This window comes from Camellia sinensis, chromosome 5 (genome assembly GCF_055761805.1).
Source record: "Camellia sinensis isolate YWXY chromosome 5, ASM5576180v1, whole genome shotgun sequence".
Classification (NCBI taxonomy): Eukaryota; Viridiplantae; Streptophyta; class Magnoliopsida; order Ericales; family Theaceae; genus Camellia; species Camellia sinensis.
Genome location: NC_138965.1, coordinates 206,852,638 through 206,924,726, shown reverse-complemented (window position 1 = coordinate 206,924,726; position 72,089 = coordinate 206,852,638). Strand labels below are relative to the sequence as shown.

Genomic DNA, 72,089 nt, shown 5'->3' with positions numbered 1-72,089 from the left:
ATGAATCACTTTCTGTAGTTTTAAAAATTACATTACAGCCCTTGAGGGTTTTAATTTTATAACAAATTGTCTCTTTTATTAATAAATTATCAAGTCAATTAACTATTTTTAATGACATTATAAATATGTTTTAATTAATAATTTAAGTAAATTTATTATTGTATATGAGAGCAAATATAAATTTTGTTTTTTTAATTAATTCTGTTAAATAAAAAATTCTAATAATGAAACATTTATAATTTTTTAAATCACAACGAATACGATCCTGATTACATGAAAAATTATGCAGTCATGTGACAAAGTCAAATAGATTCAACTATTCAAGTTCATTGTTTGCACAAATGAATGGTTTCGACTAGGGTTTGGGGTAACCATTGATTTACAAACACAAACACACAGATTTTAGAGTTGAGGGGTTGATCGTAACAATTTTTTGAATACACAGGACACAAAAGTAATAAATAAGAGGAAAAAAAACAAAAAAACAAAGGATAAATAGAAGAAGAGCTACTATTTACTTGCGGCTTCTTTTTTTACTCATTGATATACATAATGAACTTGTCAGTCAAAGAGTCAAGAGTCAAAACCCCACATGCCTATGCGCACACACACAACAGACAAAAAAAAAAACCCTCCAATACCAGGTCTCGAAACTCGTACCTCTTTTTCTACCCTAAACCAACCTCCGAAGCCCCCTTCAAACTTCCACCTTCACCTCCGCCGCCGCAGCCGCAGCCGCGTATTTGGTTGCGAATCCTTCTCAGCTCCGCCACCACCTCCCTCGCATCAGGCCGATCATCCTTATCGGCCGCCACACACCTAAACGCCAGCTCGGCCACCGCCCCAACCCCATCAAGCACCTCTCCACCACCACCCTCCGCCACCAAAACCTTGTCCACCACCTCCTCCAACAACCCCATCTGAATCTTCCCCACCACCAAATCCACCAAACCCACCTCCCTCCTCTCCCTCCTCCAATCCACCGCCTTCATCCCCGTCACCAATTCCAACAACACCACCCCAAAACTATACACATCGCTCTTCTCAGTCAACCTAAACGACCTATGATATTCCGGATCCAAATAACCCGGTGTCCCCTGCGGACCCGTATTCGTTTCCGGGTACACCAACAACCTCGAAAGCCCGAAATCACCCACTTTGATTCTCATATCTTTCTCCACAAAAATGTTCGAAGAAGTTATATCTCTGTGAACAATCGGAGGCACAACTGAGAAATGAAGATACTCAATCGCCATAGCTATTTGTAAAGCTAAATCGACCCGGATTTGCCATGTTAACGACCCGTTTCGGAACAAGCTTTTGTTGCCGTGAATGTGTTCGGCGAGTGTTCCGTTTGGGACGTAGTCGTAGACTAAGAGCAGACCTCTCGGGTCGCTACAGTACCCGTGGAGCTTGACTAGGTTTGGGTGATTGATCGAAGAGAGAATGAGGATTTCGTTGCAGAACGATTTGGCCGAGAAAGCTCTGGCTCCGGCGGAGGCAGTGGCGGTAGGGTGGTGGTTGTGGAGGTGTTTCACGGCGACGATTCGGTTGTCGTATAGCTGACCCAGATAGACTGACCCGAACCCGCCGTCCCCAATTTTGCGTTTCGGGTCGAACCGGTTGGTGGAGGACTCAAGCTCTTCGTAGGTGAATACCGGAGGGAGGAGGCTGGCGGCGCGGTGGCGGCGGAGGTAGAGGATTGTTGGGTCTTCTTCCTCCGCCGCCGGAGATGACTTTTTTCTTGATCGGACAATTACAGAAGCAATTGATAAAACAGCTAACAAACACATGAACACAAAAATCGAACACAACATTGCCGTTCGACTTGGGCCGTGTTGACGAATCAATGGGTGAGAGATTTGATTGTGAGATCGAAAACATACGAATTGCTTTTTGGGGTCGGAGGAATTGAAGCCGCAGACTCCATTGTTGGCCTGGCAAGCTCTGCAATTTGAGAAATAAGCGTCTATGTCTTCGTCCCACTCGATTCCAATCCCGAAAGACAAGAACTTGTCGAGAAATCCGAGAATGTCGCTTTGGCAGCCTTGCTCCGAGACTTGATGATGCCTAGATCCACAACCGTGTAAGAGCTGAACTGGGGTTTTGATGAGCTGGCAATCCCAAGGACAGTGACTGCAATTTGGGAGATTTGGATGGAGACATGGTTTGAGAACAGAAAGGCGAGAACAGGACGAGTCCGAGACTCGAAATGGGGAGCCGGAGAGATTGATGGGTCGATCCGGGACGGAGAGGAAGTGAGCAGAGGTGCAATTAGATGGGGTTGTGGTGGTGGGTTGAGGAGAGAGGATGAGAGTGGAGTTGGAGTCGAAGCGGAGGAGAGAGAAAGAGAGGTTGTTAATGGTGATGAGAGAGTGTGGGGAAGAGCATTGGATTTGGAAGGAGGGGTGGCCACAGCCTGGTGAGGAAGAGAAGGGGAAAGAGGGAGTGGAAGTGAAGGGTGGACATGAGTTTTGAGCTGTGGATTGGAGGTTTGAGCAGGTGAGAGCCTCCGTGGGGGCGGCGGAGATGAGGAGGAGGAGGAGGAAGAGGGGGATGGTGGGGGCGGCGGCGGAGGAATGTGGTGGTGGTGGTGGTGGAGGGGGAGGCATGGATGAGGTAATGGAGTGTACTGTGTGATGTAATGGAAGTGGGTAGATATGGGAGATCTGAATCTTGATCTAGTTTGAGCTTCAGTAACACCCCTTAGTTGCAGGCAGAGAGAGAGAGTGAGTGGGGTCACGTGATGTGGGGATAAGTGGAGAGGACCAAAAAAAAAAAAAAAAAAAGTTTGGTCACTGAGCAAGGTTGTCGAAATTCTAGCCCCTTGCCCTCTCCACCATAGAAAATTCAGCCGGCTACATTAATCGAATTTGGTGTTTTCCTGAATTTATTTATACCGATTGTTGGGATGATAAGGTGACAATTGTAGCACACGTTGATAACGCTTGTGATAGACTAGTGTAAAATTAATCGTTCTTTAGATTATCCGATTTACACAAATTCAGATAATTTAAGTGACGGTAAATTTGGTGAATGAATTATTTTACATAATAAATTATTGAAAATTATTTAAAAGTTTGGGATAAGTTAATGTTGTGTTGTTACAAAATATGTGGGTATTATGTGATGAATAGTCTAGAATATTATTTTAAAATCATCAAATAACCTCTCAAAATTATTAGGTAATTTTGAAAGAAAAATGTTTAGGAGCACTAATTAGTGCTCCCACTAATTAGGTGGCAGTGGATCCCGGCATTAATGATGTGATGTTTTGGTCTTGGAGTTGTATTTTTTTTTTTTTTTACTTTTTTAATGCATTAGTGCTATTAGTGATGATATTTTTAATGGAATGAATCATTGTTGATTTTGAAATTATTCAACTTATTTCTGATCCTCAAGAAGGACACACTGACAAGTTTGGTGTGTACGGGTTTACTATGGACTTATTTTGATCATTCGGCTAATTTATATTGAGATCGTGTGAAAAAAATGTGTAAAAATCATATTGGAATATGGTGAAATGTGTAAAGGTATTTTGAGATACAAAAAAGTATTTTAAAATTTTCTATATAAATCATCTAGCAAAAAAAAAAAACATATTATCTGATAATAGTAATTATATGGTTTCATCACATTTTTCTTTTTTAAAATAAATATAAAAAAGATAATAAATGAGATTTTTAAAATAATTTTTTTGATTTTAAAAATAATTTTAATTTTTTTAAAAAAAATAAATATGATAAAATTATATCATCACATTTATTATATTAATCTGAATATTTTTTTGAATGAATGAATTATTCATTTTGATGTGTTACATGATATTTTTAGTTGATATTTTTCATTAACGAAGAATCATAAAATAAATTAAATAATTCATTTCATATTTTTTTTCATTACCTTACAAAATTGATCAACATTATTATATTCCTAATTTTTTTTGAAGAAGTGATTGAGAATCCCCTCAAGTCTCCACTCCCGTCACTCCCACACACGTAGAGATTGGTGATTGAAGGAGAAGTACAATCAAAAAAAAATAAAAATAAAAAGAAGGCCAATCACAGGTTAGAGGGGGTTGTGGGGGTGATCCCGTGGCGGTCCGGATCTTTTTTTTTTTTTTTTTTTGACTACTTCATTGATTGAGAACAATCCCAAGAACAACTCGACGTCATACTAACCATTAAATTGGTTGATTGTTTGCTTTTCAACAATTCAAATCATTTTGGTATCCATTAGATATCAAATGCTTGGCTTTGGCAAGTGCTCCATTGGAGACTTGAAAGTCCTTTTCTACAGGGCCATCATAACCCCTTCTCATTTAAAAAAAAAAAATTTCTTTTGCCATCAATTAAGCACAAAAGTGTGATTTCCATTTTTTCTGCCATCATCTTCAAAAAGATTGGTCTTGCCATTCACTAATGGTGAATTTTTGGGTTCAACAATGGTTTGGAAAGTGATGAGTGATTAATCCACTGGGGACCCAAAAGTCTCCTGTAATGGGACCTCCATTTTTATTTGTGAGTGATGGATGGTATACCTATACATTCTTTTTACTTAAATTTTGTTATCATTAAACACAAAGATACTGAATAAAATTTTTCTTTATGTATTTAAAAAAATTAAGCACATGTTTAGTTTTATTAACAATTAGCAGTATGACACGAATAATTATTCAATAGTTCTAACAAATATGTCTTATAATAATAAAAGATACATGATCATTATGTCTTTTATTTTTCAAATAAGATGGTAATATGTCTTTCAATAGTTCACTAGACAAACAACTATGTAGTATGCCGACAATCGGTATAAGTATTAGTAAGAGTGGTTATGTGTTAGTAACAACTTAAGCATGACCATTAGACCTCTACTCATTGAGAGTTGGACAGAAGAAATCGGCTCTACAACATAAAGTACCACACATGAAGGATTAATAAGTGTACTTAAGATTCACTTGAACTATCCTAACATCCCAACCCTATCGGAAAAACATAGTGATAAAGAATTAATTTGTCAAGATTATTGGACAGAAAGACCAGCCTTAAGATTGGAATTCATCAACTTTTGATTACAAAATCGTGTGAGAGTTAAACTTACAACACCAAATTACCATCAAAGTTTTAAATAGTGTAACAATATTGAAAATATGGAACGATAAGTATTAAGAATCAAAGTATATTTGTTTTTGGGAAGAAAATAAAAAGTTAATTTTTAGTTTTTTATCTATTTTGGATCATATCACTTCTCATATTTTTTACTTACAAAAAGACAAAATCAATTAAAAAAGTCAAAAAATTAATTTTTTACCAATTTCTCAAAACACTCTAAAAATTATCAAACGAAAAAAAAAGTTAATATATATACATCTAAAAAGTGTTTTGAAAAGATAATTAAAAATTACTTTTTAATTTTTTTTGAGAGAAATAAGTGAGTTAAAAGTTAAAAAGTGATTTTTAATCCACTTCTTAAAATAGGCTTAAGTAGATGAAAATAAAAATCTTAAAATATTTGTAGACAATTACAAGGGAAAATGATGTAAAATAGACTCTCCATAGGCACTTCCGTCAAAGTGGTAGTTTTGTTTGAGCCCCACGCCCACCACCACCAACAACACCAGTTTGGTTTCCGCATGAAGGCTATCATGAGCTTATGAGGTGAGTCGTTTAATAAATATATATATAATTATAAAGTTATTACAACATTAACATTTTATAATTTCCCACACATTTTAGAGGTTGATTTGGAAAAAAAAAATTACTTATCTCTTTTCAAAATTTTTCATTTTTGAGGATAAAGTTATTATTAAAAAAATAAATATGTTTTGACAAATGTTAAAAAAATATTTTTTTGTTATTGAAAAAGTTTAGGTGAGAGTTTGGACATTTTTATTCATTTTTATGATTTTTTTTTTTCTTTTGTTGAATTTCTTCAATTGTTTTTACTTTTTAAATAATTTTAAACTAGATAAACAAGAAAAATATATAATAATAAAAACATTAAAAAAAATTCAAAAAAAAAGTTACTTCTTGATCATGGGGTCCTTCTATTTTTATTTTATTTTATTTTATTTTTTGCTTCCCTTCATTTGTTTATTAAATAAGTCAAAACCAAACAATCAAAATATTTTAGTTTAAATAGTCAAAATGTAATTCTTTTTGTGAAACCAAACTTTTATGGAATCAAACGTGGCCTAGTGGTAAACAATTAATATGATATAAGAACAAGTAATAGAATTGATCTTCGAATTTATTGCTTATTTGAAAATTATTAAAGTGCATGTAAATGAGTAATTTGTTAGAAGAAAAAAATTAAAATTATCACTTTATAACAACATACAATTTTTAGATGTGGAGATCTACAATTTATCATATGTTTATGATGATGCTGCCCGTTGCAGATGGATCGGGTCGGACTGATCCACGTTTTCCAAATCAATGTCTGAATGACCAAGCCCACAGAGGAACCTGCACAAGAGTTTAACGGGAAACGAGGAGTCCCCCAGCGAACCCTCCGATGAGCAAGTTAGAAAGAGAGATGAAATGTAGAGATATATTAGAGATAGAAAGCTTAACATTCTTCTTGTCTTCGACATCTGCTTATATCCTCTGGTAATCATTTCGTTGTCCCTACCGACCTGTCGCCATGGCTGAAAGTCTATGCTCTAACTTGCCTTGTTCATGATGAGGTCGTTCTGTCTCGACGGGGAGGGCTTATCGCAATAAATGCTGTAAGGACCTTCATTAATGACTGATGTGCAGTGCAATAACTTTACCGGATCTTTGTCTGCTTATGTGGCTTGTCATTCGCTTGCCACGTGTGTAGGTGTCTGTGACGCCCAATTTTTTTTTTAATCAAGGGAAATTAAATAAACAAAATGACTTAATAAACTAAAAAGTTGACATCTTAATAGGGTAATCCAACTCTCGTACATAACCAAACGTCCAAATAACAATAGATAAAAACTTAAAATTATCCAAATACAACATCAAATGAAATTATAAAGTCCTTAATAGCTATTATATAAAATAATATAATTTATTCGGCTCTACTCGGGGTTTCAGGTCAGCCAAGGCTCTACGTTAGCGTCGACTCCATTTCAGCTTCAATTATTTTCTCGCCAAGACTTGGCATAAAACGCCAGGGCAACAAAAATATATGCCATGAGTTTTGCAACATAGTAAGAAAACATAACCAACCTACCATTCTTTTTAAGAGAAAAATAATGAGATTATAAACATGAGGTAACAATATAATTGTAAGCATAAATTACAACCATTAAAATAATTTTAATAAATTAGGTGACACTCGAAATCTCACCAAAGAGATTTAACTTACCAACCACTAAGCATGACAACGGTTAATTTGAAACCCTCCCTTGGTCAAATATTCAAGTGTTACCAACCGTAACTACTAGGGATGCCCACGTCCGGAGTGATATACCCAAGTAGTGACATCCGTGGTCTGCCCCAAGGAAACGGTCTGCCAGGGGTACATAACCTCCCTGTGTGCCACCAGCACATCCACCCTTATTCCAAAACCAAATACCGAAAAAGGGTTCAAATAAGTCCCGTGCCATCTTAGAGTTTCGCAACACAATTTACGTGAGAATTCTCAAAACTAGGGCTCACCCTGAACAACCGGTATTAACTGTCAATCCCTTGATTTCATACACTCTTTAAAATCAGGACTCACCCTGAACAACCGGTATTAACCGTCAACCCTTAATTTCGTACACTCTTTAAAACCAAGACTCACTTTGAACAACTGGTATTAACCGTCAATTGTTAACTTTGTATATGTCGTTAATCATTTCAGTTAATTTTGATATTACTCACAAATAATTCCAAATTTTAATCACAATTGATGTTATACCAACTCATTAAAATTCTCAACATAAAATATTACACATGTCACACAATAATAAATAAATGTACAGCATTTAAATAAACAATTTATTTAAACCATGGTATGAAATAATAATTTAGATACAGAGAAAATAAGCCAAAGTCACACACGTGCATGGATCTTTAATTTACAAGATTAGACTACCACAATATTAAATAAACCACAATACACTCATACATGGATTACTAATTTACTATATTTGATGAATTGGACCAACACAATAACTGATTTTTATCCGAATAAATAATTGAAGTCATGATCTTAAACCTGTCTAGAAATTTTCAGGTTATACCTTAGGTAATAAAAATTATAAATAAATTATTTATACAGTTCTAAAATTCGTGAAAATGTACAGAATATTCAATAAATATGTTTGGGTCATTTTTCAGAAATAAATTCCCAAAAATAAGTTATAAATAATTCTGTAAAATTCCCAGAAATTTTATGACACAGATTTATCACATTTTCTTAAATTAATTCCATACTTAAATTTATAAATCAAATCCACAGTCTAAAAATTTAGTATGAAATTAGACTTCTCAAATTTCATATTTTAGTTAGAAATTATCAGATTTTGCTTAATATAGAATTTTTAATAAGCTTTTAAACATATACTAAAATCTGTCTTATAGTAGCAGATTTAATTATAAATTTGTATAAATTCGTACCGAGCTCAATAATTGTTAAGAAAATTCCTGGATGAACTAGACATCATTCTCAACAACTTTGTAGAAGAAATCATTTCAAAATTTTGAGCATAAAATTGTCTAAAAATTCGTACAAATTTCTGGCAGATTGAAGAGTTATATAATCAAACCAAATAAAATCTTTAATCATCTCTTTAATGGCACAAACTATACATGCAAGTCTAAATCCAAGATTATATCATGATTTTAAGGCTACTAATAAAGAAATGACCTTCAAATATTTAACATACCAATCACAAATTTACATACAACTATAAACAAAATTTTATTTAAAGTTTTAGCTATGTTAACATATGAACACAAATCTAAAAATTTAACAATTAAAAAGAATGAGACGGTTATGAGAGTTTTCTTACTATGTTAGGTTGTTAACGATTTATCGTCCGAATTTGATTTATGATTCTGATCGTAAGATATGATCGTCCTGGCTCCATGATCGTCTTGCTGAAATTTCACATCAATCGGACGCGATCTCACCGTTCATCTGCCATTAGATTCTCTTAGAACTTTTAGTTGTTGATCATCATCTTAGACTCAGAATTTGCAAGATCTAACCCCAAAAATGGATTCTATACGTCGAAAAACCTAAGGGTGGTCATCCCCAAAGTCATAGGACCACTCGATTAACCTAAAGGTACTAAGGTGCACTGTAGCAGCATGGGCCGAGAAACATTGGATAAAATTTAAGCTCATCTTCTCCAACAGCCGTAGCATGCACGAACAGAAGACCCAGAATTTTAGTTTCAATGTCACCAGTTCAAATGCTTGTATCTTCTTCATCGTAATTCCGTTTTATCTTATTTTTCTGTCATTGGATTCAACTCACGACCTAGTTTTTGGTTCACTACTCACACTCCTCATTCCGTCTCTTTTTGCATGCCGTTGGATCTCCAAAATTTGACGAAAAATAAGATTATTTTCCTACCATCTCGGACATTTTTTTCGAACCATCTTTCGGACCCCATAACTTTCTTAATTCTTAACGGTTTTACCTCATTCTTTCGCCAATCTTTTCAACTTACTTCGTACTTCATCTTACATGGCCTATTTGTCTCACTTCTTTCCAGAATGGATGGTTTTGGCATGCCGAAAGTAAGCCAAAAATCAACTTTTGAACTTCAAAATAAATTTCTCTAACTTTGTTTCTTTCTCCTCCATCTTCTTTCTTCTTCTCTTTCTTCACCTAAAACACTTTGTGGATGGTGGTTGTAGATAATAATAGAAATAGGTGATGGTGGTGGTGGCGGTCCGACGGTGCGCCAATGGTGGTGAAGTTTGCGGGTTGGCGATAGTCTGGGTTAAAGCCGTGGCTATGGAGGTCGGGAGGAGGAGTAAGAATAGAGATAAGGAAGAAGAAATAGTTTTGAGAATGAGAGGTGTAGAGAAAAGGAGATGAAACGGATAGAGAGAAAGCTATGAAATTGGAAAAGAAACAAAATGAGGAAGAGTAAAAGATTATTAATGAAAAAAAAAGAAAGAAATTGAACACAGCATGTTCACCACGTTTCTTTTGTTATAGGAAATGATTGCACGTGGAAGGTGGGATGTGAGAAAACATGGGGAGCAAACCCATGGTTTCTGATTGGATTTTAGTGCAGAATGTATTAGGTTTCAGTGTAATTTAATTACAAAAAAATATAGAGAAAAATATAGTAAAAATATCATACGGCTCAGAAATTAATATTGAGTAATGATATAAAGTCAAAAATATTTTATTTTATTTTATTTTGAATAAATTTTCAGTATAAAAATATACAGACTGTTAAATTCAAAAAAATTGTGAATAATTACTTAAGAAAATTAAAATATATTATTTATTTATTTATTTATTTTTATTTTTAAAAATACGGGGTTTCACAGTGTCATTGGTTCTTGATGCCATGTTAAGCTCCAACAACGCTGAGGTTTAGTATTTGAATTATGTATTGGGCCTTAAGTGGTGGGCTATAACCTTTATGGGCTTGCCCATGTTGAGCTCCAACGAAGGGAATAATGAAGAGAACGATGGTTGCTAGAGACCGGCGAGGCGAAGGGGCCGACCATGAGGGGGGCTGACCATGAGGATTGTCGACCGCGATGGGTGATTGAATGGAGGGCCGATCGCGAAGGGTGACTGAGTGGAGGGACCGACCATGAGGAGGGCCAACCGCGAAGGGTGACCGAGTGGAGGGACCGACCATGAGGGGGGTCGACCGCAGAGGGTGACTGAGTGAAGGGACCGACCATGAGGAGGGTCAACCGCGAAGGGTGATCGAGTAGAGGGACTGACCATGAAGAGGGCCGACCGCGAAGGGTGACCTAGTGGAAGGACCGACCATGAGTGGAGGGGCAAGTGGCGGTGTGCGAGGCTCGAGGAGTGGCAGGGCGCATGGTGATTTGAAGTAGAAAAGACAGGGTAGGGGAATGGGGCAGTGGATCTTGGGCGTACACATGGCGGAATCCCATGATGGGGAAGGTTAGGCGTTGAGCAAGAAATAAAACGATAGGTCAATATAAGGTATTGAAAAGATAGTTTTGACGGATTTTCAAAAATTTTCAAACTGGCGAAATTTAATTGTGACGTTTGGAATATAGGCAAACCTTGGGCTTTTGGTATTATCCGTTTTACGTATCTCTTTGCAAACAACCAAAATATTCCAAGAGTAAACTCCTTTGCGTCGAGTGATACACCTTTACAACATTTTGTGAACTATCTCGCACCAGCATCTGAAGCTATACGTAGGCATACTAGACAGATTGCTCGAGAGGAAGTGCCCAATGTGAGACTAGATGCCTTGGGGGACGACGACACAGTGGACTTGGCGGAGCAATACAGGACAGAGAAGCGAGTAGGGAGTGAAGGGGGACCGGTAGGATGACCCCGCGCGTCCACGCTGATAGCGGCTACGAAGCCAATCAGTTAGGTTAAGCCAGATCACTGGCACATGAAGGTCGACAAGTCGAATTTTATTATGGAGGAGTTGGAGAGTCTGCACGAGAAATATCAAATTCCCGCGGAAATAGAGTTAAAATTGCCGACATCAAAAGAGAGGGCATCCGATGCTCGACCGGGGGAAATCGCCCTGTACGAGGAGGCGTTAAAGGGGGGTTTGAGGTTGCCACTCCCTCGGATAGTAGTGGACATGTTGGATCAGCTGGGGGTGGCTCCGGGCCAACTGATGCCCAATGCGTGGAAGATCTTACTGGCCTGTGCGAGCGCGTGGCCGCAGGCGAATGAGGGGGCTGAAATGACGGTGGATAAGTTTTTTGCATGCTACAAGGCTTCGGGTTAGCAAGAAACTTGGGTCACTTTACAAGCGGCGGCAGGGAAGGGTCTGGTAGTGGGGTTGCCATCGTTATTAAGGGGTGGAGGCCGCGGTGGTTCTATGTGTTCACCAACGGGGGAGTAGGGGTGCGCACCGTGTGAAGAGTGCCAACCAAGTCGGTGGAGCCAAGGCTGGGGGCAACGGCAGAGAAGAGGGTAAAGAAGGTGAAGGCATGGAGGGAGAAGGAGAGCGCCAAGTGGGACGGCCTCGTTCAGCCCTCAGCCTTATTCGCAGCAAGGATGGACCCTCAGCCGACCGGTGGAGATTTTACGCCGACAGAATTAGAGGCGAGGAGGAGGGTGCAGAAGGCCTCCGGATAAGGCGAGCTTTGCCAAGGCTAATAAATACAAAGAGACACAGGTAGACCGTCCGCCGAAGGCGATCCCGAGAGAAATAATCCGACCCCGTCCTAAACTGCTGGGGGAAAAGGACTTGGGTGATTTTGAGCTGAGAGCGCCCCCAATTGATCTGTTGAAGAAAAAGGCCAACAAGGAGATGAAAGTTATGGTGAAGAAAAAGAAAAGAGTAAGGGAGAGGGAGGTGAGGCCAGCCCTGAAGAGAACGAAGGCGGTGATGGTAGATGAGACCCCCGAAGTGGAACTGGAGGAGGCGGCGAAAGGGGTGAAGAATGGGGCGACTACCCCTGAAAAGTAAGTGGAAGGCGGGGCGACTGGCTCTGAGGAGGGGTCTGAGCAGCAGCCCAAGGGGGGTCTTGTGCCTCAAGGAGAGAAAGAGAGGGTAAAGTTAAAGACTGCCATCTACCACGCTCTAACAGTGTCTGGGCGACTGGAATGAGAAGGAAGCCCAGCCAAGACCGCTGCTGATCGGCTCTTGGGCGTGGTGGAGGACGCGACAGTGCGCTCGATGGAGATTTTTACAGAGGCAGAACTGCTAAGGGGGTTCTGCTCGGCCCAGATGGAGTCGACGACCTTAGCAGGAGCCTTGCTGAAGAAAGCGGCTTACGCAAAAGGCGAAGTTGAGCCATTGAAGGCCAAGCTGGGGGAGGTGAAGGCCCAACTTGAAAGTTTAAGAAGGGAGACAGTGGGGTGGAGGAAGACCGCGTGAAGTGCGTGTGCCAGAAGGCTGGAAGAGGCCCAGAAGGCCAAGAAGATGGAGGTGTTGGCGATGGTGCAGGGCAATGTTGCCGACCGTGTCCATGCTGAGCTGCTCGAGGCCAAGTTGGAGCTAGAGACGGAACGCCGGAAGGTGGTGTCGCTCGATTTCCATCTGGTTGGCGAGCAGAAGAAGCTGGAGGAGACGTAGAAAGCCTGTACCGTCACCAACGAATGGTGGGACGAGGCCATGACTCGTAATGAGGATCTGCGTGCCCAGTCGATCAAAGAAAAAGAAGAAGCAGACCTGAAGATCGCTGGGTTAGAGAGGGAGCTGGCAGATGAGCGTGCCAAGTCAGCTGCGGAGAAGGCGGGGCTGGAGAAGGCCTTAGAGGAAGAAAGGGCTAAGCTGGCATCTGAGAGGGCGGCGTACCCTGACCTATGTGTTGCAGCGGTAGAGCAGTTCAAGGGGTCCACTGACTTCCAGATGGCTATTGATGCTACGGTCGCCAACAACTTGGCAAGAGAGGGGTCTAGGGGGGCTGGCCCGTCAAGAGCGGCCACTGGGAGCAGGAGTGAAGAAGAAGTGATCCAGAGCTTCCAGCGGTCGAACTTCTACAAACATGAGATGGCTGAGTTCTGGGACAACGGCTGGAAGATGTTTAAACGCAAAGCAGAAGAGCTGTTCCCAGACTTGGACTTCAACATTGTTAGAATAGATGAAGACTATGCAGCCCAGACCCCCTTAGACGAAGGTGTTAACGAAGAAGACCTTGTTTCGAGCGAGGAAGATTGATGAATGTAAAATTTTTGCACTTTGTTTGTAAATGAAATTTTTCTTGTTGTTTTGTTTGTTGTTTTTTGTTGGGCGTGAAACGTCTGTAGTAAACTTATGTATAAGTTTGTGAATAAATAAAATTATGAGTTGGGTTTTTTTTTTTTTTTTTTATGCTATTGTCGTTATTGTTTGTGGATCTGCAAAGGATAAGAATGGTGTCTCACATAGGGCTTGTGTATAAATGATAGTGAAGTTTAAAATGTAAGAAAAACACAACGCAAAGTGAAGTTTAAAATGTGAGAATGTTAAAAATGTGAAGTTTCGAATCACGACCCAGCAAGGAGCTAGTCTGACTTGGAAAACGTTGAACTGCAAAGGTCCTAAAATGTGAAGTTTTAAATCATGTTGTAAGAGTGTTGATAAATGATAGGTGGGGTTGGGAAATGTAAGTTAAGAAATGTAAAGAGTGTGAAGAGGCGTAAAAACATGGACCTGGAATTTGACTAAGTATGGCAATTATGCCACAATCATGAAGTTACAAGAGTGGCCTTGGCCGAGATTTTCATTCGTGCTCAGTTTGGGTTGAGCCATGATTAACTCGGTATGGCTGGGTCTTCAAGTAACTCAGTCTGGCTGAGCTCTTCATACTCAGTCTGGCTGAGGCTTTAAGTAACTCAGTCTGGTTGAGTGCTGCAATCAGGACGTTATTGAAATACCACATAGATAATTGAGATATAAAATTGTTGTCATTTAAAGTGTAGCCCATTTGATCAAAAACTTACATCATGTGAGAGAAGAACAAGAACATTCAAGTGTGTAGATTGTCAAAAAGAAAATATAGCAATTGATCAATACAAAAGATACAGCTTTTATTGAAAATAATGCCTCAAGTGCTCGGCGTTCCATGGATGGGGGAGGTCTCGACCATCCATGTTCTGAAGTCGGTAAGTACCTAGACGAGGTCTGGCTTTAACAATGTAAGGTCCCTCATACTTGGCTGCCAGCTTGCCCTCAGCCGGATTTTTGGTGGCAAGAGTTGCTTCGCGTAAAACAAGGTCCCCCACAGCAAACTCCCTCGGTCGGACTTTGCGGTTGTAGTGTGTTCTCATTTTCTATTGGTATGAGGCCCGCCTGACAGCAGTGGTCTCTTGGAGCTCTTCAATTAGGTTTAGGTCTGCCTGACGCAACTCTTCAGTTAGTTCTGGATTTGGGTGTAGAATCCTCGGGGTAGGCAGATCGATTTCTACTGGGATGACCGCCTCAGCACCGTATGTTAAGCGAAAAGGGGTCTCTCCAGTGGGGGTTCGAGAGGTAGTGCGGTAGGCCCAGAGTACGTTTGGTAATTCCTCAGCCCAAAGTCCCTTAGCAGCTTCCAGCTTAGTTTTGATGATCTTCAAAAGAGAACGGTTGGTAACCTCAACTTGGCTGTTGGCTTGGGGATGACCTGGGGAAGAGAAACATGGCTGGATTTGAAGTTTTGCACAGAATTTCCTGAACTTGGCATTGTCAAATTGATTGCCGTTGTCAGAGACGATGGCTTGAGGGATGCCAAATCGGTACACGATCGACTGCCAGATGAATCAGATCGTGTTCCGCTCGGTAATTGTGGCAAGGGGTTCTGCCTCCACCCATTTAGTGAAGTAATCAATGGCAACGATTACGAATTTGGTTTGGCCTCGGCTAGTAGGCAATGGGCCAACTAAGTCAATCCCCCATTTGGCGATTGGGTAAGGACTGTAAAGTGTGATCAACTCTGTAGGAGGAGCATGGGGGATGTTGGCAAAACGTTGACACTTATCACATTTAAGCACGAAGTTAGCTGCATCTTGATTGAGAGTAGGCCAGAAATAACCATTGCGAAGTATTTTGTGGGCTAGTGACCTGGTACCCGAATGATTACCACATATACCCTCATGGACTTCCCTCATCACGTAGGTCGCTTAAGCTAGATTGAGGCATCGCAGATATGGGCATGAAAAGCCACGTTTGTACAAGAGGCCGCTGACAAGAATGTAGTTGGACGATCGGGCCCTGACTTTGGTAGCCTGCTGTTTGTCGTCTGGCAGTTCCCTCGTTGTCAGAAATAGAAAGATGCCGGCCGCCCATGGAATAGGTTCATTTTGGAGGAAGTAGACTTGCTGCTGGTTTGGGGAAATAGTAGGGTGGGCCAGGTACCCGAGGCGGACACCGTGACTGAGGTATGACTGGTCTGCAGAAGCTAATTGAGCCATCTCATCTGCCTTGGAGTTTTTCGTCCGAGGGATGTGCTCGATGTGGAAAGTATTGAAGAGGCGAGCAAGGGGGAGTGCAATATCCCTGTAAGCCCGCATTGTGTTTTCCTTGGCATCGAATTCCCTGTAATTTGTCCGACAATGAGCTGGGAATCCCTGAACACTTGGATATGGCTAACACCGATGTCTCTGGCTAGGCGGAGACCTGCTATCACTGCCTCATATTCGGCCTCATTCTTGCTTGCGTCGAACAAGAAACGGAAAGCACACTTGAAATAACCACCCTCGGGGCCGGTGAGGATGAAACTAGCCCCACTTCTTTCTTTGCGAGATGATCCGTCGACGTTGAGGGTCTAAGAATGGGGGTCTTCCACCCCAGTCTGGGGTCGCGGGGCGGTGGAGCAGTGGTCGGAGTGGGATTAGTGAATTCTAGGATAAAATCAGAAACAACCTGCCCTTTGATCGCCGTTCGAGGTCTGTAGGAGATGTCAAACTGGCTGAGCTCGACCGACCATTACAAGAGTTTGCCGGACAGCTTCGGTTGTTACATTATCTTCTTTACGGGTTAGTAAGTGAGGACCACTATGGAATGGGCTTAGAAGTAAGAACAGAGTCATCTTGAGGCTATGACCAAGGCTAAGGCCATTTTTTCAAGCAATTGGTAGTTCTATTCTGTTCCCCTGAGAGCCCGGCTAATGTAATAAATCGGGCGCTGTACTGAACCGTCCTCCCGGATGAGGGTTGCACTGACTGCGGTGCTGGAGACGGCTAAATAAAGAAAAAGGGGCTCACATGTGAGCGCCTAAGAGAGTAAGGGAGGGTTGGCAATGCACTGCTTCAATTGTTGGAAAGCCTCTTCAAACTCGATTGTTCACTCAAAAGTTTGCCGAAGGACTTTTAAGAAGGGGAGTCACTTGTTCGTTGAGCGAGGAATGAAACGGTTGAGGGCGGCGACTCTGCCAGTAAGCCTCTGAACCTCCTTAACCGTTCTGGCTGACTGTGTTTCTATTAAGGCCTTGATTTTTTTAGGGTTAGCTTCGATGCCCCGCTGGCTGACCATGAAACCCAAGAACTTCCCAGATCTTACGTCGAAAGTGCATTTCTCCGAATTGAGCTTCATTTGGTACTTTCGTAGGGTAGCGAAGGTCTCTTCCAGGTCGCCTAGATGATCAGTGAAAAGTTTGCTTTTGACTAGCATGTAATCGACATATACTTCCATGTTCTGGCCTATCTGATGATGAAAGACGGCGTTGACCAACCGTTGGTAAGTGGCTCCGACATTTTTCATCCCAAATGGCATGACACGATAATGGTAGGTTCCTCGGTCGGTGATGAAGGAGGTGTGTTCCTAGTCTGACAGGTGTATCAGAATTTGGTTGTACCTAGAGAAGGCATCCATGAAACTGAGCATTTAATGACCTGCCGTGGTGTCAACAAGCAGATTTATACGAGGAAGAGGGTAGTTGTCTTTAGGGCAAGCTCGGTTGAGGTCGGAGTAGTCGACATAGAGTCACCACTTGCCGTTGTTTTTACAAACCAGAACCACATTCGACAGCCATCTGGGGTAGTCTACGTTTGTGATAAACTGTGTCTCAAGGAGCTTATCTACTTCAGAAGCAATAAGGTTATTGCGTTCCGGGTGAAAGATGCGCTGCTTCTGACGGATGGATCGGAAATGAGGCTCAATACTGAGACGGTGGGTGATGAAGGAGGGGTCAATACCTGGCATGTCAGAGTGGGTCTAGGCAAATATGTCGTTGTGCTCAGTTAGGAGGGTCGTAAGGTCGGCCTTAGCCTGGGAGGATGGTTGGCTGCCGATCTTGACAGTTTTTGTCAGGTTGGTGGGATCGATGGAGACCTCGACAAGTTCTTCCACTGGTTCCCCTCTGACCAGTTCATCCTCGTCCCTGACGTCGAGCCTTTCAATGATCATAGCCTCCTTGAGCTTGACCTCTTTAAGTGATGCGACGTAACATTCCCTGGCCACGGTCTGCTCTCCCCTTACTGTGCCGACCCCCCCGAATTTGTGTTTAACGGAAGTGGAGCGGTACCTCCCCCATATTTGATTTCATCTATGAAAGCATACAAACTGATTAGAAAATGGTGTAAAGGGTATTTTTGTTCTGTATTAACTGTATCTACTGATGTTAACGCTAATGTGAACAGTATTCATATAGTCAGAGAATTTCCAGATGATCTGCCAGGGGATTTGATTGATAGGGAGATTGAGTTCACCGTTGATGTGATTCCGGGTACACAACCAGTATCTAAAGTTCCTTACCAAATGGCTCCTACTGAACTGAAAGAATTGAAAGTGCAACTGCAAGAACTGTTAGATAAGAAGTTCATTAGGCCTAGTACTTTGCCATGGGCCGCACCTGTCTTGTTTGTGAAAAAGAAAGACGGCTTACTGAGACTTTGTATTGGCTACCGTGAACTGAACAAGGTAACTGTAAAAAATAAATATCCGTTGCCGCGTATTGATGACTTATTTGATCAGTTATAGGGTGCTCAAGTGTTCTCTAAGATTGATTTCAGATCCAGATATCATCAGCTGAAAGTTAAACCAGAGGACATTGACAAAACTGTTTTTCGAATGAGGTATGGACATTACGAATTCCTAGTTATGCCTTTCGGAGTTACCAATGCACCTGCTGCATTTATGGACCTTATGAACAGAATTTTTAAACCATTCCTCGATGACTTTATTGTTGTATTTATAGACGACATTCTGATTTATTCTAAAAGTAGAGAAGAACATGAACATTATCTGAGACTTGCCTTACAGGCCCTAAGAGAACAGAAACTGTATGCAAAATTGAGTAAATATGAATTTCGGCTTGATCATGTTATGTTTTTGGGACATGTTATTAGTGGAGATAGCATTTCAGTTGACCCATAGAAAGTTGAAGCCGTGGTAAATTGGCCTAGACCAACAAATGCTACAGAAGTCCGAAGCTTTTTGGGGTTAGCCGGGTATTACAGAAGATTTGTCAAAGACTTCTCCAAAATTGCCTTACCACTGACACAGTTGACTCAGAAGGGGATATCATTTGACTGGACTGACCAAAGAGAATCAGCATTCCAAGAGTTGAAAACTCGACTTGTGACTACACCAGTTCTCACCCTACCTTCAGGTACGGATGGTTTTACCATTTTAGTGATGCTTCTCATAAGGCTTTGAGATGTGTTTTAATGCAGAATGAGAGAGTTATTGCCTATACTTCCCGACAACTGAGACCGCATGAAAAGAACTACCCGACCCATGATTTAGAACTTGCTGCAGTAGTGTTTGCACTAAAAATCTGGCATCACTACTTTATGGGGCGACATGTGAGGTGTATACAGACCACAAGAGTTTGAAATACTTCTTCACACAGAAAGAACTGAATATGAGGCAGTGGACGTGGTTAGAACTGATAAAAGATTATGATCTACAGATTTTGTATCATCCGGGAAAAGCTAACACCGTTGCCGATGCATTGAGTCGGAAATCGATTGGAAACTTAGCCTGTTTACTTACCGAACAGAAAGAGTTACTTTGTGACCTTGAGAAATCTGAAATTGAGATTGTTTTGCGAGAACAAGGTAGAACAATAGCAATTATTTCTGCTCAACCGGCACTGATTGAAGAAATTAAAGAGAAACAGCAACAGGATGACTTCTTGAAGAAGATCATCGATGAACGGGAATCCAAATCGAGGTCGGATTTCCAATTTGAAAACAATGTGTTAAAATTCTAGGGAAGATTATGTGTACCGAATGATTCTGAACTGAAAAAGAAGAGTTCTGCAAGAAGGCCACAATTTGAAACTGTCTATCCATCTAGGGAATACAAAAATGTACCAAGACTTGAAATTGAATTTCTGGTGGCCGGGAATGAAGAAAGAAATTGCTGATTTTGTATCAAAATGTCTTCATTGCCAACAAGTTAAAGCCGAATATCAACAACCCGCCGGTTTACTGTAACCCTTACCAATACCGGAGTGGAAATGGGAACATATTACCATGGATTTTATTGTTGGATTGCCTTGCTCCAGTAAAGGTCTGGATTCAATTTGGGTTATTGTTGATAGATTGACTAAATCTGCCCACTTCTTACCTGTCAAAACAATTTATAATGCGGACAAATTGGCTGTAATCTATATTGATGAAATTGTTAGACTGCATGGAGTGCCTGTGTCCATTGTTTCTGATAGGGACTCGAAGTTTACATCGAGATTTTGGCAAAGTTTACAGACAGTATTGGGTACTGAACTGAGATTGAGTAATGCATATCATCCTCAGACAGATGGCCAGTCAGAAAGGACCATCCAGACTCTGGAGGATTTGTTGAGAATGTGTGTCCTTGACTTTCAGGGAAATTGGGAATGCCATTTACCGTTGGCTGAATTCGCCTACAATAATAGTTTTCACTCAAGCATTGGTATGGCGCCTTTCGAGGCATTGTATGGCAGAAAATGTCGATCTCCGATTTGTTGGGCAGAAGTTGGAGATGGGCCTTTACTTGGGCCCGAGATTGTGTATGAAATTACAGAAAAAGTAAAACTGATCCAACAGAGACTGAAAATCGCATAGAGCCGACAAAAAAGTTATACGGATGTCCGAAGGCGGGACAGAGAATATGAAGTAGGTGATCACGTTTTTGTAAAAGTGACACCGATGAAGGGCCAGACTCGTTTTGGGGTTAAAGGCAAGTTAGCGCCGAGATATGTCGGACCATACGAGATTATTGAGAAAATCAATCCGGTGGCGTATCAAGTAGCACTTCCTCCTGAAATGGAGCATATGCATTACGTGTTCCATATTTCAATGTTGAGGGAATACCTTCGGGATCCCTTCCATGTGATTGCGCCTACCCGTGTAGTGCTAAGTGACGACTACACTTATGAAGAACGGCCTATTCAGATTGTAAACAGACGGATCAAGAAGTCGAGAAACAAAAAGATTCCATTGGTGAAAGTTGACTGGCAAAACCAGGGTGGCGTCTATGCCACTTGGGAAAGGGAAGATGATATGCTAAAGAGATATCCTGAACTGTTTCCACTGAATCCTGTTTTCTTCCAGAATAAAGGTAATTCGAGTTTAGAGGGCCAAACTCTTTATAAGGAGGGGAGACTGTGACAACCCTCACCACTGTTTACTGATTAACCACTGATTACTGTTAAACTGAGACTAATTATGATAATCGACTGAATTGACTGAAATCTGGAACTGATTGATTGTCTGTATCTGTTTAAGTGCATCTCTATCTGTTCATGTTTTATGTTTTAAACTGCAAATTGAAGGCCTTATCGGCGGCCGAATCTGAAATTGATCAGTGATATGTGTTAATCATAATTTATGTGATTTTATGGCATATTTATCTGAAATGTGATTTGGTATGATTAAATAGATTAAAATAAGTTAAATTACACAAGTTGCATTATTTACTCTTTTGCCACTTAGTGAATTAATCTAGGACCCTTTTATTGATTCATTTATGTTAGCATTAGACTTTCCTTCAGCCTTTTCTTTTCCTAGAGCAACCGACTAGAGTGAGAGAGTGAGAGGAAAAGCTTGATTCATTGGAGAATTAGAAGTTTTGAAGGTTCATTTGCATAATTGAGCCTCTACACTTGTAATCCAAGACCTGAGGTAGGATAATTACCTTCTTATTTATGAATTCTAGTCTTATGTTGCATGGTTCATGAAAGTTAGAGATTGAAATCAAGTATTAGCTTAAATTGTTGAATTGAAGCTTGTATCATGTATGCATGTACATATTGTGAAGTTTTAAGGTTGTTTCCATAAAAAATCTTACATGCATGTTTACATTTTGGTTCTAGTCCATGAATTCATCTGGATTTTGAAGGAATTGACTCTTTGGAGCAAGTATTTGAAGCCTTGGAGTTGTTTAAATCCATGCATGTTACATTTAAAGTATGTTCTTGAAATTTGATTTGAATTGTGTTTAATTGAACTACCTTTGGGCTTTGATTTCTCAAATTGATCTTTGAAACATGTTATATTATGAGTTTTGAAGTGTTTTCCAGAAAATTAGCCCAAAATGATCGAATTTAGTACATTGAAACTTATTTTTGAGCTTGAGGTTCAAATTTGAAAATTCCAGATTTTGGACTCACGCTCTAGCGGAGTGACTGGCGCTCGAGCGTGAAATTCGTGCACCTAGCACTTTACACTGTTTTACAGTCCGCTCGAGAATGGTATTGGACGCTCGAGCGAGGACTTATGTCACACGCTCGAGCGGGTATCAAGCGCCCAATCGAGCGTGATTTTCACACATCCAGTACTTTTGGCATGTTTTACAGTCCGCTCGAGCGGGGTAACTCGCGCTCGAGCGGGGAAAATCATGCTCGAGCGAGACCTCTGTTTTCTGAAAATTTTGAAAATGTTTTTAAAGTGCATCTTTGCATCCTCATTCCATTCTAGGCATTCTTAGGCCTAGTTTAAGGCATCTTAATGAGGATATTGATGTAGAACCACACCGAGTCAAGATGGGGATTAAGTCATTATTTTCCCAACTGTGTAGCTTAGTGTGTGTTCACTCTGTAACTGTGTAGGGTTGGCCACCAAGGACGCATACTAGCTTATTTGTAGCCTAGAACTCTGTGAGTAACAATGTTGTAAAGATATGTTCGAAAATGAATATTTTCTGAATGATCGACTGAACTGCTTTCTAAACTGTTTACTGTTAACTGAATGAATGTTTGTCATTTATTCTGAACTGTATTGTGGCATCCTTAGTAACTACTGTTACTGTTACTGCTACTGTTACAGAGATCTCTGTCAGTTCCTATCTTAGAACTTTTGTTTACTGTCACGATGGCCATCATTGACTGTTCAGTCTTTTAAAACCTACTGTTTACTGTACTATTCTGCTAATGGATGTACCACATATAACTGTTATGACTGAATGACTGATATATTGATTCAATGAACTGTTTTCGTTACTATAAGGACATTAATTCTTAACCTCTTTACGCATTATGTTATTCACTAAGCTTTAGTTCACTGCTCATATATATATGTAGGTGTTCAGGGACCAGAACGGAGCTAGAAGCGTGGGTTAGACTCCCTTTTGTCAAAGCCAACCACTATGTCTCACTGCGAGGTTCCGAGCCTGTCAAGCTAGGGTTTTTGGGGTCTTTTAGTTTTCTCCTTTTTGTTTCTGATCTGTATAGACTGAATGTTGTACTGTACTGTTTTAAATAGGGATTAAGTCCTTGTCCTGAATGATTGTATATACTGTACATACTGTTTTGGTACTAATTGTATATATATATATATGAAAGTCTTTTTGCATATAGACTGTCACAGCTCATTGGACATCGTTTAGTTTCTGTATTGGCTTCCGTCAGCCCCTGTACTCTGTACTACTGTTAAGCAGGCCTTCGGTAATCTCGGATTACTGGTCGGTTACGGTACTAAACTCATAGGGGCGGGTTTGGGTCATGACAGATAGTCCCGTTGGATCTTGTTGAGGACTTGTTCCATGGGGGAATTGAGGGGTGTGTATCTTTCGAACCGGCCGGGCGGTCGGGTTAGTGCCGACCGGTCAGTTCGGGGGGGGGGCGGTCGGTATATTGAGGTGTTTGGTTATTATACTAGGTGTTTCTGGTTTCTGAGTCCTTTCTCTTCTCTCTAGGGGTCGGGTTTTTGGTTGTAGGATCTTGTCGAGCGGCTAGGGAATCTTCGACGTTCATGCATTTTTGGGCTTTGAAAAGTAGGGTTGCCATGGAGGTCGGGGGGTTTTTGGAGAGGGAGAAAAGGAAATCAGATGATTGTAGGCCGGCCATGAACGCCGTAAGGATGACCTTGTCATCATTTTCCGCTACCTACAGGGCTTCGATATTGAAGCGGGTGACAAAGCTACGTAGCGACTTCCCCTCAGTTTGACGGATGCTGAGGACCTGGGTCATCGGACGCCGCTGGCGCTGAGCTTCAATGAAATGGTTGAGAAAGGAGTCACTGAGGTGCTGAAAAGTGGAAATAGAGTCTGCCGGCAGTTGACCAAACCAGAGTCGAGCCGACCCCTTGAGTGTTACGGGGAAAGCTCGACACATGATTTCATCAAGGAATGCATGGAGGATCATGAGGGTTTTGTAGGTTTCCAAGTGATCGACTGGGTCCGATGTACCGTCAAAAGAGTCGATTGGGGGCATTTTAAACTTGGGGGGTAGAGGTTTGTCCCTGATAGAGGCAACGAATGGGGAGTTGGCTGTGGTAGATAGTTTATGCTGTATGTTCTGCATGGCTCCTAGGAGCTGAAGCTTCATGGCTCGGAGTTTTGCATCCCAAAGAGGAATGTTGTCACCACCGAAAAGCAGAGGGGGCTGGATGCTACTGGCCTCTCCTTTAGGGGTTGGTTTCGGGACCGATGGATGCGGGGCCCGGAGTGGCGTATTTATATCCGAGGGAAGGGGTTGCAAACCTTTCAAGTTGGGTGGATGGGTCTGCTAGATAGTATGGCTCGGGGCTCATTCTTGGTTGGGTGGGATATCTGGAGGTGGTGAAGGGCGCATAGGAAGGTTTCTTTGGAGTAGAGCATTAATCAGGGCTTGGTTCTGCTCGGCCAGGCGGTTAATGCTATTGGTGAGCTCGGTGAAGTACTGGGGTGGGTTGTTTGGATTGGGAGGGTCGGCTTGGTGGTCGACAACATTGTGGTGAGAAGCCATGGATCTAGTTCTGACCATCCACCTTCACAAGTGGTAGGAAAGGGTTATTAGGAAAGGGTCTCCGGCGACAATGAGCACAACTAGCGCGCGGAGCAAAAAGCTTTCCACAGACAGCGCCAACTGATGATGCTACCCGTTGCAGATGGATCAGGTCGGACTTATCCACGTTTGCCAAACCAATGTCCGAATGACCAAGTCCATAGAGGAACCTGCACAAGAGTTCAATGGGGAACGGGGAGTCTCCCAGCGAACCCTCCGACAAGCAAGTTAGAAAGAGAGATGAAATGTAGAGATAGATTAAAGATAGAAAGCTTAACCTTCTTCTTCTCTTCGACGTCTGCTTATATCCTCTAGTAATCATTTCGTTGTCCCTTCCGACCTGTCGCTATGGCCGAAAGTCTATGCTCTAGCTTGCCTTGTTCATGGTGAGGCCGTTCTATCCGACGGGGAGGGCTTATCGCAATAAATGCTGTAAGGACCTTCATTTATGGCTGATGTGCAGTGCAATAACTTTGCAGGATCTTTGTCTGCTTATATGGCTTGTCCTTCACTTGCCACGTGTCTAGGTGTCATTGGTTCTTAATGCCATGTTGAGTTCCAGCAACGCTGGGCTTTAGTATTTGAATTATGTATTGGGTCTTAAGTGGTGGACTATAACCTTTATGGGCTTTCCCATGTCAATTTATATTTTTAGGCATGCTTAATGAGCTGCCAAAATTAAATGATCATGCTCTTTTAAGATTATATTGTTGGATGTATTCCTAATGTGTTTGGCGTATCCCACTTGGATGGCCCTCCAATTCAATCCTTTGAAGTTGCTATCAGGCATGCTACAATTGTTTTTAAATTGATAGAATTTTAACTCTTTGACACTCTTATATTACCCAAGACACCAATTCAAAGCTCGTGCAATCCATGCTGTGAATCATAGATGAATACAAACGCTTCATTTGTTTCGATGAAAAATATATTTTTGATATGTAAGAATTTAGGAGAAAGTGAATTTGATAGTGAGATAAAACATGATTGTGAAATGTAATATTTATGAAGATATCATATAAATTAATTCATTATTTTTATTTTCTCTATACCACGAAACAAAAACAAAGAAAAATACTTTTTCTGAAAAATAGTTTTTACAAAGAATATGTATATATTTTTATGTTTAATTATGACTCTAAATTGATATTCTAATGGTTGTAATAGTGGTGGTAAAAGTGACTGAAAAAATAAACATGTATAAATTTAGACACTGTAAAATTCGGATATGTTGTACTCAATTTATTTTATTTTTTATTTTATTTACTCAATGTTATGTTTTGAATATAACCCTGAATTACGTCTTATTGCTTGAATAGTGGGTTTTTGAAGGGAAAAAAAAAATGTTTTGATATTTATATTGGCGTTTGTGAGATGACATGAAACATAATCAATGCTACGTACATAGAAATTATATATAAAAACATACTTAAAATGTTTAATGTATAATTCAAATTCATTTAAAATACATATCATATTATATATATATATTATATTAAAAGGAATGCTTTTTTCATACTGAGATGGTACATTATATAAGTTTACTTTTTTTTAACAGAGCAAATGTTTACTTTTATATATATATAGTGGTGTGGCACATGCGATGCATGTGCAATTCAGATAAATAAGCATAAAAACAAATAATAAAGAAATTAATGCCATAATATGTATATTGTCTAAATGGTAAGAGTGTTCTTAATGAAACCCAAGGTCTTGGGTTCAAATCTTACTCATGCCTTTGAATAACATTTTTTTATTTTAGGATAGAAAAATTTGCACGTGGCAGAAGGAGAAGCTACCACACTATTAGACACCAAGTCATGTGCTCACATATATAATAGTATAGATATATATATATATATTTAGTTTTTATTTCTTTTGAACAAATCCACACAAATCTCAATTTCAATTACACCATACTTCTCTCTTTTCACAAATTCAGATAAATTAAAAAACCCAATTCAAGTTTTACACATAAATCTAACTACAAAACCTATAGGGATTATACTTTGAAACTCTTTCATGTATCATTCTATACAATCACAATTCACCAATTATATTTTGAAAATCTTCATTATATCATTTTATACAATCAAAAAACATGAACAAATTGTTAGATTCCCTCTCTCACTTCCTTTACCACTACCCAAACTCCTCTTCTCCATCACCAATTTCTCGAAGATATTGTTCGGTTTTTGAATTTCTTACTTGAATGTAGACAAAGTGTCACTCTTCTCTGTAAGTCCTCTCTCTCTCTCTATTTACTTTTTTGTTGATTTTTTTTATATGTTTTTTTAAAGCAAGAAAAAAAATACTATATAAAGTTGTGAGTTATTACTTTTATCTGTGAATTCCTTTAGTTCTGTTTAGGACTCAAACATATAATTTAATATCATATAAATTTATTATATATATTTATTTAGGCTATATTTTTGTAGTACAAAAGATTAAAATTATCAAATAGAATGTTTTTTTTTTGTGTTCAAATTTAATATAATTTAAAATTATTATTGTAACAACTCAATTTTTTAATTATTTTGTATAATTTATACTAATATTATTTAATCTTAGTTCGAAAAATATATAATTTATTATATATTATTATGTGTAATTTTGTAAAATAATATAATTATTAAAAATTTAGAGGTCAAAATATAAATAATAATAAGATAGATAATATAAATAATAATAATAATGGTTGTGGTACTAAAATAAATAAATAATTTTTTATTGATATACGATAAAGTATAATTTAATTAGAAATTAAATTATTTATATAGTTATATTAAAATATTAAGTCAAAAAATAATTATTTTAAATATTTATTAAGAATAAGAACGAATTTATATAATTATTAATCGAATGTTGATTTGACTCACGTATGCGCCTTACCTCCCTATAAAAGGGAGGCGTGTCACCTGTAGAGGAAGAGAAAAGGAAAAGAAAGGAAAGAGAGGAAAGAAGAAAGAAAGGAAAGAGAGGAAAGAAGATAGAGAAAAAAATAATAGAAATTAAAAAGGTTTTTGGTGGTGGAAAGAAAGAGTGAAATATTAAAATTAAGGTGAGTTATATTATATCTTGAGTTACTAACATATATTTTACGTATGTTTTGACTTATCAAAATCTGTTTTAATTAAGTTATGTTTTATTAGTATATTAATAAAAATTATGTTTTCTAAAGGTTTCAGTTACGTGGATTATTTTCTGAACTCTATTTGCTTAAAATGAAATCCATGGATATGTGTGTTTATATTTTAAAGAATATTTGACTATAACCTTATATACAATTATATTTTGTAAGTAGTACCACGGGAGTCCCATGCTTTGGGGGACTTAAATAACCATTGGCCTCTGTTTGGTTACTTTGTAAGCAAAGTGCTGTGCGGAGCTAAGTGCTACACTATTGTGGGAGCCACCTCTAGAATCCGTACGAGCCACCTCTTGAATCCGTACCTCTGTTCTGTGCGAACCAAAGTACTGTGCGAAGCTAAGTGCTACATTATCGTGGGAGCCACCTCTAGAATCCGTACGAGCCACCTCTAGAATCCGTACCTCTGTTCTGTTCTATTCAGTACCGTGGTTATGGTCATTTACTTACATAATTCTGTATTTCAGTTTCTGCCACTTAAATGAAAATAATCTCAGTTTTGCTACTTAAAGGATTATTTGTTCCAACTAAGCTATCTCAAATGTTTTAGCCTAACTAACTATCCATGGTTATTTCGTGTCCCTTATACTCTTGGTATAATATTTCGCACTCTGTCATGTGCTTATAATTGTTTACCAATTTTTAGGAACCAATGCAATTCAAAAATAGCCTTTGGAAAGTCTTAGATGCGGGGCTGCGGAATAGACCCACACAACACTTTATGATATTTTTCTATGTAAATATCGACATTTTTGGTTAATAATTCTGTAATAAAAATAGAAGTTCCGATGATTATTTTGGTATCTTTATTTAAATATTACTTCCGTTCACGTTATTCGATTTGTTTAAGAATTGGACGTAAGTAACCTCAGTTACTGGCCATTATGATGATTAACCCTTAGGTACAGGGAGCGGGTCGTGACAATTATATATATATATAAAATTTGTATTTTGTGTTATATATATTTTTATTTTGTTTTATCGTATCGTGTCATTTTCGATCAATGTCTGGTTCGTGTCGTGTCAAAAAATTTTATTATTAATTAAAAATATAATAACCAATTTTATATGGATTATATTTGAGAAATACTTATTTTCTATATATTTTTCATCGTGTATTTGGTTTTCTCGTTATCAGATTTCTTTTATATAGTTGATATTTTAATTTAATTATTATGATATTTAAAAAATAATTATCTCAATATACAAATAAATAAATAAATAAGACAAAATGTGCTTAATTATGTATATCGCATTGATCAAATTAATTTTCTTTTATATTTTTATTTTTTGTCTATATTATTAATGTCTTAATATTAATTTATATTTAATTTTTTATTTAACATGAAATTATTTATTACAAAACATTTATATTGAATTTAAATTTTATATACCTATATACAATATGTATGAATAATTCAAAAAGCAAATTAAAGAAAAAATCAATACTCTACATAATTAATTTATGTATTTTTTTCTTAATCTAATCACAACATATTTGTATTTAATCTTTTAAATAAAATTTGTGTAGATCTATTTATACATGATTTTATTTTTCAAATAAATATAAAAATAAAAAATTAGAATCATTTTTATTTTTATATTATTAATTCTTTTTCTAATTTAGCTATTATTTTTAATATCAAAATGAGCGCTTATTTACTATCTTATAATTTAATATATATCATATAAAATTATTATATAATAATTACACTTTTATAGCAAAATAGAACTAAAATTATCAAAATAAACAAATAATTTAACTAAATTTATTATACATAAGTATTTAAATAACACTTTTATAGAACGATAATGCCAAGATTATTAAAATAAATAATTAAAATTAATATTATTCTTTTGTAACACATATCATAATATAATACACTATGAGTTATGATCAAGTCATAATTTATATATTATAGAAGTTTTTATTGTTTATATTTTTTTTAGAAAAAATATTTTGATATAAGTGAAATTCATGATTTTTGATAAATTTGATTAACACAATTGAGGATTTGATTTCAAATTGAGAATACACTTTTTTTATTATAATTTTGAAAAAAAAAATATTATTATGGGCCTTTTACATAATATTAAATATGATGACAAAAAATTTCATCAATCATTAACAAATCTGTTTTATTTAACTTTCAATTGTTAAAATTTTTTACACATAAAATATTAAGACTTAAAAAATTAATTTTTTATTTTAAAAATAATTTTTTGTGCATCACACAAATCACCTACTAGTTTATATCATGTAACAATCGAATCTCTATCGCACATTATTTTTCTGTGCATATTTTTTGACATAAATTATGTACATAATTTTACTGTCTTATGATGAGTGGAGGGTATATATGATTGACACATAAGCCTTGTTTGGAAAGTTGATTATTTTAGTAGGTTATTTTAATTTTTAACTATTTTAATAGGTTAAAATATTTATATTTGAGAAGAGAATTGGATTTTTTTGTAGTTAGATGTGATGTTTGTGAGAGAGAAAATGAAATGATTATAGATTTAAAGTGATATTTTATCTTATTAATTATTCCAGTTTATTTTATATTTTAATGAATTTTAGTCTAAAAAACAAAAAAAAAAATTCTTTTGCCAAACACCCCTAGAATATCTTATTGGTATATAATAATTTTCTAACATCAATAATACGAAGGCCTCATTTAGAAACAAACTATTTCGGTAATTTTTTGACTTTTTATAAAAAAACTAGCGGTCGGGCACACACGATGTGTGTGCATATTGAAACAATATTATTTATAAAAAAAAAATTTTATACATCATAAAAAAAAATTATTATAAATAATTTCTCAAGATATCCTATATCTTTCTCTTTTTTTTTTTTCTTTTTAATTTGTAACTTAGATTGAAGTTTATATGTTGGAAAAATAAAAAAAATAAAAAATCATAAAAATGAGTGTAAAATCCTCATCATATTGTATATATATACATATTTTTTGTTTTATTTGTAATTTTGTTTGAACTTTTATATGGTGGGGAAAAAAAAATCATACAAATATGAGCCTAAAATCCATATTATAATGTATACATTCCTTCTTCTTCTTTTTCTTTTTTTTTTTTCTTTTTTGAATGAACATGATCAACAAAATGAAAACGTGAATTTTCCATTGAGAAGTTATTAGTTCTAAACTGCTAATTAATAAACTACTACTATATTTCATATTTTCTATTCATAATTTCTGAAGTTCTTATATTTTTATTCGTATATTCTTTTTGGACCAAAATTTGGAGGTTTGGATGGCCTAGGAGGAACAATTATTTTGTATTCATATTTTCTCAAGTTCTTATGTGCTACCTAAAAATTAAGGAAGCAACAGGCTAATAGATCAATACCCCTATCTGAATTGGTTTATCAGAATTTTTATGATACATCATAATAAAGTAATAAAGTAATAATTTTTTTAAAAAAAATATTAAGAAACATTAAAGAAAAGAGTTTCAGTTTAATTTTTTTTACAGAGAACTGGAAGAAGAAGAAAAAACTTTACAGTATACAATCTATATTTTACATACCAATGACATAAAAATAAATTATATAAAGAAAATATACCTGACAGTACTTATTTTTATATTTTTACTTGAGTAGCAGTCGCTTTCAAAATTAACAAAATGATTGAGATGATCCAAAGGTAAAAATACAACTGTTAGTTAATATTTTTTTAAAATATTATCTCTAATGAGACGATCCAAAGGTAAAAATACACCCAAAATAGATGCAAAAACACAAACCCATTAAACATTGATTCACAAACACCCAAATACCATTCTCCTCAAACAAAATATGAAAAATTAAAAGCAAACCCATAATAATATATGTTTCCAATTCTGTTATTTCTTGCTGCTTTTACCTTCAGAGTGGCCACTTCCTGCCCCCTCGACCGCCTTCTTCGCAGCCTTCTCTTGAAGTGCCTTCCCATCGCTACACATATGCATGAATATAAACAAATCTGAACCGTAATTAAGCAACCAATTACTATCAAAACTATTTGAATTTTAGGGGCAAAAAAAAAAAAAAAAAAAAACAATTGAACCTTTCACGACGCTGCTTGGGGATTAATCCATCGTCCTTGCCTTTACCCTTGGCGGTACCTCGAGCCTAAGCTCTTTCGCGATCACGATCCCTCTGGTTACCACGTTAGATCGAATCAAGGAAAACCCATCATACATATCTACCTATACATAAACAAACATATTTATATACAATCAAAATTGAGAATTGAGAATGTATGTACCTATACATAAACAAACATATTTATATACAATCAAAATTGAGAATTGAGAATTGATTTGATGAATTAGAATGTGAATTTGAATCGAAGACATGAAAAATTGTCGAGCAAAAACCAAAATTGCAGAATTTTTTATGAAGTTGCAGAATTTTTTTTTGCAAAATGCAGTGCATAGTTCAGTGAATTCATACATAAGAGAACTTACCAAATAGAAACACAACCAATCATATATCCATAGGCTGCTTTCAAGTCTTATGAAGTTGCAGTTTTTTTTATGAAGTTGGAGAATTTTTTTTTGTTGCAGATTTTTTTTTTGCAAAAATGCAGTGCAGTTATTAGGAATAGTTCAGTGAATTCAGAACAAAATGCAATGATGCTATAACTGCATGAGGACTGGAGACGTGGGAAGTGGGAAAGTGAATTGGTTGTTTCAATTTACGATTTTATCCCTAATTGAAACTGATGTAAGTGTAAGAAATTAAGGTCATTTTAGGGGAAATTGGAAAAAAATTTTGAGAAGTGGCTTCATGACACCAAAATTGGTGTTGGCTTTTAATAATAGAATAGATATATAGAAAAATAAAAAAAGTGATGTAATAACTTATAGTGATTTTTTGACTTTTTTACTAAAACATATAATTGCCAAACAAGGTCTAAGTGTCTAGAATTAAATTTTTTTTAAAAAGGGTAATTTACAAATACATTCCCTGAGATTTGATTAAAATACGATCACTCTCTGTGATTCTAAAAATTACATTTCACCTCATGAGATTTTAATTTTATAACAAATCGTCCATTTTATTAATAAATCATGAAATCAATTAATAGTTTTTAAAGATGTTAGAAATATGTTTCAATTAATTATTTAAGTAATTTTATTATTGTATGGGAGAACAGTTATGAATTTCATTTTTTAAGTTAATTTTGTTAAATAAAAAATTCTAATAATGGAATATTTATAATTTTTCAAATTATAAGAAACAATTTATACTTTAAACAAATCTCAAGAGATGTATTTATAATTTACTCTTTAAAAAAAAATTATATAATTGAAATATTATTTTATTATGACTCATATCCCATCTAAAATAAACGTTAATTATAAAATTTATATTTTTTGTATTATTTTTATGGTTTAATTATGAATATTGTGCTCGTTTGGCAAGTGGGTTTGGGATAGGTTGAGATTATTATAGTCAGAAAAAAAATATAATAAACTTTTTAGTTTCCGGCCAAAAGTTGTTACATTTAAATCTTAATCATTACAATTTTTTTTTTTTACAAAAATCAAAACAAGTCAAAAAACCAAATCCCAAATGAGACTATTTTGGAGTGTTTTCCGGACTTACTTTTAACCACTTTTTTAAGTTTTGTAGTAAAAGTTAAAAGTTAATTTTTTGGTATTTAAAAACATTTGGAAAGTTGGTTTTCAGCCACTGGTGAAATTACAATTCTACCCAACATGGGTCAAAATATGTTACATGGGTGAAGTTGTAAATATTTTAAATTTAATGGGAAAAATTTGGTCATTTTATTGTGATTTGACATCATAAACAAATATTAATAAAAAAAATCAAAAGCAATTTTTTATCAACTTCCCCAATCATTTGTCTAAAAAGGCCAAAAGTTTGGTTAAAAGCTAAAAAATTACTTTTTACCATATTCTCAAAATAGGCCTTTAGCCTAAGGCTAAAATAATTAAAAAATTAAAAAAAACCTTGCCACATCTCAAACGAAGCCATTATTTGATAAAATATAAGCCTTGTTTGAGAAGTTGGCTATTTTAATAAGTTACTTTTAGCTTTTGATTATTTTAATAAGTTAAAATTTTTATATTTAGAAAGATGATTAATTTTTTTTATAATTGGATGTGATGTTTGTGAGAGAAAAAATAAAATAATTATGATTTTAATGTAATATTTTATCTTATTAACTATTTTAGTTAATTTTATCTTCTTTTATAAATTTTAGTTCTTTTTTTTTTCTTTTTCTTTTATAAAAAAACCTCTTGCTAAATCGGGCCATAGATAAATATACAACAATGATTCATTTTACTAATTTGAAAGCCCTAAATTCTTTAAAAAAAAAAAAAAAAACCTAAAATCAAAACATCACCTCATGAATGAAACCACTCTCTAAAGCTCTTTTAAAGTGCATAATTTAGAGTTCCCAAATAATTTTTTTTTTTGATAGATATATCAGTTGGAAAATTGCCATGACAGTGCGCATGGAAGTCGGCCCTCCTATTGCCAATTTGCCAAACCTCAACTCACGGCTTCTAGAGGAGTCCCACTTCAGCAAATTGCTAAGCCCCACGCGCAGTTAAACATGTCACCCCTTCACGCGCACCCAATGAACCAACCAAACCTAACCCATCTTTGTCTGTTTGTGCAAATACTTTCACTTGTGGGCATTCATCCACTTTGGTCAATCAACTTCCCCCAGTCATTTCCACTTATTGATATGCCAAATCAAAATGTCCCCCACCAAAAACAAAACTACAAATGTTATGCATAATTCATATCCACAATTCTCATTCATTAAACATAATTATTAACATTAACTTCTCTATTTGCTATTCATAATTCTTAAAAATATAAAGACATAGAAATGTCAACGAGTAAAGGACAGCAGTGAATAGATTCACAGTAATTAATATTTGATACAAATTAAAACTTTCGAATCCTTTCACATTGAATTTTAGTCAAATTTAAGGGTTTTTTTTTTAAGGTCCTTGATCTTATGATTTTATAGCATAAAGGACATCAAATATTTTGATGATGTCTAAGGTCCATCAACAATATTTTCATAATGTCTAAGGTCCCTCAACCTTGATCCAGAGAAATTTCAGTCCAGAGAAAATTGGTCCAGAGAAATTTCAGTCCAGAGAAAATTGGTCTAGAGAAATTTCAGTCCAAATTTCTCTGGAAAATCTAATTATTCTCAGAATTTTATGCAGAGGGAGCCACACATACACCATGCATATTTTTGGTGAATGTTTGTGCACTGATAATCAAGAAATGTCTTTTTTATCTTGAAGAAGTTTACGAATGATTTTTTTTTGTTTCCCCTTCCCTTTTATCACTTGATGCAAGTTCTTCCCAATTCTTAAGAAAAAACAATGTATTGGCTGTAAATTCAAAATTCTTTCTACCATTGTGTTTCGTATACAATTCGTGGCCTTTATATTTCCGCTTCAGTCTTCCATTAATGGGAGAGTTCTGCAACTTCTTCAGCGCCGAATCATGACCATTGTCATCATCTCACATCACAGAGAAAATTGGTCCAGAGAAATTCCGGGAAGAATTTCTCTGGACCAACCCTAATAAAATTTAGTTCAAAAATCAAAGAATTTCTCTGGTTTCAACCTAGAGAAAATTCAATTCAAAAACCAGAGAATTTCTCTGGTTTCAACTTCAAATGAAAAAAAAAAATTCAATTCACAATTTGCAACCTGGAATGCTTAATTTGAAACCCAGAGAATTTCTCTGGACTAGCATTGCTATTGCTTGTGGTGAACCCAACACAACTGCAATTGTTCCAGCACTTTTCCATACAATCGCTAATGCTTAAGCCCGAATTATCGTCACAGTCACTGGATTCGGCCGAGTTGGAAGTGAAGGCTCGGAGCAATAATGAGATGAAAAGGACTTTTACTTGACTACTTTGCCTCTTGTAGAACACAGAGAGGCTGAGGTTTTAAACTCCAGGTTTATCTTCTTGTTCGACATCTTCATCAACCTCTATATCAGTAACTAAACAGCACAAATGCTGCACAAACTTTATTACCAAGAAACAACAACAATACCAAAAGTACACATATACAAGAACACATCATTTGTGTAGTTGACAGATATAATACAATCTGTAGAAGGGGAAATTGAATCAGTTAGACTCTAGACGAATTTTCTCTGGACTTCACAGAGAAATTCTAGTTTACAGAGATTTTCTCTGGTCCAATTTTCTCTGAACTTCACATTTCACAGAGAATTTCTCTGGTCGAATTTTCTCTGGACTTTACAGAGAAATTCCTCTTCCATTTCTTGTTCTTTTGCATCTTGCTTCCCAGATTGATCATCACACTTGTTCATTGTAAGGTGCAAATCTAAAGCATTAGGGACAGAAGAGTAGGGAAAGTGTATGAAATAGACTGTAAAAGCTTGACGGAATAGTAGGGAAAACAGGGGATGATGAATTAAAATGAAATTAAAGGGGTTCAAGAACTTGAAACCCTAGAATGAGAAAGTGTATGAAAGAGGAGGAGGAAGAGGAACCTCGTTGATTATCGCCCTACATGTCCACAATTCCACTTCTTGGAGACCAATTAAGCATTCGACGAACGATGAGAGTGATGATTCATCGCCGATTGCATAGCAGCTTCGCAATTGGAGTTTCTTGAGCTGTTTACAACTCCTCCAGAGCCAACTGAGGCCGTAATCGCAGTGTTGAATCCCGGACAAACCTAGGGTTTCTAATTGAAGTTTGGTTTCGGAGTTTCCGATCATTGAATCGGTCAAATTGAGTTTGTGTAAATCGAATTGTCCAGTGTTGAAGACGATCGAGAGGTCTTTCAGTGAGTGGAAAGAGATGAGCCAGTGAAACTTTCATCTGATATATGTTTAGGGACCTTAGACATCAAAAAATAATTTTGTGGATCTCTTCCATTACGAAAAGTGGAAGAGGGACCCTAGACCGATTTTCCCCAAATTTAAACCTAAATTTTGTTAATTTATTACAAAATATTGAGATATATGATTAAAAATATGCTGGGCGATATATTGGAAATTGATAAAAACTTTTGCTTTTATTTTCTTTTTCATATTATACTTTATGCAATATTATGTTCATATTACAAATTGCTAAGACGAAACACTCCATCTGAAATATCCGAAAAAGTCTAATTGCGCATATATATATATATATATATATATATATATATGTTGAAATATGAGTTACCTTTTAAATGAATTTAGGTGTCCTTTGGCAAACTTAACTTTTTGACTTTTTTAACCTAGGAGTTTTTTATTCGTTTGGTTTTTTTATTTAGCTTTTTTGACTTTTTTGCATTGGAATGACAAAATTACCCTCCATTTGGAAATGATGTTTTTTTGACTTTTTGTTTGTATGTGGATTAATTTGGTAATTTTGCATCAAAAGTCAAGTGTTTTATCATTTTGTGATTTTGTGACTTTTTTTTATCCTTATGTGCTTATTTAGTCCCAATATGTTTACCAAACCAGGGCTTAGTAGGGAGATTTATTAGAAAATTCTTTTTCAAATATTTGTATTTCAATTAGTTCATAACATATACTTATATTTCAATAAATACTATTATTTACACATTTGATTCATCATATCATAATTTTCATATTTAAGGTATTTTATGAACAATTTCATTCTTACAAATATTTTGACCGGTTAACAACTTGGTAATGTGAATATTCATATTTTACAATGTGAATATTCACATTGACGGTGTGAACATTATAAATATTATTATTAAGGGCATGTTTGATTGGGTGGATTAGAGCATGGGATTGAGATTATTAATCCGTGGGCCCAATTATCCTATGTTTGTTTTAACATTTTGGTTTAGGATAATTAATCCAATGGATTATTAATCCAACAAATTTATTGGATTATTAGTAATGGAGTAGGGGTGAGATTATTAATCCAATGGATATTAATCCAATTGGATAGTGAATCTCACACTAATTTAATAGAATTATTAATATTTCACTATTAGTTTTGTGAATCAAATATGACCTAAGGATATTTTGATAACTATGTACTTATTGAGATATAAAAAAAAAAAAATTAAGTTAAATATAAGTAGGAAAAGGATTTATAAATAAATGCCCCAATTTGATATCATTTAAAATAGGGGGATGCACCAATAAATCCCAAATTAATAACTTATACACTATTTAGTCCTAAGAGTTTTCTTATAGACTGAAAGGTCCCATTACCATGTTTCAAACATCAGATTAATGTTTCGAATATTAGATTTCGAACATCAGATTAATGTTTCAAACATTAGATTGATGTGCAAATGGGACTAAATAGAGCATAAGAAAACTTTTAGGACTAAATGGTTCAACTTTTCAAAAACTAAGACTTATGGGTAAATTTTATATTAAAATATATTTAATATTTGAGAAAATATTTTTATGTGATTATTTGATCGATTAATTGTGCACGCTCTTTCAACGCGTGAGTAATGCATTTCAGAATAGTTGGTCGACGCACTAATCTTCCCCTTAGACATTTCGATTTCGTTCATACATGATAGGTATATCATTCACACCTTTTTTACAAAACCTTACTTTCTAAGAAACCAAACAAACAAGACGATCAAGATTCATGACCCGAGTAAATTAAAATACAACACTTGGAATCTCTATTAAAATATATGTAATCTCGCCCTCTTTTCTCTCCTTCCTGATAACAAAAACAAATACCATCAGACAAACACTCCTTTTCTCCTTTTATATTTATATAACAATCACACTTCTACTTGCCCGGAATTCCGTGGACTTCAATCAACAGTTATGGAGTTTTTCACCAAAGTTAAAGCAGTAAAACTCCGAAGCCACCTCGACAAGTACCTAGCGGCCGACGACGACAAAGAAACAGTGCGACAGAGCCGCCAGGGCTCGGCCCGAAAATCCCGGTGGCTGGTTGAACCCGTCGACGGAAACCCACAACTCATACGGCTCAAAGGCATACACGGCAGCTACCTGGCCGCCTCCGCCGCCCCTTTCCTCCTGGGCATGACCGGAAACAAGGTCGTTCAGGCCAAACACGATGACTCGTCGGAGACGACGACGGAGTGGCAGCCGATCAGAGATGGGTTTCAGGTGAAGCTGAAGGCGGCGGCGGGAGGGACTTATTTGAGGGCCAACGGCGGAACGCCGCCGTGGAGGAACACCGTCACGCATGATATTCCGTTGGCCGGTTCGACGCATAATTGGGTTTTGTGGGAGGCGGAGGCTGTGGAGATACCGGAGAATGAGGCGTTGAATGATTATTTGTCGTTGGTTTCGAGTTTTTCGTCACTTTCCGATGAGGTTTTTGGGTCGGAGGAGGTTGAGTCGCCGATGTCTATACGGTCCTACAATTCTCCCAAGTTGTCTACGAAGAAGGTACGTTTTCTTTTTCTTTTTTATTTTTCAAAATATGACATCACAATAAAACTTATATATAAAAAAAAAAATCTCAATCGAGGAAAGGAAAATTCTAATAAACACAGAAGAATAATAGTCATATACAAGTAGAGAGTTTGAATTATGAGCAATGCTAGATATCATGAAAAAATTTTCATGAAAATAATCATGAAAGATTTATCACCCTTAGATTACACTTAAAATAAAATACCACACACTAATCAAGGTAATCCAAATGTCATAAATTTTTCATGACCAATTTCATGAAAGTTTTTTCATGATCCCTATCTTTTCTCTTGAATTATTGATCTTTTAGGAAGGTGTAAGGTTTAAACTAAATATATTTTCTTAATTTGTTTTTTTGAAATATTATGGTTATGAAAATTTGTCTTAAATCTTATCTATAAAATTAGTGTTTGGTATAGATTTAAAGTTAATAGAATGCTAGACAAATTCACAATAAATGTAGACTACTAATTTTATTTATTTTAAAATAATATGAGTAATTTTTTTTAGTATGTAATATTACTAATTTAAAAATAGTCTTACATGGGAAGATGGTGATTTTTGCAATTTTTTTTTTGTAATCTTTATTTAATTTAATTTCTAATATATGAGATAAGGTTTTCGATTTATCAATGATGTTTTAGAGATAGGGCGGTGTAGGGAATTATTTGCTATTGATTTTCCAAGTCCTCTCAAGTGTTTAGTCTCAACCATGACAACATAGATATGTGCCTGACAAAGGGCAAAATTATAGCTGTTTGGGAGTACTAATATCATCAATTGAGGAATTACAAAATGTATTAGGCAGGTTACTTTTTTATTCTTTAACTAATTAACAAAATGCAAGTCAATATTATTTTATATGTACTGTAAATTTTTTCACTATATTATTTGTTAAGAGCATATGTAAATACTATCACATTACATTATACTTTTATTTTATTTTATTGAAAAGAATGATACTTAATACATTATATATTTGATAATAAATTATCTAACAAAGTATCTCAAAGCACAAGATGTATTCCAAAATGATAAAGAAACCTTCACGTAAGGAGGATATATAGGTCATAAAAGAAGGAAACCTCTATGTAAACATAAAAAAATAAATCATTACTGAACACTTTCACAATCTGTTAGTCATCGTAAGTGATAATTGTGATGCCAATCCTCACTACCTCTACATTACAAAATAAATAATCACATTAGACCGGAGAGTACCAAATAATTACCTCTCATAAGAACATGCTTAATTAATTATGTTAGCAATAATGCCATGAGTGGAAAAGTGCAAAAAAAATTAAATAAATAATAAATAATAAACAAAAAAAAACAAAAATTCTGACTTGAGCTAAAGCATAAAAAATTCTCCTCTGATGCAGCTTCATTTCAATTGAACGAAAATCTTTTTTTTTTTGTTTTTTTGATTGAAAATTGGGCAAAAGTTACCATCTAGTCCAACTGATATCTTATACTGGTTTGATCCTTGATAATTCTGCAAATAAGGTGGTGTTTGGCAAGTTGGGTTGGGGCTAAAATAGCCACAAAAGACAAAACAGGCTATTTTAGCCACAACAAACAAAACATCACATCCAACCCATAATCATTACACTATTCTCTCACAAAAAAAATCAAAAAAGCCAAAAAGCCAAAAAGCCCTTCCCAAACCAAACTTTTTAGCCCAGGCTAAAATAGTCAAGAAAGTTAAAAAGCCAAAAAGCCAACCCACTTCCCAAACGGAGGCTAAGTACCTTTTATGCTTAAAAAAGAAAATAATATTTGACTTCACTTTTTTTTATGCGAATTGGCAAATTATATGTTATATGTGTATATTATTGCCTCTTTCAATATTTTTTAAAGCCTTATATTATATGTATATTTTCATTGAAAACTATATGAAATATTAAAAAAAAAATCATTAATGGCCTCTCCCAATTTTTTATATTTACTTTGGCCCCCCAATGTAAGAATTTTGGCCCCCCTCCTCCTAGTGAGTTTTACATGTACACGTGGCGCTAGAGTATTAAAAAGAAAATTGGTGAAATCTCTAAAAAAATATGTAATGAAATTTCAATTAGTGAATAATTGATTGAAAAGTTGGCAAACTTATTGGCTTGTAAGAGCATCCACAGTGGCGCTGCTAACGATAGTGTTAGTGTCAGTTGTTAAGTTTTAGTTAGGGAAGGGAAGGTTGTGGTGCTGCAGTGGATCTGCCAACATGTGTGTTAGTGGTGTGTATTAGTGTCAGTTGTTAAGTTGTTTGTTATCTGCAGCGAGCCTTCTAGCGAGGGAAGGGAATCATTTTTTTGTCTTACCGGTTGATCGGCCGGTTGACCAATCAACGGAATTTTTTTTTTTTTTTACTTGTTGGGATTTTTTTTTGGACTTGAAATTTTTTATTAAACTAATTTATTTATTTATTTTATTTATTATATACACACACATATATATATTTAACACACCCCTTAACACATCCATTACACTACCACTTACTCTCTAAAATTAATAAAACTCTTAACACATCTTAACAAATATTTTTGAGTCCCACCTTATTATTTTTTGTCATATAACACATACCTTAATACACATTTTTTTAGCCATCTCTGTGGATGTCCTAAGAGATAGCTAACAGTAAAAAAAGGTAGGGTTCTCTAGTTTTGGCACTAGCTTTTTAGCCAAAATGCTTTACTGTGAGGGGTAAAAAAAAATTCAAAAAATATGCAACAATGATTCATCCCATTAAAAACATCACCACTAATAGTACTAATGCATTAAAAAAGTAAAAAAAAAAAAAAATACAACTTCAAGACCAAAATATCACATCATTAATAGCGGGATCCACTGCCACTTAATTAGTGGGAGCACTAATTAATGCTCCAAGCATTTTTCAAAAATATGTCTGTTCCAACCAAAAAACTTTCTAAATCCCAATAGGTGATGGTTCTGATCCCACCACTTTCAAAAGTTTATATGCCTTTTTAGGCCAAGTTTGAAAAGATAAAAAAAAAGTTAAAAAATTAAAAAATTATTTAAAAAATTAAAAAGTTAACACTATTTAGCAAAAATTAATAATTACTGCTGCACAATTTTCAATCTTAATTTTTTTTTATAAATTAATTTTTACAATTTTTTAATACATATTTTTTTATAAAAAGTTAAAAAGTTAACACAAATATCTATATTTTTTTCCTTAATTTTTTAGTCTAAAAAGATAAAAAGTATACTTATTTAGGACACTCTAAACAACCCCTTAATTGTGTTTGGATTAAAGACTAGAGCAAGATTGAAAATTTAAGGATGATTGAATAGGAGATCTAACCCACCACAAAAGATTTTTTATTTTTTTTATTATTATTATTATTTTGTTGATTTTATTCCAACTGAATCTACTATTGGGCCAAGATAGATGTTACCTACCCTAAGGACAATCTAACAAATGAAAATGGAGCAAGGATCCTGTAGAGTGAAATTTTCTTAAAATTTTCTAGAGTGCTACATTGTGTGGTTGAGATTTACTGGCAAGTCACATCAGAAAAATTGTTGTGACTTGCCAGTAAATCTCAACCACACAATGTAGCACTCTAGGAAATTTTAGGAAGATTTCACTCTAGAGGATCCTTAGGGATGGAAATGACCACAAAGCACTAGCTCACCACTAAAATAGCACCAACATTTACACTTGGACATTAGTCAAAGGTCTCGTTTGGGAACAGATTAATTAACAATTTTTTAGTTATTTAGTTAAAATATGAGTTAAAAAAATTAATATATTTGGGGTGACTTTTTAATTTTTTACGAAAAGATGTGCAAAAAGTAGAGAAAAAAGAGAATTTTTAATTTTTTGATATGAGTTGTTGGCTTTTTAGCTAATTTAATAATTTTTTAACTTTTTGACTAAAAAGGAGAGTTCCCAAACGAGGCCAAAGTTGTCATTAATTCTCAACAATAATGTTATATGAAAAATGTTACAAATTCTAAATTTTCTACCAAATAAATGATTAAATGTCTCACATAATTATTCATTTAGTACAAAATTTGATATTTCTAATATTATCCAAATCGTAAGATTCATTCAATTAATACAATAATATATAAAATGATAAATAAAATATAATACACAAATAGAGTTGTCGTAGCATTATTGAATTTTCAATTCCTTTTCAAAGGAAATTAATTTTGTTCACACATTATTTACAAAATCCTCTATTGAGATTAGTTAAAATAGTGGGGCTGATTTCATTTAATAGACTCCATTGTTTTAATTAATTAGGGATAAAAAATTTATTTACCAATCTATCAAGTGGGTAAACAAAGCTCGATTCATTTCATGTTAAAATAGTACCAATAGCAATCTATATATCTTTTTTAGATAGTACATATATTAGAAATATAAAAATATTTATCTATGATAAAAAAAAATACACTCCCATGAATATTTGGCAACAATATTCTTAATTTTATTTATTTATTTATTTATTTATTTATTATTTTGATAAGATTTGTTTATATAGATAGTAACTATTGTACTTAAATTGTCCAACTTTCCGAGTCTTTGATATTAATGAAAAAAATTCAACTATTTATTTAAACAGCCTAAAATGTTGGCTCTAAAAGCAACCTCATAAGTAAAATTGTTAATGCAAAAGTTAGGTAATTAACTATTTACTAGTTCTAATTTCAAAAGTTGAAAATTTAAGGATCACTAGCATCTTATAAATGTAATATAGAGTTATCAAAATTTTTTAAAAAAATATGAACAATAAATATAATTAAAAAAGATTTGGTTTTAAACTTGATCATTATGTTCAGATTTGTAGAATTCACCATAGGTTTAGTTTTAATAATTTGAACAATTTATTTTATAGAGCCTTGTAGATATAATTTATGAAAAAATTAAGTTAATCCAATAATCATAATTCTTTATTTGTTCTGTCTTTGAAAAATAGATGACAAATATATAATTTTTTTTATAAATATTATCTACTTTTTCATAGATAATATATATAGAAAATCTTAAAATATAAATAATTCAAATTACTGAAACAACATTCATTGTGTCTCACGAATATAACCATAACAAAAAAAAATTAAAAAGAATAATTTGACAATTTATTAAAATTTTTAAATTTTTGAACTAATTTTAATTCTTTGAAAACAAACCTTTCTGAAAGGCAAACCTAACGACATTATTAGAGAAGTGTCACATCCACTCAATTTTCTCTTCCACAATCTCTACAAATAAGATAATAAATAAAATTTAAAAAGTTAATTCACACGCCAATTGACATGATACACACATTATATATCTTGCTGTCATTTGTGAGAATTGGAGAATATTGTGTGTGATGAAACATGATTCATTTTTAAATTTTTATTATTATTTTAGTCTGATATTTTTTGATTTTTTTAATTTTTATAAAAAAAATAAATATAATTTAAATGTGACATTTTATTTTATTTAAACAAAATAATTAATTTTAACCCATAACTATTTTAACCCAGATAAACATATCAAACCTAACCTATTAAAACGAAATTGAGAGACTGCACAACAGTGATTGTTGTGCGTCAAAATAGGTCCATTTCGAGATTTATTTTGATAATTCGAACCGTTTATATTTTAAAATACATCAAGTAAAATATGTTTATAAAAAATTAAGTTAATCGGATATCGTTTACTTATTTATCTATTTATATTTATATTTATTTTAATACTTTAAATCATAATTATTATTTATTTTTGTAAATATAAATATAATAAATGAATGAATAAAAGATATTCAATTAATTTAATTTTTTATAAATATATTTTACTTAATGTATTTTAAAATACAAATAATACGAATTATCAAAAATAACTCCAAAATTAGCCTATTTTGACGCACAACAATTGCTGCTGCGCAGCGCAGCAGCAACCCCAATGTCAAACCACAGACAAATCTCGTGATTTTTTTTAGACATGCTCAACCTAAAACCGTGTCACTTGTAATTTACGCCGTAAAATGTGGCTGTCCCGCACTGGATCTAGCCTTTCCTCATCTGTCTGTCCGTCCCTACATAGCTATATAAAAACCCACCTCTCCTTGTCCGAGTTGAACTTCCCAACTCCCTCTGTAAAAACCTCCCAAAAATCCAGACCTAATTCCCCATTATTTTTGGCTTTCCTTTCAGACCGGCATGGATCTCTTCCGCAACGCCAAGGCGGTGCGCCTCCGCAGCCACCACGACAAGTACCTCCTCGCCGACGACGACGAAGACTCCGTCACTCAAGACCGCAACGGCTCCGCCAAGAACGCCCGCTGGACCGTCGAATTCGTCGACGACGACAGCGGCGGAGCCAACTTCCTCCGCCTCAAATCCTGCTTCGAAAAGTACCTCACCGCCTCGAACCAGCCATTCCTCCTCGGCATGACCGGTCACAAGGTCGTTCAGAGCTCGCCGGCTGGCCGGCTCGACTCGTCGGTGGAGTGGGAGCCGATTCGGGAGGGGAATCAGGTGAAGTTGAAGACGAGGTACGGCCACTTCCTCCGCGCGAACGGCGGCGTTCCGCCGTGGAGGAATTCGGTTACGCATGATATTCCTCACCGGACTGCTACTCAGGATTGGATCCTTTGGGAGGTTCATGTTGTTGAGATTGTGATTGTTCATTCGCCCAAACCTAAAGCGGTTGTTCAGGCTGTGCCGCGATTGGATGAGTTTGCTTCTGATTCGAGCTCGCCTTCCACTCATTCTGCTAAATCTAATAGTTTTGGACGACAAGAGGTTTCGATTTCCATTGCTAAATTATCTTAATTTACATCAAATCTCACTTTAGTCTTTCAATTAGAGAATATTCAATTGGGGATGACAGATAGAGTTTTAAAAGGATTTTGATGAAAATTTGATGAGAGGTTTGGAGTAATTGGTATCAAATTGAGTTTTTTAAATCAAATTAAATATTACCAAAAAAAAAAAAAAAATTAGTGAAGCTATGGAGATGCTCTTAGAAAATAAAGTAGTGAAGAGAAAATTTTTTGAAAATCACATAAAGCATTTTTGAGGGATATTTTTTATCCTTTCTATTTTTTAAAATTATTTTTCCGCAAAATTGGATTTTGTTTGGGTTTAGAAAATAAAATACAGTGGAGAATAAAATATAGTGAAAAAATAAAGAAGAAAAAGGCAAAAAAAAAAAAATGCCATATGACAAGGTCACATAACAATTTTTGTTAGACAATTTAACTCCAAAATAAGTGCAAGGGGAATAATTGTTGCAATTGAAAAATGAGTAATAAGGTGAGATATGATGTAATGGAATTGCTGTTGATACAATTTCTCGTGAATTAGATTTTGATTTTGTTGGGGCTTTTTTTTCCCCTTCTTGCAGTCTATTGATTCTGTGGGTAGTTCACCGCCTAAGGCAGCTGATGGGCGGGCTATATATTACAGTGTTGCAGATGAATTTGGTAATGTCAATGAGGGTGACGAGGGGCATTGTATTACATTTAAAGGGAATGGGGTTGATGAATTAACTCGGAGGCTGGAAGATGAGACAGGTATTGAGGACATTGCTGTGTGTTCGCGAAGTCCATTGAATGGGAAGCTTTACCCACTTCGCTTACAGCTTCCTCCCAACAATGTGACTATGCATGTTGTTGTGGTTCCGTCCTCCTCAAAAGGTGAGTTTTTTTTTTTTTTTTGGAGTGATATACTAGTTTATGTCTTGCTTCAGTATATTAGTTGTTTTGCGAAAATGCATTTACTTTGTATACTCGTTTCTGATTTTGAATTTGTGTATGACGTGGAAATGAACAAACGAATTCGATTTCAAAATCAAAACCCTTTGATTTTAGGAGTTGCTTTTGATTTTTATTTTTTTGAAACCAGATGGATGGTGTCCATAAAAGCCCACTTTTGTGGCTCAACTCAACCTTTATTAGGAATGGACTCCTTGCGAAAACAATATTAGCTAGAAGGATTAGAGGGTTCGGTATTTTGGTATTGTGGATCTTGTTTGCTGTCATATCTTATTTTGGATGGCTTTATATTTGCAATCAAATACAAGTAGGATGGTAGGGGGAGGTAATCGAAAAAAATAAGGTTGAGTTGAAGGTCAATTCTCTTTTGTGTCATGTCTGGCCTTTGGAGGTTTTGAAAAAACATCCAATTTTGAAAGTCATATCTAAAAACCACACATCCAATTTTGAAATTGAATGTTATTGTTTGAAATGATTTAAATTTTTTTGGTGTCTTAAATGGATGCAGGAGCCTAATAGAATTTCTTTTGGATTTTTTTTTCTTGTTTTAAAATTTTCCCCCTTTAAAGTCTTTTTGAATTTTGTTGACTTGCTTCTGCCTCATAATACCTGTCTACTTTTGTTTTTCTCGTTTTTGTTTTTCTTTTAGCACTTCCATGTATCTTTATGTCTCTGTTGAGTATTTTGATTAGCACAACTTTAAGATCCTTATGAAAAAGATTTCAGCAGGCAATCACCGAGGAAATGTTTGACCCGTTGATCTATTTTGCACTAATGCATAGGTCTCCATTATTCACTTATCTCCGTTGTTGTTGTTGTTGTTGTTGTTTTTTTTTTTTTTATTTTTTTTTTTTTATTTTTTTTTATTTTTATTTTTATCAGTGGCGCGAGACTTTGCAAAAGCAGGAATTACATTGTGAAACGTGCTGGGAGACATCACAATTTTGCTTATGATCCAAATTCATGCAACTAGATATCTTGTACATTCTATTTCAGGCCTACCCTTTTGCTTGTTGAAAAATGCAGAGAAATAAGTTTTTGTGAGGTTTGCAACTCTTGCCTTGCTGTGTTCATTGTTGTACTATAGCAGTAAGTGATTACAGTCTAGTAGATGATGAACAAAAAAAAGACATTCTAGCAATCTCAGTGGAACAAACTTAGATCTAGCTAAACCATTTGTAATAATGCAAAAATCTTTTCTACAGTTCTACTTGGGATTCAAATTTCTTGGGGGCTTTTGTATCTGATTCTGTTGTAAATTTATTTGTACAATTTTTGTTAGTTGAGAGGTTTATGGTTTAGATGACTTGTCTTGCATGCTAAGAAGTAAGACACTTCTAAGAAGGCATAATCGTGTTATGTCCGTGTTGGACACTGACACGCTCTAGACAATTTCTTGAAAATGTTCAACACTCTTCAAAGCATAGCCCTTGTTTAGGAAGTTGGCTATTTTAGTAGGTTAAAATAGTTGTATTTGGGAAGAAAGTTGGATTTTTTTTATAATTGAATGTGATGTTTGTGAGAGAAAAAGTAAAATGATTATGGATTTAATGTGATGTTTGTCTTATTGGCTAATTTAGTCTATTTCGTCTTTTTGTAAATTTTAGCTAAAAATTTCCAAACCCAACTTGCCAAACATCGCCCATGTCTTATTTTTAAAATTTTTTTTAATGACTCGGACACTTTTTGGATACTTAGAGGACACGTGTCTATCGATTAAACACATGTGAAACTAATTATAAGTTTGAACAAAATAACTTAAGATACAATAATAAAACACAAATTATATAAATTTATAAAAATTAGTATCATATTATACTTTTTGTTATCTTTGAATGATATATTTATATATATATATATATATATAACATATAATAAATTCATAAAATTAGATATTTCATGTGTGTACTTCATGTGTTGTATTTTGTATTTTTTGAAAATTAGCGTGTCTGTATCGCATTTGTATCATGTCACATGTCTGTGTTCATGCTTCTTAGATTGCATTTCTTTCATCAGGTGATTGATTATGTGATTGATTTCGATGTAAATTTTTCCTATCTCCTTTTAGAATTTTAGGATTTGGGCTAGTTTAGATGTCGGGATTTTTGGAAAAATTATTAGTTGGTCTAGGGACGCCACGTAATCATGTACTTCACCAATCATAATTCATTATGTCCCTTCATGTTGACTAATCACCTAATACAAATTCATGGGTCTCACTTCATTTACTAATCATAACACTATTGAAACATCACCTGGTGGTATCCTCAGACCAATTAATAACTTCTCAGAATTTTGAGGACAAATGAGAATAAAAATTTCTCTCAGCTATGATTATTCAAATTTTAGGAGTTGGGCTCAGTTTGGATTACAAAAATTTTAAAGGAAAATGGGAATGTGAATTCAGGTCTTTTATAATTCCATTTGTTTAAAACAGAGTACAATAGAAAAGTGATTTTAGGTACGTACTCAATTTAGCCTCCGTTTGGGAAGTGGGTTGGCTTTTTGATTTTTTGACTTTTTTGGCTATTTTAGCCTGGGCTAAAAAGCTTGGTTTGGGAAGGGCTTTTTGGCTTTTTGACTTTTTTGGCTTTTTTTGTAAGAGAAGAGTGTAATGATTATGGGTTGGATGTGATGTTTTATTTGTTATGGCTAAAATAACCTATTTTGTTTTTTGTGGCTAAAATAGCCAAAAAAGCCCAACCAACTTCTTCCCAAACGGTGCCTAAGATGACTGTAAATATCAGGGGAATGAAAATATACACCGTTTAAAACGAATTGGAATGGGAAAGTAATTCCACATTAGCTATTATGGAATTATTTTTTCAAAGTAAGAGAAATTTAGTTCCCATATTCCTATTGGGATATGGTAATCTCACATTCCTCAAAAAAAAAAAAAAAAAAAAAAAAAAAAAAAAAAAAAAAAAAAAAAAAAAAAAAACTTGAGTTGAAACCTGAGGATCTAATTGTTGCAATTAGGAGATGATGGGGTGAAATTGATATTAAGTGAAAATTTGAGGATTAAAAATATAATGTATCTTAATTTTAGTATTAATAATGAAATATATATATATATAATTTTTTTTTATGCCATCCAAACATACTCTCTGTTCAAAGCCTTCCAGGTAAAAATCATACTTAGGCGTCGTTTGGAAAGGCAATCCCAGGCTAAAGTAGCCAAGTCGCGACAAAAAAGGCTAATTCAGCCAAGTCACGACAAAATCGATTTTCACGGGTGTTGGGCGAGGCTGTGTGGTGTGAATTTACCGAATTGCCCCGAGAGGTTAAAATCTCTCCATCTGCAAAAAGCGGCTCACATTAGAGCTCATACACACCCATTGCAAAGCAGAGGAGAAGAAGAACGGAGTTATTGGAGGCCGTCGGACCGACCTTGGCAGAGGAAACCGCAACCGGAGATTGAAACCGTGGCGGCGAACAACAATCAACTCTCTCACACTCAAACCAATCTGCAGGTGATGATCTATGGCCTATCTGATTTGTTTTCTCTTCTTCCCATCTGCGTAGTTTATGTTCATAACAGCATCGGTTCATGGCCGATCTGTTGGCTCACGGTCGTTATTGGGTTGATTACACTTACATTACACACAGACCGGCCACCGATCTGTCTCATCCGTAAATCTCGTCTTTTAGATCTGTTGTTATGTTCGAAATCTGTTCGCATCCAACAAATTTGGGGCGGATTTGTATATATATATATATATATATAATATCTTATCTGATTCAAATAGTTGGTCTGATTTATGAAAATCAGCTCTATTGATCTTATATATCTGTTCAGAATCACAAATTTGGGCCAGATGTATGAAGGCACCGTTGTTTAAACAATCAAGGAAATGCAAATCTGTTCTATAATTGTTGTATCTGTTCGGTTATAGTTTCAAATGCAGATCCTTAATTTTTTTTTTTTTTTTTTTTTTTATAAATAAGAAATGTTGTTCCCATTTGTGAAATGCTCAATTCCCATTTGTGCTTAACAGAATTGCTCAATTCCCATTTGTGAAATGCTCAATTCCCCTGATTGTTGCCTAATAGAAATGCTCAATTCCCATTTGTGAAATTTTTTTTAATTACATAAAAAATATTATTCCAACTCAATTTGGGTTACAAGTTAGAGATATTAACAACAAATTGTCACAATATATATAACTTATAGTCCAAAAAGAAAAAATTAAAAATTGTAATCAATTAAGCAATATATTAAAAATATATTACGAAGATATTAAAAAAATATATGTGAAATGTATATTAGAAATTTTGATTTACAAGGTAAAGACTGTAAAAATTTTATTACACATATATGTCAAAATTTAATTATGAAAAACTTTATCATCAATATATGAATAAATGTTTTCAAAAAAGCCAAAAAATATATTGAAAATATATTACAAATTAGATGTATTAATTTGCGTATATTTTTTACTCAAGACGAAATGCTCAATTCTCAATTCAAAAAAATAAATTAATTACATAAAAAATATTTTCCAACTAAATTTGGGAAGGAAGATAGATATATTATCTACATATATTAACAACAAATTACAAAATATATTATATTTATATTAGAAATATATTAAACAAACAGTTTATTAAAAATACATTACAAACTTATTCGAAAGATATTAATAATGTATTAATATTATATATTACAAATTTAGAGTTAAAAATATATGCGTGTAAAACTTTTATTACACAGATATGACAAAATTTAATTATGAAAAACTATATCATAAATATATTCAGAAATATTTTCAAAATATGAAAAAAAAAATATATTGAAAATATATTACAAATTAGATGTCTTAATTTGCGTATATTTTTTACTCAGGACGAAATGCTCATTTCTCATTTCTAACAAATAAATTAATTAGCATCATAAATATTTTCGAACTACATTTGGGAAGGAAGGTAGATATATGTACATATATTAACAACAAATTACAAAATATATGAAATTTATATTAGAAATATATAAAAATAACAGTTTACTAAAAATATATTACAAAAATGTTTGACAGATATTAATAATGTATTAATATTATATATTACAAATTTAGAGGTAAACAATAAAGAGTGTAAAAGTTTTATTAAACAGATATGACTACATTTAATTATGAAAAACTATATCAAAAATATATTCCAAAATGTTTTCTAAATAAAAAAAATATATATTGAAAATATATTACAGATTAGATGTATTAATTTGCGTTTATTTTTAACTCAACACGAAATGGTCAATTCTCATTTCTAAAAAATAAATTAATTAGCACCATAACTATTTTCGAACTACATTTGGGAAGGAAGCTACATATATTATGTACATATATTACCAACAAATTACAAAATATATTAAAAAAATAGTTTATTTTCAATATATATTAAAAAAATGTTAGACAGATATTAATAATGTATTAATATATTACAAATTTAGAGGTAAACAATAAAGAGTGTAAAAGTTTTATTAAACAGATATGACTACATGTAAGTATGAAAAAACTTTATCATAAATATATTCAAAAATGTAAATATATTCTCACCAATCCATTTTGCTGCCTATCATAAAAAATGCAGTACAAATATATTCTCACCAATCCATTTTGCTGCCTATCATAAAAAATATTATCAAAATATATTACAACATAGATTTATTAATTTGAGTACTCAATCGTGTTCATGTTGATTCATGTAAATTTACTTTATATTAAAGCGTAGCATGGCGTCGTTCACCTCTACTGCAACTTCCAGTACATGGCCAGGACGAATGTGTGCATGTGGATATGGCCCGTGTATTGTTAGGATTTCCAGGTCCACAAAAAATCCAAGGCGTTCCTACTTTGTATGTCCCCGCCCTGTGGTGAGTGACCCAATCTTTACCGGTCATAACTTAATGAACATTAACAACCCATGAAACTAATAGTTCCATAATTTTCACTCATCAGCATTGTGTTAGTTGGATTGGTTGGTGTGAAGAACGAAGCCATGAGAACCAAGGCTATGCGTCACCCGGAGATGAAATTGCCATGCAATTGCGGGCTGATGTCATAGACATTCAACAATCCTTGCATGTGCTTAAGACCATTGTGTATGTGCTCTGCATTGTCGTTGTCATTTTGTTGTGCCGTATGTAAGCACCGTTACCATGTTCTTAGTATGTACAAAGACGTTAGTATATTTTCAATATGTTGTTAGTATGTAGTTAGTATGTTTGTAGTACGATGGTATTATGTTGTCGCATATGGGAGCCGTAATACTAACTATCATATTTTTGTCCACTACTAACTTCCATGGAACCTATGTACGTACGTAAAAAATGTTTTCAATGGGTATATGCAAATTTATCTTCAGCATCATATATCTCTGTTTGTTGTTTTTAATGTGTCATCTGTTGTGCGTGTGTATATAACAACCAAATTTGTGATGGTAATCTTTTGTAACCGTACATTAGTAATGGCTTCCACACGTACTTCGCCTCGTAACCACTCGAAAAGCAAAGGCGTTGTCAGTGACAAGTCAACCAGTCTTGAAGAGACACAAACTCAGTTAAGCCACAAGGCCTCATGGGACAGTAACTCAGTCCGAGTTTTCCTCCAGTTGATTGCAAATGAGATTAGTAAAGGAAATCGGCCATTCTTAGTCCCCAGCCAGGCAGGGTACAAGTCGTTGTCAAGGAAATTTCAGAGAAAAACAGGAAAAAAACATGGACTGAAACAGTTGAAGAATAAGTACATGAGCTTGAAAAAAGAGTGGCAAGCGTGGACGAAGTTGATGGATTCAAGTAAGGGATTGTCCGGGATAGGCTTTGACTATGACACCGGTTTGTTTCAGGCACCTGACGAGTGGTGGGACAAGATGGAATCAGTAAGTACATGTACAAACAAGTTTCATATTTGTCATTTACCAGTACATTTTTTACTTCTTCATTCAACTTCAATAAAATTTATTTATATGAAATATAATGTCTACCTCTTTTACACATGTACATGTTTGCAGATCAACAAGGCGTGTGCGAAGTTCAGGAAGAAAACGTTGGAACACCGTGACTTGATGGAGACGGTTTTCATGGGGGCAGCAGCTACTAGGAAGCACCGTTGGACCCCGGGAGAGAACCTTCCTGAAGCTGCTACGGACTCATCTGATTCAGTGCGTAGTTTGGGAGCCCAGCCATTTGCTGATCCGATACCCATAGGAGTACAGGACGTGGATTCTGATTCTTCACTGGAGCATGTGCCGATTGAAAAGGCAAAAAGGAGAAAGACGCCATCAACAAGTGTCTCAAAGTCGAAGAAGGCAACAAGTGGTTCGTCTGTTATTGCGGAAAGCATGAACAGAATGACAGATGTGGTGCGTTCGAAGAATCAGCAGGTCACGGTCAGGCACCTCACATGCAACGAATCGCTGTACACTATTTCCGAGTGCATGCATAAACTGAGCAGTATTCCATTCCTGATTGGTACGCCGTTATTCCACTTCGCCTCCACACTTATGGATAACGCCGATTACCGGGAGGCCATGATGTGCCAGCCTGATGACGACCACATCATTGGATGGCTTACACAGAAGCAGCTCCAGTGTACTGCGTCGGGCCATTTGCAAACCTATTTGGGGGTCGCCGGATGTGATGTATCGGTCTTACGAGTGTTGAAGATGCATGTCCTTTTCTTCCTTTTAAAAACTTAGACTTATGGTACTGTTGGCTATGTACTAAAACAGGATGGTGGTGTGTGCATGTTTTGCATTCTGTTTTTTTTTTTTTTTTTCTTCTTGCTAGCTACGGGCAGCAACAAGTTTTAGGTAAGTGCATGGGTTGACGGACCGGAAGCATGGTTGTGCTTCGTTTTTGGGAAATGAATGGGATGTTTACGTTTTAATATTTTGTGTCGCTACGTTTAAGACAGGGAATTACGTTTTAGATACACGCTTCTGAATGCCTATATGCCGTAAGTTCTTTTGTTAGTTTTGTGGTTGTTACCACCATGGCCCCCCCTGTAAAGCATAAGTTGAACAACTTCTTTTTTTTTGTGCGATTCATATGATCATGCGTTCCAAAGGACATTGGTCACAGCATTGCTTTCATTAAAAACAATGTCGGCATTGTATAATTGCAAAATTCAATATAATTTAAGTCAATGAATCACGTGCCAACTGATTGAAAGGCTGCCACTTTTGTAGGTTTCGCATCAACGAAGACGCGATGAATCCCTGGGATGGAAGCAACCATGATGAAATAATGGAAATGCTTAGTCAAATGGCGGTCCGGGTGCAACAAGAACAGAACTGCACATTTCTACAAGCATGCCAGTTGGCGACGAAATGGTACCAAAAACACATGAATAAAACGCCATGTCGCACTTCTATACTAACCGGGAATACATGGATATGCGAACTATATGCGGGGCATATGGGTCGCTTTAAGGAAAATGTTTGCATGCCGAAGGAAGTTTTTGCCGCATTGTGTGAGACATTAGTAAATGATTTTGGGTTACAAGTCCCGCAACGTCCACATGGCTTAGCTGTTGAAGAAAGCGTTGCGATGTTTATCCATGTCTTGAAAGGGAAGCAAAATCGGGAAATCCAGGAACGGTTCCAACATTCCGGGGAGACTGTGTCGAGGCACGTGCATAACGTATTAAATTCCATGAAAGAGTTCACTGTTGTCCATTGCCGGCCCACATACAGTCAGCATCGTATACATCCATACGTGCGGTCTAGACGGAAATACCTACCGTTCAAGGTACTTCAGCAAAACATGATTGACATATAAATCAAGACAATATATATGGTTTTTGTTATTAACTGCACGTGACAAATTTGAAACACTTGTTACAAAGTTACGAAACAAAACATATGATCCATATTTACAGGACTGCATTGGCGCAATAGACAGAACACATGTCAGTGCATGGGTTACGGGGACAGATGCGGCAACATATTTCGGTAGGAAATACTGTCACACACAAAATATAATGGCCGCTGTCGATTTTGACATGTGTTTCATATTCATTTCTTGCGGATGGGAAGGAAGTATGCATGATAGTCGCATATTCAACGAGATACTAACAAATGAGAATGCCCCATTCCCACATCCTGACGAAGGTAACACATGGTCCTGTTAATAGATTTAATAATGTATTAATTTTTTCCTCAGAAAGCGTTATATGAAAATGACGCAGAATGTTCATTTTTTCTGTCATACATTGTTGTCATATTTGCAGGCAAATATTATCTTGTCGATTCTGGCTATCCAAACCGGATTGGTTACTTAGCACCATTCAAAGGTGACCGTTACCACCAACAAGAATTCCGACGTATTGCACGGAACAAGATGGCAAACACGCCAAGGGAATTATTTAACAAAGTGCACTCGTCCTTACGTAGTGTGGTGGAACGCACTTTCGGTGCCTGGAAACAACGATGGGGGTTTATTCAAGACATGCCTCGGTATGACTTTGCAAATGTGCAAGTTCAGTTAGTAGGTGCGTCAATGGCATTACATAATTATATACGGCGAAACACAGGTAACCCAACAACTGTTCAGCCAATCTGTGACGAGGAAGAGGCTATGACAATAGTAAATGCCATACCAGAAGTTGAACATGACGAGGATGGTTTAATGGTTGGAGATGAGGACCCCCATATGGCATTGGTCCGCCTTCACATACGCGACAAATTATGTTACATGCGTAAGAACGGAATGTTAGGAAATATATAGTAGTCAAAATAATTTTCGTATGGTTGTCACATAATGACACACGTGAAACAGACTGTATTCAAATATATTATCATGTACAATATGTATGAGTTTCCACGGGAATGTAACCCCTTCCAGTTGCTGACGTGCCTAACTTTGAAAAACAACAATCCATACGAATTTTGCTTTTGGAAAAACAAAAAAAAGGTGAAACAGATAAAAACAAATGAAAAAGAAAAAGAATAGACAAATTGTCATGTGCGACGTAAATTACAAATAAATGAAACACATAAATATATTAAAAAAAAAGTTATTGTATACCAATTAAAAAAAAAAAGACATACTTAAAAATAAAAATCCAAGACAAAAAAAAAACATAGTTATAGTAAAAAAAATAAACAATAAAAAGACAAAAACATAAATTCACAAATAAAAATTGAAAAATTTAAGCACAATATGCCAAATCCAAAATTAAAAAAAGGAACAGGAAAAAAAATTAAACAAAATACGAAAAATCCAAGCGCAAAATAAAAAAATTCAAAGAAAAAAAAAATTAGCGCAAAATCTGAAAAATATATTCAAAAAAAAATAAAAAATAAAAAATTTGGATTTGCAAAATTCGGGAGATCGAAACCCAACATGAAAAAATTGTCAACAAAAAAAATAAAGCAAAAAATGCCAAAGCGACACCCCAAAAAAAAAAAAACAAAAAAAACGCAAAATCGAAACCCTACATAAAAAAATTAAAATAAAAAAGAAGAACCAAAATATGGCAATTCCAAACCCAAAATAAAAAAAAATGAAAAATAAAAAAATTAAGCAAAAGTCGGCAGATCGACACCCAATATACAAAAAAAAAAAAAAAAAAAAACTGAAATCCAAACCAAAAAAAAAAATAGGAAAATAGGCGAAATCGAAACCTAACAGAAAAAATTAAAATAAAAAATAACAAAAATATGCCAAATCCAAAAAAAAAAAAAAAAAAAATTTTAAGCAAAAAGCCAAAATTGTAAAAAAAAAATACCGAAGAAAAAACATACCAAAAAATTTTGTTTTTCACCAAAAAGCCAAAATTGAAAAAAAAAAAAAAAAGAAAAAAAAAACGGAAATAATGCCAAATCCCAACCCAAATTAAAAAATAAAAAAAATGGAAAAGGGCAATTTGGTCTTTTAACAAGATGACACCTCACCAAAAAGCCAAAAAAGCCAAAAAGCTCTTCCCAAACCAGGCTTTTTAACCCCAGGTTAAAATAGCCAAAAAAATCAAAAAGCCAAAAAGCCAACCCAATTCCCAAACGGGGCTTAGATTATGTGAGTTGTTTATAAATTTTTTTTTTTTATTTTAAGAATTTTGTCAAATTATTTGATATAGATTTTTGCTTATAATTTATTAAGCAAAAATTGCTCAAATAAATTTTAAAATATTTATTTAAAAGATATATTTTTTTGAAAAATTTATTTTCTAATTGTAAGCTTATACAATAGTAAATTATACCAAATAGATTCAATACTTTATTAAAATCTGTTGTCTATTCGAAAGTGTTGTGTAGTGTTCTCAAAAAAAAAAAAAAAAAAAAAAAAAAAAAAAAAAAAAAATGTGTTGTGTAGTCAATTCGAAGAAATCGTGTTGCCGTGAATATGTATATATTGCATATGGTGAATCCATCTGGCAGTAGAATCTTCGTCCAATGGTTACTTGTATCAATCAACAAATATAAATCTATTTGTATTGTTTTAACTTCTCCATTTATATTATTGTCTCAATAATGCGAAAACACGTAAGTAATGTCGAAGGGAAAATTATGATTGACGGAGATTCTTGAATTGAATTGAATTTTAACATATATCACTCTCATAATCCCTACTAGAGATTAATATGCATGCCAACAAATTTTATTTGGTTTGATAACTATTGCATAAAATAAATAAATAAAATTATGAGAAAGAATTTGTAGGGATAGATTTTCTGAGTACTAACACGTGGCAAAGGTGACGCCGACGTGTCAGCCGAGGTGCCACGTGTCCTGGTCATGACGTCGAGCTGATCTCGGATAGACCGAGATTATCTCCAAAGATATCGGAATCCGGGATAAGCGGATAAGGGACAAGAGTCCTAGAATGAGGAAGGACTTCAGCCTGGATAAGGATAAAACTCTTAGGGAGTGTATCTTTATCTATTGAAGAGTCCAGGATAAACACTAAGCCAAAGTCCATTGAAGCAAGGCTTCTATTAGGACTAGGATTAAGTTAACTATAAACGAAGGGCACCCCATGGATCTAAGGTACGCAATTTATATTCTGAACAGTGAGTTAAGCACTTGATTTATCTTTGAGAGATAGTTGACTTGATCGTCGGAGTGCCCCCGGGTGGACGAATCACCGTCGAAATCTTTTCTTTCTGTTGCAGGTCAATTAGGTGCCATCTATTCTGCCAGTGCTCTCCAGCTGAATACTGAGTTGGCAGTGTGGTCAAAAATTCACACACACAATTTGACATCGTCTGTGGGAAGAAAGGAGAATAAATGGCCAGTGACGGACAAAAGGATAAGATGGGGGGCAAAATCCCTGCTGGGAACGGTAAACACATAGACCCTAACATGGAGGAAGAAGGTTGCAACGAAGAGACTCAGAACCAGAATCATGGTAAGGAAGACGTCGGCCAGGAGGGCAACGTACCACAGAAGTCGGACCGAAGCGGGTATTACAATGAGAAAGACCTCTATGTATGGAAAGATAGATGCCTGCGAAGGGACGTAGAGGTAAAAGAGATGGTAAACAAATTGGCTGACCTACAATCGGTCGTCAATTTTATGATACAAAACAACGTCATACAGCCACCATTCCCGCTGCAGGACAGGCCGATTCCAGCGGCCAATGTCCAGAAGGGAGGGCAGAAAACAATCCTTATAGCCCCCCAGCACACCAGGAGTAAAATACACTCTCACCGGCCTTCAAGGGAGGTCGGGCGAGGAGAGTCAAGGAGGGAAGAGTCTCGAAGGACACATCGCACCAAGGAGACAGACCCCAAGGAACATTGGCATGTTCAAAGGTAGGCGCTGTGCTTTGACACAACTAATGGAGAAAGGTCGAAGAGGACTCAAAACGAGGCCGAAAGTAGTGCACCAAAAATGTTGAAATCAGGAGATAGCCGAGCTTTTGGGCGGACAAAGGAGGACTTGAGAAATTACCTCAAGAGAAAGCAACAAGATGTCGAGGTAACCTCCCCTATTAAACCAAAAACACCATTCTCGACAAAGTTGGACAAATTTGAGGCCCAAAAAAGATTCAATATGCCGAGGTTCCAGATATACGATGAAAAGTCGGACCCCAACTTTCACGTCGGATTATACCTGAACTCAATGGCACTATACATCGGGAACGAGCCGTTGCTTTGCAAGGTGTTCCCCTTATCCTTCGGGAAGACTGCATCAGATTGGTTTCACAAATTGCCAAAGGGAAGCGTGAAGACCTGGGAAGGCCTGGCCGAGATGTTTGTGGCCAGATTCGTGACAAACAAACTACAGCCATTAAGGGTAGATGCTTTGATGGCTCTAAGAATCAGCAAGGATGAAGGCCTTAGGTCCTATGCAAAAAGGTACTATGAGGTGTTCAACCGAATACCCGAGTGCAACCAAGAGGTGGCGGTCATATCTTTCAAGAACGGACTAAAAAATGAATGTCCACTACGAAAGTCTTTGGCAAAGACATTGCCAAAAAGCATAGAAGAGCTCATGGCCAGAATTGAGAAGTATGCCAGAGCCGAGGAAAATACATTAGGAACTAAAGAGACAAAGCAAGAGAAAGGAAACGGCTCGCTGAAGCGAGGCCAAGGTAACAACGGATCCAACAAGTAAGAGATAGGACTGAGGGCTGCACAGGCAGTCACAACTGTGTTCCGAATCCTAATTCACAAAGTCTTGGATAAAATCCGATCCCAGCCCTATTTCAGAGTGCTAGCTAGGGTGCTAGGAGAATTCATGGGAAGAAGCCTTGGTAAGCATTGTGCTTACCATAATGAGGATGGGCACCTGACTCAGGGTTGCAGAGCCCTGAAGACACTCCTAGAAGACCTGGTGAGGCAAGGCCACTTGAGGGATCTTGTAGATGAGGCCAGGACAAGGGAAGAGCAGACAAGATTGCCTTAAGCACCAGTAGCTCCACCCCCCCAGCACAACAACCGCAGGCAGGAGGACCTCGGGTAATTAATGTAATTCACTCGAAGGTTAACGAAAATGAAATACGGGGGGAGACCCAAAAGGTAAAGCACTTGTAGCACGTGTACCAGGTCGGGGAGAAACGACATCGGGCCGAGGAGTGCCAGGGACCAGTAGTGTCATTTACTGAAGCCGACCTTGAGATGGTACAACATCCACATAACGATGCCTTAGTAGTATCCCTCTAGGTTGAGGAGTGCCAGGTGAAGCGCATCATGATTGACCAAGGTAGCTCATGTTGCATCATATATGTCAGGTGTTAGAAGGAGCTTGGCCTTCACCCAGACGATATGGAGCAAAGCAATGGCCCAATAGTCGGGTTCAATGGAACGCCGACGTGGCCACTGGGAGCAACAAACTTGGAGGTACAGGCTGGCACCAGGAAGATAAAGACATAGTTCATCATAATCGATACACCCTCCCCTTACAATGCTGTCCTGGGAAGGCCATAGTTGCATGCAATGAGGGCTGTCCCCTCAACATTGCATCAACTATTGCAGTTCCCAACAGAGCATGGGATAGAGGAGATCAGAGGAGATCAGCTGCAGGCAAAGAATTGCTTCATGGCAGTAATGAAATCCACCTGCAGCATACGAGAACCAGAAAGGGCAGAGATCGAAGACGAGGACGTGAAGGTCTTAGAGGACGTCGGCAAGGAGCCAGCCGAGAAAAGTGAAGAAGCACTGAAGAAAATCCTTATCCAGGAGGGGGATGAAGAACACTTCTTCCTTCTCGGCTCGGGCTTAGCCGAAGAAGAGGAAAAAGAGTTGGAGGCTTTCTTGAGAGCAAACATTGAGGTGTTTGTCTGGACGCCTTACAAAATGCCTGGCATTGACCCCAACGTCACTTGCCATAAACTGAACGTTGATAGGTCAGCCAAACCTGTAATCCAGCGAGCAAAAAGACCGACATTGATGCACGTTGAGGTAATGGAAGAGGAAGTAGACAGACTTCTGGAGGCCAGGGCCATTCGAGAGATAGATTACCTGACATGGCTATCGAACACAGTGGTGGTAAAGAAAAAGAATGGTAAATGGAGGGTCTACGTGGACTTTACCAGCCTAAACAAAGCCTGTCCCAAAAACAGTTTTCCTTTACCCAAGATTGACCAACTAGTAGATGCCACTTCAGGGCATGGAAGAATGAGCTTCCTGGATGCCTACAGGGGGTACCATCAGATAGCCATGTACCCTCCAAATGAGAATAAGACTGCATTTATCACCCCAAAAGGGCTATATTGCTACAGAGTGATGCCTTTTGAGTTGAAAAACGCAAGAGTAACCTACCAAAGGTTGGTAACCAAGATGTTCAGACACCTGAATGGTCGAACAGTTGAAGTTTACATCGATGATATGGTCGTGAAGACTAAGGAACCTGCAAGTCATCTGGCCGACCTAAAAGCAGTCTTTGATATCCTAAAAACATATCGGCTCCGACTCAATGCATCGAAGTGTGCATTTGAAGTTAGATCTGGTAAGTTCTTGGGATACTTAGTGACCAGAAGGGACATTGAAGCTAGCCCAGATCAGATTAAGGCCATCCTTGAGTTGAAGAGCCCGACATCGGCAAAATAGGTACAGATGCTGACTGGAAGAGCTGCAGCCCTGAACAGGTTCATAAGCAGGAGCTCTGACAAATGCAAACCCTTCTTCAACTTAGTGAAGAAGGCCACAGACTTCTTATGGACAGAGGAGTGCGAAGTCGCCCTAGCCGACTTAAAGAAGTATTTGACCACGGCTCCAGTACTCTCAAATCCAGAACCTGGAGAGGAGCTGTTCCTATACTTAGCAGTTTCAGAGCACGCAGTAAGCGCAATGGTAATCCGAGAAGAAAAAGGGGAACAAAAAGCTGTTTACTATGTAAGCAAAACCCTGACTGATGTAGAAACCAGGTCTTTACCCCTAGAGAAGTTGGCACTAGCTTTAGTAATGGCTTCAAAGAAGCTAAACCATTACTTTCAAGCCCACAAAATTTTGGTGTTAACTGAACATCCCTTGAAGTCCCTGCTGCAGCAGGGAGATCTGACAAGCAGAATAGCCAGGTGGGCAGTGGCCTTGGGCCAGTATGACCTAGAGTACAGACCCAGAACAACAATCAAAGACCAAGTCTTGGCCAACTTTGTGGCCGAGTTCACGCCAGGAGCCATGGTACATCAGGCTCCGTTGAGCCGAGGTGAACGATATCCAAGCGAACAAAGAAGAGCCCCACCAAGGGCAACAGAACAAAGGAAAGAAGAAAAACTCAGGCCCTGCAGCATTTACATCGGTAACTCCTTTCCACTGTTTGTTGACAGAAGTTCAAACCGCCAAGGAGCGGGGGCAGGAGTAGTACTGGTATCTCCAGATGGACAGATATTAGAATAGTCCATTCGTTTAGGGTTCAAGGCCTCAAACAATGAAGCAGAGTACGAAGCACTGATTGTCGGACTGAAACTGGCAGCAGCAGTAGAAACAGATGAGGTAATTATCTTCTGTGACTCTCAGCTTATAGTCAACTAGACAATAGGCGAGTTCGCAACCCGAGATGAACGTATGTTAGCATATGCAAAGGAAGTAGGCAGGTTGGTGGCCTTGTTTCAGAATTGCCGACTACAACAGGTTAACTGAGATGACAACAGTCACGCCGATGCCCTAGCCAACCTGGCCAGTGCAATACAACCTGGAAAAAGCAAGGACAATAATGGTTGACTACTTGTCGGGCCCAAGCATCGAACCACTGACCACGGAGCGTGAAATAATGTGTGTGGACATGGGACCAAGTGGATACAATTGTAGCATTCCTGAAAGAAGAAAAGCTGCCAGATGACCACAAAGAGGCACATAAGATCAAATTGAAGTCGGCAAGATTCAGTCTGACAGTAGAGGGACATCTGTACAGAAGATCCTTCACTGGACCCTTTTTGAGGTGTGTACATCCTTTACAAGTTAAAGATTTTTTATATGAAATACATGAAGAAATTTGTGGAAGCAACGCTGGGGGCACATCATTAGCTCATAGGGCCATTATCCAAGGGTATTGGTGGCCCTACATGCAGAAAAATACAGAAGCCTATGTCAAGAAATGTGAAAAGTGCTAAAGGTTTGCACCTTTGATACACCAACCAACAGTAGACCTGAACCCTGTATCTAGTCCTTGGCCGTTTGCCCAATGGAGTATGGATCTTGTTGGACAACTGTCTCACGCAATTGGACAGAGGAAGTACCTATTGGTGGCAACAGATTACTTCACCAAGTAGATAGAAGTTGAACCCCTTGCCAAGATTCGAGATGTGGATGTGAAGAGCTTCATATGGAAGAACATCATCACCCGATTTGGGATTTAAAGAGTAATAGTTGCAGACAATGGAACACAGTTTGACAGTAAGCTAATCAAGAGTTTCTGCGCAAAGTTCGAAATCAAGAATTACTTTTCAACCCCAAGCTTTTCTCAAAGCAATGGACAAGCAAAAGCATCTAACAAACTTATCTTGGATGGGATAAAGAAGAGGCTGCAGACAACGAAAGGAAAGTGGGTGGATGAACTGCCAAGTGTACTCTGGGCATATCGGACTACGCCGAGAAGATCAACTGGGGAATCCCTATTTGCCATGGCTTATGGCACAGAAGCAGTCATTCCTCTGAAAGTCGGCATCCCAGGGATCAGAACCCAGGAAGTAGAGAATGGGACCAATGACGTATTATTAGCCCGAGATCTGGATCTACTAGAAGAAAGAAGGGAGAAAGCTACAATACAACTGGCAGCCTACCAGCAGCAGCTTGCCAGGGCCTATAATAAAAAGGTCAACCCAAGAGAGTTTCAAATCGGTGACCTCGTCTTGAGAAAGGTCGTCGGTAACAAGAAGGATCCCAGAGAAGGCAAGCTTGGCCCAAATTGGGAGGGACCCTACAGAATCATCTCAATATTGGGCAATGGGGCATATCGGCTTAAAGATAATGAGGGCACAGAGTTGCCAAGGCCTAGAATACTTGCAATTTGAAATTTTTTTATCATTAGATTTTCATGTTCTTTGTTATTTACCGAAGTAATAAATACAATTTTAGCTTGATTCTTCTTTTACACCTGTGACTAATACGATACTTGCCGATGTTTCTGGAATACATGCATAATGAGAATCCAAGTGGAACTTAAGTTCGCATTAGGGGGCAGAGAGTTGGAAAATGGTTTTAACACTTATTGAAATTTGAGAAAAATTTACAAGTTAAAGTTAAATCGAGATTATGTCTAACACTTGTTGAAATTTGAGAAAAAATTACAAGTTGAAGTTAAACCGAGATTATGTTTAACACTTGTTGAAATTTGAGAAAAATTTACAAGTTGAAGTTAAACTGAGATTATATTTAACACTTGTTGAAATTTGAGAAAATATACAAGTTGAAGTTAAACCGAGATCATGTTTAACACTTGTTGAAATTTGAGAGATTATGTTTAACACTTGTTGAAATTTGAGAAAAATTTACAAGTTGAAGTTAAACTGAGATTATGTTTAATACTTATTGAAATTTTAGAAAAATTTGTAAGTTAAAGTTAAACCGAGATCATGTTTAACACTTATTGAAATTTGAGAAAAATTTACAAGTTGAAGTTAAATCGAGATCATGTCTAACACTTGTTGAAATTTGTGAAAAATTTACAAGTTGAAGTTAAACTGAGATTATGTTTAACACTTGTTGAAATTTGAGAAAAATTTACAAGTCGAAGTTAAACCGAGATCATGTCAAACACTTGTTGAAATTTATGAAAAAATTTACAAGTAAAGGCCGAGGTTGTATTAAAATAAGTACTTATGTACTTGCTGATGTAAACCGTTAGTATGTATAACCGAGGTATTTTACCTCGAGAAGAATACACAGTTCAGGTGTACATTAAAGATATGCAGAAATATTCTAAGTATAGGAGCATACAAGCATTGGAAAGAGAAAGTTGTACTGATATTCAAAATAAGGCATGTCGGCCACATGAAGTACTTGCATTGTTCCAGAAAAAGAAAAAGTACAAGGTACAGAAAAAAAAAGAACATCAAATCAAGATTCTTCAGCACCACTAGCAGGTTGGGTCTGAAGCTCAGAAGACTGCTGAGAAGACATGTCAGCCGCCTTTTCAGCTGCTAGCTCGGCGTTTATTTCTTGCAGGGTTTGATCAGGGCTCTTGTCGGCGATAGACACGTCCGATGTCGCCTTCTTAGGAGCAGCATCTATGGGAACCTCCTCACCCTCCTTATCTTGAGTCAAGTCCAGGACTTGCTCATTTTGAGTAGGGGACTTGGCCCCAGCAGCTTCTTTTGACTTCCTCACCAAAGAATCTTCCTCAGACTCAGAATCGTCGTCGGATTGGCTTGGAGTTGGGGGGAATGGCAGATGAAGGACGTCGGTGTTCCTGAGGAGAGAGTCATCAGGGATTTCAAGCTTTTTCAGCAAAGTCATCCAACCAAGGGGGAACCCCTTGTTGTATGCCTGTTTCACCTGTTTCTCATAGTCCGCCGTGACATCGGCCACCCCATCATTGTATCCCTTCTGATCGGCGACCTTGAGCTCAGCGTCCTTCGTGGCCAAGGCATCCTGCAGCTCTTTCTGGGCCTCGGCCATCTTTTCCTCGGCCTCTTTTCTCTAGGCATCAAGAACCTTCTTTATGGCATCAGTAGCCTCTGTCTTTTCCTCCGCCACGTCTTTGGCTTTGACAGCAGCCTCGGCCTAATCTGCCAGAGTCTTCATTTTGGATTGCAGGTTTTTGTTGATCTTCTGCAGACTAGTAGCCTCCCTAGTCTTATCGGCCAACGCCTTTCTTGTCTCAAAAGATTGCATTGAGAAGGAATGGGCGTGCTGGATTGCCTGAAGAAAATAGACAAAACAAAAGTTATTAGAAAAATTTTCTAAAGTATAAAGAAGAAAAGAAAGACACCAAGTGTGAAGACTTACTTGAATAGAGTGCTGGAGCATCAGAGCAAAGTTTTCATACTCGCTCATCTCGGCGTTTCGGTCGAGATCTCTAAGGAGGCACAAAGCGGTACTAAGAGTGACGCCGACATTAACGTCATCGGTACTATCGCCAACTCTGACTGGCCTGTCCTCCAGTGTAATTTGGGGGGCCCAAGGGAAACCAGACTTCATGGAGCCTGAAGCTGTTGCAGATTCGGACCTCAGTCTCTTTGATCGAGTGGATTCGGACGGTTGGGCCTTGGCGGGCCTCTTCTCGGCGGCAAAATGAGACTTATCGCTCTCAGCCAATTTGGAGATTGACAAGGTGTCCTCAGTATCAACCTGAGTCACCATTGCTTTTGGTTGAGCCTTCTTTATCCTTTTTTGTTTTGGCTTTGGCTAGGCTGGTGCTGGTTGAGCATCAACTGAGTCAGGAATATTAGCCAAAAGATCCTTAGCGACTGCTTTCTGGCGGCCCATCTCAGTAGTAAAAACAGTTTGGCATCGTCGATGGCGTTGAGATGGAGGGATCAGATATGGAGCCGAGGTTGACGGCTGTTTTGCTGGATTAGAGGTCGATCCTTGATCTGGCCGAGATGTGGAGGCAGCTTGAGGAGTTGTGGCAGAAGGGGGAGATTGACTCTTCTTCTTCTTCTTCTTCTTTGGAACATCGGGGAGTACTGATTTGTATGCTGGGATGAAGTTGAGTACCAAAAGGACTCTGCGCTTATGGACTGGCAAATTCAAAAGCTTCTTCAAGTGTTTGCTGGGGAAGAAAGACTGGCGAAAGTCCTTTAGTGGTTGAGGTAGAACTGCAAAATGAATAGCACAGACATTAGAACGAAGTATTGAAGACTTTAAAAAACAAGTAAGTATAAACACTGAGCTCTTACCATTACCCTCTACAAAAATTGTTCGAGGAAGAGGGTAGAGGTGGAGGTCCTCATTTGGAGCGAACTCCCAGTTTCCCGAGGTAATGAAATAATTATCCCCAGCTCCCTTGATAGAGTCTGGGAGGTCGGCCACAATTTTATACTCTATGGACCTCGGCTTGAGGTAGTAAATATAACCTTTCTCTTTCAGTGAAAGGCCGCACATAGTGTAATAGTATTGGATGTCGACTAAGGTAACCCTAGCATTCTCTTGTCGGGCTAAAGCTATTATGCCATTGATGACTCGATAGGAATTGATGGCGAGCTGTATCGGGTTCAACTTATAGTGATGAAGGAGTTCTCGAAAAAGGATGTTGAGTGGGAGCCTAAGTCCACACTCGATAAAAGCTACAACAAGGAAAGGCATAGAACCAATTGTAGGCATGATGGTGTCATCCTCCCTAGCCAACCTCAGATGAACGTCGGTCGGGATGTCAAACTCCTGCCTAAAGTGCTCTAATTTGGTCGGGGTGTCTTCCCTGTGCATCCACATTCCCATGACGTCGGCTTAGGGGGAAGGTGTATAAATTGGAAATTGTTCTAAAAAGGCTCAGAAGACCTCGGCAAGACCTAAAGTTCACGTTGGGGTAAGAATTTGTGAAGATCAAAAGGGGATTTGTTCCAGTTTTCCCTACTATTCGTGTGTTCTAGGGCAAATCCCAAACCTAAGTCTAAGCAAGTGGAGATTGAATGCAAGAATCTGGAGAAAATGCAGAAAACACAAACAAAAGCAGTAATTCAGAGTCAGAACAGTGATGGATCATCAAGAAACACAAGACAAAAGTTTGCGCAGGTATGTCAGGCCAAGAACAGTGGCAAAAATCAACCAAAGTGTGAACAGTGTGAATTCAGGAAACAGATGGGGCAAAAACAGATTCATGAAACAAACATATGGTAGAAAACAAGATACAAGTTGAAATATCAAAGATATGAGAAAGATTGCAGAGGCAGAGCAGTGGAGTTCAGTAAAGCAAGACAAACTGAAACAAAAAGTTAAAATCAGGAAGAAACAGTAACTCACTGAAGAAAAGAAGCCGGAGTTGAGTTTGCCGAAGTCAAACGAACTGCAGCAGCGGAAAAGATTAGCAAAAGTCTCACCGGAGGAGGTGAACGGCGGAGGTAGCAGAGCTTGAGAGAGAAAAAGTTTGAACAAAAACGATGATAAGTGAAGAGACGAAGAGAGAGGGAACAAGTTTTGTCCAAAAAAAAAATGCAAAGAGGCGGCAAAATGTAATTAAATGAGCCTACAATAACGTATTTGTTAGATGGCACAAGCAGACACGAGGCGATTTAATGGCGCGTATCAAACACGGTCCAATGGGTTAAAAACGCGTGGCTGAAACAGTTGAAATGTTGTGCGTGACAACTCATGTGCCTGATAGGCATCTTGGAGTTCTAGATTTAAAGAAGATAATACCTCGGCAAGAAGGGCAATCTCGGCTGAATAGACTTGAACAAACTAGGTTATTGATTCTAAAGCCTTGATGAGACAGACTACAGGTCCTGGTCGTGTGAAGCCGACGTATTATGACCACAGTAACGAATGATAGAGCAAGATAGCCGACATGCTATCCGGTATGACAATATAGGTTCCATCACCTCAGGATGCCGAGGTAATAGAACCTAGGGGCAGTTGTGGGGATATATTTTCTGAGTACCAACACGTGGTCAAGGTGACGCCGACGTGTCAGCCGAGGTGCCACGTGTCCTGATTGTGACGCCGAGGTGATCTCGGATAGGCCAAGGTTATCTCCGAAGATATCGAAATCTGGGATAAGCGGATAAGGGACAAGAGTCCTAGAATGAGGAAGGACTTCAGCCTAGATAAGGATAAAGCTCTTAGGGAGTGTATCTTTATTTGTTGAAGAGTCCAGGATAAGCACTAAGCCAAAGTCCATTGAAGCAAGGCTTCTATTGGGACTATGATTGAGTTAATTATAAAAGAAAGGCACTCCCATGGGTCTAAGGTACGCAATTTATATTCTGAACAGTGAGTTAAACACTTGATTTATCTTTGAGAGATAGCTGACTTGATCGTCGGAGTGCTCCCGGGTGGATGAACCACCGCCGGAATCTTTTCTTTCTGTTGCAGGTCAATTAGGTGCCATCTATTCTGTCAGTACTCTCCAGCTGAATACTGAGTTGGCAGTGTGGTCAGAAATTCACCCACACAGAATTATATACCCTTTTTAACATTAGTATAAAAGGGAATTACAGAAACCATATAACATTGAATAAGAAGAATTATATATATGACAAAATAGGGCATTGTTTAACATTAAAAATGATATATAAAAAGAATTAAAAAAATTAAAATTATTGAAAAATATTTTTAAATTAATAATTTGTTTGTGTGTTTTTCATGTTAGTTCTTTTTGTGATAGGGATTTTTGCATGGTAGGGACATTTTAAAATTATATCTTTAAAACAAATGTTAACAAATTTAAAGTTGTACATTTTGCTTGAAAAGTGTGTGATTTAATGAATGCCAATTCTTCAAAGCTATCTTGACATGTGCTTCTTAGGATACACATTATCATGACCTATATAAAATATATATTAGAAGTTATGGCATACAAGTGATGCGTGTACAAAATGAAAAAAGATTGTCTTTGCGTTACTTGAGATGTGGGCATTGTATTGAAAGTGACATTAGAATATTTCCAATCAAAATGTCAAATCTTATGCGGCAACTCAAATAGTAATATTTGTAGTTGTGTACACATGCAATGTATGTGCAAGAATGGTTGATGGTTACAACTGTTTGGAATGTGAGCTTATTTGGAGAGCAATTTTTTTTGAGGTGGGAGAGGAAAGGAAAAAAATTATAATTCAGTATAATTTTAAAAAAGTAATTACAGGTATATTGAAAAACTTATGTTTTTATTTATTACAATTGATAAAATTTATCATTAATTAGTAAATATTTTTTTACACTTATCTATAATTTTCCAAAAAAAATGCAAGAACTTCTATTTTTCCCCAAGCTAGCAGACATCTAATATCAAAAAAGATTGCTCCACACTCCCACCGAGCGGCATTTTCAGGCACAATGCGAGCTTATTTGGATAACAATTTTTTCTTTGGAGGGGGAGAAGAAATAAAAAATTACAATTCAGTGTAATTTTAAAAAAGTAATTATAAGTACATTAGAAAATCTATGTTTTTATTTATTAAAATCAATAAAACTCATCATTAATTTATAATTATTTTTTTTATAATTACACTGATCTATAATTTTTCTATTAAAAAATAATGAAAGAACTTGTGTTCATGCCGAACTAAATGTGCGCAAAGAGTTGTAGTTGTAGATGAACAAAAATAAAAATAGTCATTATTTGTAGAGTTTTGAACTTGACAATTATAGAAGAATAATTTTTATAAAAAAAATTATAACAAAATTGTATGAGTAAGAAATAATCTTCTCGTATAATCCTGTTGATCAAGTCCGCGCTCCTCCAAACATCGTCGCTTTACTCCCTGAAAACACAAACGTGAGCTAGCCGGCGGGTGTGTGCTGGATACCTCTCCGATGCCTAAGTCAGCAAAATAGACAAATAGACAAAAGCTCTATGTATTCGAGAATCAAAGTTGTGTTACCTCTCCATAGGTGATGTTGTGAGCTTTTATAGGTTCCGTGTGGCACAATCTAAGTAGGACTCTTACTCCTCCATGTAGAGTCCTCCTAGGAATCACCTTCCTAAAAGATAATGCTTGTCCTTCAACACCTCCCTCACTGCTTAAATCAAGTGAGATGGTTCTACCACAGTTGGACGTCAATACGACCGAGATAACATGGCCATGCTAAAGCCGCAGACTAGACCGAGCTTCCACTAGCTCGGTTCTTCCTTTCACTGCGTGTACCTCTGTTTGACATATTCCAACGTCTGAGACCTCATTAATCACATCGAGCTTGGACCGAGCTAACCAATAGCAAGGTTCTGAGGAAAGCTCAACATACTTCGACTCAATATGGTATGACCGAGTTAACTGTTATCGTTCTGAGTGTGGTGACCGAGCTAACTGCAGAGCTTTCTTGGACCGGGCTAACTTTTAGGCCCTTTTCCTCAGCCCTTCTTACCGTAGTCCACAAAATGGCCCATTACCCAGCTCGGCCCAATTTACACATAAATTACCCTCTCAATTGCCCCTTAATTCCATCTGCGCAACATGATAGGGATTACCTGTTACCAGTCAAGCTAAAAAAAGCTTTAGCCTTCCGACCGAGCTAAAAAACTTTAGCCTTCCAACCGAGCTAAATTCACATCGTGTTACCAGTCTGTTCGGTCAAAACGTCTCTTTA

At 36.5% G+C, this 72,089-nt stretch overlaps 3 protein-coding genes across 3 annotated transcripts; 2 read left to right on the top strand and 1 right to left on the bottom strand.

Annotated features, from left to right (window-relative positions):
- Positions 1-492: 492 nt before the first annotated feature.
- LOC114286746 (Protein kinase superfamily protein) lies at positions 493-3,197 on the bottom strand. The gene has a single exon (XM_028229972.2). The coding sequence runs from the start codon at positions 2,610-2,612 to the stop codon at positions 669-671; it is 1,944 nt and encodes a 647-aa protein (XP_028085773.2). The 5' UTR covers positions 2,613-3,197; the 3' UTR covers positions 493-668.
- A 35,159-nt stretch (positions 3,198-38,356) lies between these two features.
- LOC114286694 (uncharacterized) lies at positions 38,357-48,303 on the top strand. Its single transcript, XM_028229898.2, has 4 exons — positions 38,357-39,259; positions 45,458-46,048; positions 46,653-46,944; positions 47,905-48,303. Exons 1-4 carry the CDS (start codon positions 38,666-38,668, stop codon positions 47,940-47,942), a joined length of 1,515 nt encoding a protein of 504 aa, XP_028085699.2. The 5' UTR covers positions 38,357-38,665; the 3' UTR covers positions 47,943-48,303.
- A 4,170-nt stretch (positions 48,304-52,473) lies between these two features.
- On the top strand, positions 52,474-54,908 carry LOC114260795 (L10-interacting MYB domain-containing protein-like). The gene is made up of 2 exons (XM_082871342.1): positions 52,474-53,898; positions 54,031-54,908. Exons 1-2 carry the CDS (start codon positions 53,368-53,370, stop codon positions 54,715-54,717), a joined length of 1,218 nt encoding a protein of 405 aa, XP_082727468.1. The 5' UTR covers positions 52,474-53,367; the 3' UTR covers positions 54,718-54,908.
- Positions 54,909-72,089: the final 17,181 nt, after the last annotated feature.

Excerpts from the sequence above, each read along its gene's own strand:
- LOC114260795 (XM_082871342.1), top strand. The coding sequence starts at position 53,368 with ATGCAAATTTATCTTCAGCATCATATATCTCTGTTTGTTGTTTTTAAT. Across the intron at positions 53,899-54,030 it reads GGTGGGACAAGATGGAATCA|ATCAACAAGGCGTGTGCGAA; the intron begins GTAAGTACATGT and ends ACATGTTTGCAG.
- LOC114286694 (XM_028229898.2), top strand. The coding sequence starts at position 38,666 with ATGGAGTTTTTCACCAAAGTTAAAGCAGTAAAACTCCGAAGCCACCTC. Across the intron at positions 46,049-46,652 it reads ATAGTTTTGGACGACAAGAG|TCTATTGATTCTGTGGGTAG; the intron begins GTTTCGATTTCC and ends CCCTTCTTGCAG. Across the intron at positions 46,945-47,904 it reads GGTTCCGTCCTCCTCAAAAG|TGGCGCGAGACTTTGCAAAA; the intron begins GTGAGTTTTTTT and ends TATTTTTATCAG.
- LOC114286746 (XM_028229972.2), bottom strand. The coding sequence starts at position 2,612 with ATGCCTCCCCCTCCACCACCACCACCACCACATTCCTCCGCCGCCGCC.